The 70,245-nt window shown below is 48.3% G+C and overlaps 5 protein-coding genes and 1 long non-coding RNA gene across 7 annotated transcripts; 4 read left to right on the top strand and 2 right to left on the bottom strand.

Moving 5' to 3' along the window:
* The first annotated feature begins 17,668 nt into the window (after positions 1 to 17,668).
* On the top strand, positions 17,669 to 18,641 carry LOC120701390. Its single transcript, XM_039985458.1, has one exon. The coding sequence runs from the start codon at positions 17,749 to 17,751 to the stop codon at positions 18,391 to 18,393; it is 645 nt and encodes a 214-aa protein (XP_039841392.1). The 5' UTR covers positions 17,669 to 17,748; the 3' UTR covers positions 18,394 to 18,641.
* A 5,509-nt stretch (positions 18,642 to 24,150) lies between these two features.
* Positions 24,151 to 29,680, top strand: LOC120698863 (hydroxyproline O-arabinosyltransferase PLENTY-like). The gene is made up of 8 exons (XM_039982619.1): positions 24,151 to 24,898; positions 25,000 to 25,067; positions 25,158 to 25,359; positions 25,571 to 25,668; positions 25,756 to 25,825; positions 25,913 to 25,984; positions 26,114 to 26,227; positions 29,117 to 29,680. The coding sequence occupies exons 1-8, from the start codon at positions 24,512 to 24,514 to the stop codon at positions 29,180 to 29,182; spliced, it is 1,077 nt and encodes a 358-aa protein (XP_039838553.1). The 5' UTR covers positions 24,151 to 24,511; the 3' UTR covers positions 29,183 to 29,680.
* Positions 29,681 to 34,189: 4,509 nt separating this feature from the next.
* Positions 34,190 to 36,059, bottom strand: LOC120698862 (protein LATERAL ROOT PRIMORDIUM 1-like). 2 transcript variants are annotated; one of them, XR_005685051.1, is made up of 3 exons: positions 35,190 to 35,855; positions 34,713 to 35,083; positions 34,190 to 34,351 (listed from the first exon to the last, which is right to left on the bottom strand). XR_005685051.1 is itself a non-coding variant. In XM_039982618.1 (2 exons), exons 1-2 carry the CDS (start codon positions 35,755 to 35,757, stop codon positions 34,767 to 34,769), a joined length of 885 nt encoding a protein of 294 aa, XP_039838552.1. In that variant the 5' UTR covers positions 35,758 to 36,059; the 3' UTR covers positions 34,608 to 34,766. The 2 variants fall into 2 exon arrangements, 1 of the variants encoding a protein (XP_039838552.1); XM_039982618.1 differs by lacking the exon at positions 34,190 to 34,351 and having other exon boundaries at positions 34,608 to 35,083; positions 35,190 to 36,059.
* A 2,430-nt stretch (positions 36,060 to 38,489) lies between these two features.
* Positions 38,490 to 41,309, top strand: LOC120698860. The gene is made up of 2 exons (XR_005685050.1): positions 38,490 to 39,553; positions 41,059 to 41,309. It is a non-coding gene; the product is annotated as an uncharacterized LOC120698860 (long non-coding RNA).
* Positions 41,310 to 50,388: 9,079 nt separating this feature from the next.
* On the top strand, positions 50,389 to 51,365 carry LOC120698858. Its single transcript, XM_039982616.1, has 2 exons — positions 50,389 to 50,848; positions 50,953 to 51,365. The coding sequence occupies exons 1-2, from the start codon at positions 50,474 to 50,476 to the stop codon at positions 51,265 to 51,267; spliced, it is 690 nt and encodes a 229-aa protein (XP_039838550.1). The 5' UTR covers positions 50,389 to 50,473; the 3' UTR covers positions 51,268 to 51,365.
* Positions 51,366 to 51,513: 148 nt separating this feature from the next.
* Positions 51,514 to 61,424, bottom strand: LOC120698859 (histone-lysine N-methyltransferase, H3 lysine-9 specific SUVH4-like). The gene is made up of 16 exons (XM_039982617.1): positions 60,847 to 61,424; positions 60,710 to 60,775; positions 59,207 to 59,296; positions 58,985 to 59,065; positions 58,847 to 58,901; positions 58,611 to 58,720; positions 56,690 to 56,869; positions 56,167 to 56,265; positions 55,208 to 55,306; positions 54,405 to 54,454; positions 54,189 to 54,277; positions 53,557 to 53,730; positions 53,240 to 53,340; positions 52,975 to 53,157; positions 52,381 to 52,611; positions 51,514 to 51,913 (listed from the first exon to the last, which is right to left on the bottom strand). The coding sequence occupies exons 1-16, from the start codon at positions 61,294 to 61,296 to the stop codon at positions 51,800 to 51,802; spliced, it is 2,172 nt and encodes a 723-aa protein (XP_039838551.1). The 5' UTR covers positions 61,297 to 61,424; the 3' UTR covers positions 51,514 to 51,799.
* Positions 61,425 to 70,245: the final 8,821 nt, after the last annotated feature.

Here is a 70,245-nt window from a genome sequence, read left to right as displayed (position 1 = left end):
CGAACGTGGCTCGAGCACTTGCCCGCGGACCAGATCTACAACTGGGCCGACTTAGTCCAGATCTTCGTGGGCAATTTCCATGGCACGTACGTGCGCCCTGGGAACTCCTGGGACCTCAAAGGGTGTCGGCAGAAGCCCAATGAGTCCCTGCACGACTACGTGCGGCGCTTCTCCAAGCAATGCAACGAGCTCCCCAGCGTCACCCACGTCGAGGTCATCAACGCCTTCCTCGAGGGCACGACGTGCAGGAACCTGGTGCAGGAGCTTGCGCGAAGCCGTCCCGCCAACACCAACAAGTTGTTCGACGCTGCCACCAACTACGCCACCGGCGAGGAGGCTGTTGGTGCTATTTTCGATGACAAGCCGAACAAGCACAAGGAAGATGCGCCCGCAGAGGGCGGCAACTCCAAGATCAACGCCCCCGCCAAGAAACAAAAGCGGGGGAAGAAAGGGAAGAAGCAAGCCCCACCAAACCAGCGTGGACCGGGGTAGGCGGAAGACTCTGACGAGGCCTTCATCGCCGCCTCGGACCGCAAAGGACCTCGAGGCCGCCCTCGAGGTGGTGGCGGCCTATTCGACGACATGCTCAAGAAGCCGTGCCCTTACCACAAGGGCTCGGTCAACCACACCCTCGAGCAGTGCGAAATACTCAGGAAGTACAACAATCGCGTCGCGCATCACGACGAGGACAAGAAGAAGGATGCTGGCGACAAAGGTGGAGATGACGAGTTCCCCCCGGTGGAGAACGCCTTCTTCATCTTTGGAGGGCCAACGACGAAAACATGACCTCTCGGTAGCGCAAGCGTGAGCGCCGGGAAGTCTTCTCCGTCACCAAGGCCACGCCATCCTACCTCGACTGGTCATAGGACACCACTTTCTTCGGCCGCGAGGACCACCCCGACTACGTCCCACACCCGGGATGGTACCCGCTCATTGTCAACCCCATCATCGGCAACACCCGCTTCTACAAGGTGCTCATGGACGGAGGCAGCAGCCTCAACATCATGTACGCCCACACCTTGGAGATCATGGGGATCAGATTGAATAAGCTCCGCCCCAGCAAGTCGCCATTCCATGGCATTGCGCCGGGGAGGCGAGTCCAACCCCTCGGCCAGATCGACCTACCCGTCTGTTTCGGCATGGCAGCCAACTTCCGCAAGGAAGTGCTCACCTTCGAGGTGGTGGGGTTTCGGGGAGCCTACCACACCATCCTTGTCCGTCCCTGCTACGCCAAGTTCATGGCCGTCCCCAACTACACCTACCTCAAGTTGAAAATGTCGGGTCCAAGGGGGGTCATCACCGTCGCCTCCTCGTTCGAGCACGCCTACGAGTGAGACGTCGAGTGCGTTGAGCACGTGGAGGCTCAAGCAGAGGAAGAGGCCCTCGCAGCCACTCTGGGCAAGATGGCAAGCGAGGCCTTGGACTCCACGCACCGGCACGCGGGCAGCTTCAAACCCGCCGAAGGTATCAAGAATGTGCCCCTCGACCCGAATCGCCCCGACGACAAGGCGTTGCAGGTCAGCGCTACCCTCGACAGCAAATAGGAAGTGGTGCTCGTCGACTTTCTCCGCGCCAACACAGACATCTTTGCGTGGAGCTCCTCGGACATGCCCGGCATACCGAGGGAGGTCGCCGAGCACACCCTTGATATCCGACCCAACTCCAAGCCGATGAAGCAGCGCCTGCGATGCTTTGACGAGCTCAAGCGCCGGGCGATCGGCGAGGAGCTGCAGAAACTTCTGGCGGCCAGCTTCATCAAGGAGGTATTCCATCCCGAGTGGCTAGCTAATCCTATATTAGTGAAGAAAAAGAATGGGAGTTGGCGGATGTGCGTAGACTACACTAGTTTAAATAAAGCATGTCCAAAGGTTCCCTTTCCTTTGCCGCGCATTGATCAAATCGTAGATTCAACTTCGGGATGTGAACTTTTATCCTTTCTTGATGCTTATTCTGGTTACCACCAAATCAAGATGAAAGAGTCCGACCAGCTCGCGACCTCTTTTATCACACCTTTCGGCATGTACTGCTACGTCACGATGCCCTTTGGCCTCAGAAACGCTGGAGCTACATATCAGCGGTGTATGCTCCACGTATTCGGGGACCATCTTGGGCGGAACGTAGAAGCATATGTCGACGACATCGTCGTAAAATCAAGGAAGGCGGACGACCTGGTAGACGATCTCAGGATCGCATTCGATTGCCTAAGGGCCAAAGGGGTAAAACTCAACCCCGAAAAGTGTGTGTTCGGAGTCCCTCGAGGCATGCTCTTGGGCTTCATTGTCTCCCAGCGGGGCATCGAACCCAATCCTGAGAAAGTCTTGGCCATCACTCGGATGGGACCGATCCGGGACCTAAAGGGGGTACAGAGGGTCATGGGATGCCTAGCGTCCCTCAGCCGATTCATCTCGCATCTCGGCGAGAAAGGCTTGCCCCTGTATCGACTCCTGAGGAAAACCGAGCGCTTCACGTGAACCTCCGAGGCTCAAGAAGCCCTCGACAGGCTAAAGGCGTCGCTCACTCACGCCCCTATTCTCACACCACCCGTAGATGGCGAGCCCCTCTGTCTGTACATAGCTGCGACGACCCAAGTGGTCAGCGCAGTGGTCGTTGTTGAAAGACAAGAGGAGGGCCATGCTCTGCCTCCTCAGTGGCCTCCGCATTCCCATCGAGCTTGGCGTCAAGCGCCTCGACATACGCGGTGACTCTCAACTCATCATCGACCAAGTGATGAAGGAGTCTAGCTGCCACTACCCGAAGATGGAGGCATACTGCAATGCAGTACGCCGCCTCGAAGACAAGTTCGACGGCCTAGAACTCAATCATGTCCCGCGCAAGTACAACGAGGATATCGACGAACTAGCCAAGATCGCGTCAGGGTGGACCACCGTTCCCCCGAACATCTTCGCTCACGATATCACCAAGCCCTCCGTCGAATTCAAGGATCCGGCGGAACCGGGCCCCTCGAACGCCGGGCCCTCCGGCGGGAACCCCCCGGCGGACGAGGCCGAGCCCATGGACATTGACTTCGAGACCTCCTCCATGGACGAGGCCGAAGCAATGGAGATCGACGAGGCCCCCACTTCGCAAGATTGGCGCACCCAGTACCTCAACTGGATGATTCGATGGATCCTACCCACGGACCGCGCTCAGGCGCGGTGCCTCGCTAGGCGGGCCAAGTCCTTTGTCCTAATCGACGACGAGCTGTACAAGCGCAGTCCCTCGGGCGTCTTGCAACGATGCATCCCCATCCCTGAGGGCAAGGAGCTGATCCGTGACATCCACGCTGGCACCTGCGGTCATCATGCCGCGCCGCGCACCCTCGTGGGTAACACGTTTCGACAAGGCTTTTACTGGCCCACTGCGGTCGCCGACACCACCGACGTCGTGCGGACCTGCGAGGGCTGCCAGTTCTATGCTCGAACGACGCACCTCCCGGCCCACGCTCTGCAGACCATCCCCATCACGTGGCCATTTGCCGTGTGGGGGCTGGACCTCGTCGGCCCGCTGCAGAAGGCACCCGGGGGCTTCACCCACTTGTTGGTGGCAATCGACAAATTCTCCAAGTGGATCGAGGCTCGACCCATCGGCAAGATTAGGTCCGAGCAAGCCGTTCTGTTCTTTACTGACATTGTCTTCAGGTTCGGGGTCCCGAACTCGATCATCACCGACAACAGCACCCAGTTCACAGGCAAGAAATTCTTGGCATTCTGCGACAGCTACCACATACGCGTGGACTGGTCGGCTGTGGCGCACCCACAGACGAACGGGCAAGTGGAGCGTGCCAATGGCATGATCCTCCAAGGACTGAAGACAAGGATCTTCAACAAACTGAACAAATTTGGTCAGAGGTGACTCACAGAGCTACCCTCGGTTATTTGGAGCCTGAGGACGACCCCAAGCAGAGCCACGAGCTTTACCCCGTTCTTCCTCGTCTATGGCGCCGAGGCCATGCTCCCCACGGACCTGGAGTATGGGTCACCGAGGCTCAAGGCCTATCAAGAGCAGCAGAACCAGCAAGCCCGCGAGGACTCGCTGGATCAAGTGGACGAGGCTCGAGACGTGGCGCTCCTACACTTCGTTCGTCACCAGCAGTCCCTGCGAAGATATCAAGCGCAGAGAGTTCGACGCCGAGACCTCAACAAAGGGGACTTGGTGCTGAGACTTCGACAAGACAACAGGGGCCACCACAAGCTCTCACCACCATGGGAAGGCCCATACATCATCGCCGAGGTGATCAAGCCCGGCACGTACAAGCTGGCGAACAAAAATGGCAAAGTCCTCACCAATGCTTGGAACATACAGCAGCTACGTCGCTTCTATCCTTAGAGTTCTGAGCTATTTGTACATCGTTTGTACTCGCATTTACGATTTTCCGAAACAATAAAGGAGTATGCTTTACTTGTTTATTTTTTGGGAACTTTCCGGACCCTCGAGGGCTCGGAAGCGCACGAACACTGAGGTACGCCTGGCTTTACGCTCGGCAAAGCCAAGCCTCCCTCGGGGGCTACTACAGGGGGAACCCCCGAACGTCCCCAAAAAATTGCCAACGTTTTTTTCGAAAAACTTCCGTATCTAAGTTTCTCGTATACTTGGGAAAAACGGACGCGAGGCATAAGCAACTACGGTACGAGGCCGGCCGAGTCGTGGGGCCGCCTACGCCTCCGGGATATGGCACCCCCCTCACCACCTCACGCCTAAGTCGCTTATGAACGCGAAATTCCTCGCAGAAGTTTACCAAAGTCGCATGCGAGAACACAGAAATAGAGTAGAGAAAACGAGGGCTCGAACGCACAAGGCCTCGATGGGCCACACTGTCGATTCATAAGTACGAATTACTTAATCCAGAAGTACTATTATGGTAAAGTACTAACTCATTACACGGGCTCCGAGGCCCAGACTACCTACAGGTTACCCCCCCCCCTTCGTGGGTCTTCAGCGGCATCGATTTCGGCTATGGGGGGATGTCGGCTTCCAGCTTCGCGGCTAGCACGGTGGCGAACTCCTCGGCGGCTGCGTCGGCGTTATCCATGATGGTCAACGCAGCATCCGCATCGGCATTGGTTGGGACGACGTACCCCGACGACACCCTCTGGAGGTCCATGATGTAGTGTGTCGAGGCCACGGCGAGGGCTCGCAGGACACCAAGGGGGAAGGTGCTCTTGGCGTGCTCGGCGATCCGACCACCTAGCGCTCGCATGCGGCTGATCACCGAGCTACCAGACACAGCGCCCTCCCCCTCGAGCTCCTGACACACGCTCACAGCGTTCCGCTCCAGGTCTGTATATTCAGCCTGCGCCACCATGAGCGCAGTGCTGACTGCCTCCTTCACCGCAGTCTCGTCCGTCACTCTCTGCCTCAGCTCTGGTCAAAAGAACCAAGATAAGCTGCGATGAATTAGGATCCGACAACAGCGAAATATCGAGCACTCACCCGTGATATTCTTCTGCGCTTCCACCTGCTGGACTCGGACGGCCCCTCCTTCTCCTTGAGGGCAGCCTCCGCGTTCTGGATGGCCACCTCCTTTTTCTCGAGGGCTTTGCCCTTTTCCTCAAGGGTCCCGGAGAGCGTGGCGACGGTCGCCTTCTTGCGTTGGAGCTCGGCCTCCTTGCCTTGGAGCTCTGCCTCCTTGTGCTGGAGCTCGACCTCCTTCTGCTCGAGCGCCGCACTCACACGCTGCAGCTCAGCAGTCCGCGCCTCGGCCTCCTAAGCCTTCTGCTCCGGCGCGGCCCTATGGACGTCACGCTCGCCGGCGGTTCGCGTCAACTCTTCCTCTAGCGACTGTTGACGCGCCCCTAGATCTGTCATCTTGGTGTTGGCGTCGATGTTCTTTGGCACCAAGTCGGCATTGTGCTGCCCAAGCCAGCGCATTTGGGAGTACAGCCGGTTCAGCTCGTCGCTCTTTTTGCATGAGATGTCCCTCAGCCGCTGCAAGTGGAAGAGCGTGAATGAAACGAACAAAATCAAGGCCAAATACTAACGATTCCGGAGAGAGAGCCACCTACCTGGCTGATCTGGAAATCCATCGTTCTATGGAGCTCCAAGGCGCGGTCGAGGTGGCCCAGAATCTGGGAGCCGGCCTCAATCTGCGCCTTCCAGACGACTTCCTCCTCCTGCTCGCTGCGGAGAAACTCCAGAGGGGCCCCGGACTGGACGATCGCCCCGGGACGGGGCCCCTCGGACGTCCCCGCATTGAGTACCTCCTCGGAGGTCGACGTGAACTCGACAACCCGGTCGGCGGTGCTGGCAGCAGCAGCAGGGTCGATGTCCCTCGAGTCCCCGTACTCCTCGCTGCTCTCCGGCAGTTGCACCACCGATGCCACGTTCTCCGGCGCCGCTTGCGCCATCACCGCCATAACAACCCCGTCGTCCCGGGACCCTGCAGACTCCGAGACGCGGGTTTCCCCCTTTGCCGGTGCCCCTGGCGCCGACTCCTCCTCCGCGATACCCTCGACCCCAGCCCTCGGGGGCTCGAGGACGAGGGTCTCCACCCCTATTTGGCTGGCGGGGCGTTCCTGTGCGCCCCCACCAGTTTCCCCTTGTCCTGCGACCAGCCGGACGGCGCTATCCGCGTCGCCCCGACCGGCCCCGACTCTGACGTCAGGCCGGGTGGCGTCATTTGCGCCGCCCCGGTCGACCTCCCCCTCGGCGTCAGCCCGAGCGGCTGTTACAGCGCCGCCCTGGCCAGCGTCGCCCCTGCTCTCCGGCACTCGAGCCTGTTGGGCCTTCTGGGCCCCTCGAGCCATCGCCTCCTGGAGCTTCGCGGCCTCCGCCACAATGTCCATGACGGGCAGGGGCTGCGGTGCTGTGTGCGGTGTGGCACGCACCCCAGTATTAAGGGCCTTGGTCAGCGCAAGCGGGGCTGCATCCCTGGCGATGGCCCCGGAGCTGGTAATCGGGGAAGAAGCGGTGAAGTCAGCAGGATTGGGGGGGCAATTAAATGAATGTGAAGGATAAAATCAAAATCACTCACCCTGATCGGGCACTCATGCTGCGGTTGCCCGAGCCGCTCCATCGGGCACGCAGCACACTGACACCTTTCGACGACTGACCCGAGCGCCTCGTCCTCGGATCGGCCTGGAGCCTCAAAACCGTATGCGCGGGCGTCTCCGCACTCGCTACGGACCCGCCGCCACCCGTCGACACCACGGGCATGGGAGTCCCCCTTCCCATCGCCGGTAGAGACGACCTATGTCCTGTCACGGGCGCTGATGGCCTCCCACCCGCTGCCGGCGTGGGCGATCTCCTCTCCGCCCCTACGAGGGGCGGATTCACCAACGACCCTGGTGTGAGCCTCACCTCACCCAGCGTCACGGGCACATCATCATCGCCAGCCCCTCAATAGACCGGCGGGGAACCCGCACCTGTCGCCGCTTCGTCGTCATCCGAGAAGTTGATCTCGGCATCCGAGGAGCCCTCCTCCTCCTCGGTGGACTCGGGCGTAGTGGGCCGTGGCTTCCCCTCCGCGTGCGCGATTTTGCACGCCTTATCGTGCTTTTCCTTCCTCTTCCTCTTCCTAGCGGTGGCCGCCTCCGCCGCGTCCTTCTGCTTCTTCACCGCCTCTGCGTGCAGGCGGTTGACTTCACATTCCTCCGGGACCGGAGGCCTCGAGGTGTAGCCCCTGCGGCTCAACCCCTACGAAACGCAACCAAGTTAGAATTAGGGAGTGGGGAGAGGAGAAGCACAAATCGGTAACGAATTGAAACTGGAACTCACCACAGAAAGATACCCCGCCTCGGGGCGTATCTTAATCTTCCAAAGATCCTCGGGGTTGTCGGGAAACTCCGCCACCGCGTTCCTCGCCCTCTGGGCAGCGAAGTCACGGGGGAGCAGCATGAGCGACGTCCTCGAGCCCGAGGCCCGGGCCTCGGGGGTGAGATCAAAAATCGGTAGGCTCCTCTCCGTGAGAGGAATCACCATATGCCGGTGAAAGTTCGCGATGACGGCTACCGCCGTCAACCCCTTCCTCGCCAAGTGCCGCAATGCCTCGGTGAGCACTTCGAACCTGGCCTGATGCGCTGGGGGCGATACCCCCCAGTCCCACTTCGGGTTGGGCGCAAGTGGAGCATCAGACCGCCGGTGCGGGCGAACCTCTTCGGCTGGCCCCGCACATTCTCGATGAAGAGCTCTCCGCGGAACAAATGAATCCACAGATCCCAGTGCGCTTCGATCCCAAGATACCCCTCGCAGACAGCGATGAAAACCGCCGCCTGCGAGATGGAGTTGGGGCCGAAGTTGTGCAGCTCCACCCCGTAGTACTCGCACAGCGCCCGCATGAATCTGCCGACGGGGATGCTAAATCCCCGCTCATGAAGTCGCACGAGACTCACGACGTAGCCCTCGGGGGGATTCAGTTCGGTCTCATCTGGCCGCGGGGGGATCCACGCCGGCCGCTCCGAGTTGACGTTCTCCGGCAGCAGCCTGTCGTCGACCAGCTGCTCCAAAACCGCCTCGGTGGCGGTGGACTTCCCCCACGACAACGGCTCCTTGACAGCCGACATCGCTTCGAACCGCTGGGGGTGCGGGAAGGCAAGCTTTACGGCAGCTAAGGTGTGCTCTCGCTCTCTCCTTCTTCCTCCTCTTGCTCTCGGCTCTGGGCTCAGGATGTAGGGGAGGCGGAAAAGGCAGGGGAGACGAAGGAAAAATGGCCAGGTGAGACCAAACAATCCCCCCTTCCCCGTTTTTATTCATCAAAACGGGCGGATACTCCCACGCGCAGATTTTATTCAATGCGGTAGATTTTGCCGTCGCTGACGGCTAGGCCCCACAACCGCAGAGTCTCCCACGCGCGCACTTGCCAATAATTACGGTGCAGTAACCGATAGGCGCGACGCAACTGTGGCGCTGTACTATCCGTCAGCCACCGCCCACGCCTCTTCGCCTACCTAAGGCAACCGCCTGAAAAGGCGCGCCTGCACTGCACCGCATGTACTGGGCCACGTCGCCCACGACCAGCGAAAGACCTGTGCGCACGACCTGCGACTCCGCGCCATTTTCGAACCATGACGGAATATTCCTTTAGGGGGCTCTTCACCCTCGAAGGAATCTCATTCCGAGGCCTTACTGATCAGGGGTTCGAAGCCTGGCCCGCCGAGGGTTCGACAGGCGCCCCAGATCACCAGAGTCAGGGACTGCATGGATGTGCCGTACAAGCTACCCTCGAACGCGGAGTTCGAGAATCCTACACAGTGTTCAAGGCCAGTCGAGGGTGCCTAGCAGGGGGATCCCATCGAGGGAGAGCATCGAGCCCTCGGACCCTTGCGAATGGGTCCGAGCCCCGCCTAACGAACCTTTGCGAGCGCTTTATGTGACGTGTCCATGGATCACGAGCCGACCCTTATCGAACGGGGCACGGACGTCTACTTGAACTACCCGATAACAGCTCACTAAAGCAGCCATAGCTCGCGGCCCGGGCATGGGTAGCATGGTGCGCTTCACCCCTCCTCCCTGCGGAAGGGCGACGAGGGTCGTAATAAAAGTTGAGGGTTCCCCGAACGCATTCACGAAGGCCGGGGCTCGGGGGCTCCTCGCACACCACGGCTCAGGCCGCACCCTCGAATGGATCGAAGACCATCGATTATGAAGTTCCATGTGTTTAACTAAAACTCCCACTCTTGACGTGCGCCTGCCAGATGGTTCAGCTAGACACTGGGTCGCTGTGCCAGCACGAAAAACACCGAGGCCGGCTGAAAGGAGTGCCGATGCTGGCTGAAAAAGACGTTGGATGACTACCTCAGTGAAGCAACCAAGCAGGGCGACGTTTATAGCCCTTGGACGAGTGCAAACACTCCTTCAAGGCCTCGGGGGCTACACCCGCGGGTGCGCTGACACGCCCCCACGGAGGAAACTTCACACATTCGAGGACCAAAATCCCCTGTAGGGGTGGTGCCCACCCTTACACCCCCGATCATCCTCTCCGCGAAGGAGAAGGAGACTTCATTGCTCTTTACAAATAAAGATTACAAAGGGCTACCAGCTCAAAGCCGTCGAAAAGTACAAACGCGTTGCCACCTAAGTGGCAATTTTCCCTGTCTTGGGGATGAGCGAGCACCGATGAAGAGCACCAAGTCCTTGGCCGACATCACGACCAGGCTGCTCGGGCTTGCGAGGAGCAGCTCCCAGACCGCACAGGTCCAGCGGGATGCCCTCCTCGCAAGCTTTCTTCTAGCGTCTCCTCCACCGAAGACCTTGCGGGGGGTCAAGCTGGCGGACAGCACCCTCTGTCCCATCTCCCCGGGAGCGACGTTGTCGCCAAGCGGGACGATGCGAAGAACGGCCACCAAACCTGGCGCCGACGCCATGGTCAGGCGTCTCAACACCCCTTCAGGCTGAGGTACATTGCAGAGGCAGGGCCCCATGGGCCCAGTGTTCTTCTGCTAATCCCACTGAAGCCGAGGGATGGTGAGAACGCCCTCTCCAACTTTCCCCCGCCACTCGCAAGCATTCTTCTAGCACCAAAGCCTAAAGAAGCTAGGCCACCCCGTCCGGGGGACGACCGTGAAAGGCAAAGGGAAACATTACTAGACTTAGGCGATGCTAGAAGTAAGAGCAGGAAAGTTGGAGAGGAAAGGGAGTTCCACGATCCCTATTTATAGACGCATCGGGCGCCAAGCTTTCAGCCTGTTGCAAGGGGAAGGCTTAGACCGCCCATGACGGTGCAACACCCCACGAGCAAAAGATGCCCTCGGTTACTGTGCCGAGATGTGACCAAACAACACAAAGCCGAGCCCCTGGGCGCTGAGCAGCCCAGCATCGGTGCTGGCCGACTGCCCTCGAACGGCGCATCGTAAGGCGACCAGGGAGAGCAGGGCTGAGACCTTGAGCGCGGGACAGCGCGGCAATAGCACCAGCTGCAGATCAGCAGGCGCCATCATGGCCCTGGCTCGCTCAGCGTTCTGACGCGTCTCGTCACCGAAACAAGACAAGAAGGCACGCGCGCGCCTCGGAGTACTCTTTCCGCAGGCGCACTACCCCGACCGGCGAGTTGTCACGTCCGCCAGACCAGCACCCGGATGCGCCTGGCGGGAACGCAACGCCGATCGATCACACCATGGGGTAAAATCGCCGAAATACCCTTTGGCTGAATCCCCTGACTCGACCAAAGGCTCGGGGGCTACTGTCGGGTACCCTGATTAGGGGCACCCTAATCAGGGGACTAAAATCACCCTAAAAACGAACGCATGCTGGGCAACCGGGCCCACGAAGGCCTGCAGCCTCCTTCTAATCTGGAAGAAAGGAAAGGACTCAAAGAAGCCCAGCACACGGCCCGCGTACGCAATGCGGCCCGTCCGCACCCCCCTCGGACCCGCGGGGTGATCTCCGCCTCGCTCGAGGGCTCTCCGCTGAAGCCCTCGATCATGCCCCGCGCCTCCACCTCGCTCGAGGGTAGCGAGCCTGCCCTCGAGAAAGCGGATTGTTACACCCATAGGAGCTGAGCAGCCAGACCTCTGGGGTCCGACTCTATCTCACCGGACCAACGGTCCCGGACCCGCTTCCCGCTCGGGGTGGGTCCGGTGTCACCACGTGTCTTAGAGATGGAAATGCCCAGCACCTATGGCCGAGGACACGAACCCCCGCAGATGGGTCCGGGACCCCCATGTACCTATCCGGACCCCCGTGAGCTCTCGGCTCAGCTAGCTGCTCGGGAGGGGTCCGGAGCCGCCACGTGTCACGTGGACGCGGGCGCGGGCACAAGCCTTCCGCTGGAAGCTCCCTCACCCACCCGTATTAAGTGCGAGTGGTTGAGGTGCGCTCTTCTGACGCCGGGCAAAGCCACCCCTCGGCCGAAAGGACAAACGACCCTTCCGCTCACCCGCCCGCCATACGAAGGCATTAAATGCCAACCACTCCTCCACAGCGCCCGGGTCAGACGACGTCAGGCTGCCACTCCCCACAGTGGTAGTGACCGGAGTCCCATCCGCCAACTCCGGTCACTGCTCCCCGGTGCTGTGGCGGCACTGTGGGAACCTGCGACGCAGTGCAAGACGTGTTCGGCACTGCTCCAGCTACTATGCTACCAACTCACCATGTCTCCTTTGTGCTTTCCCTTCCGCAGAGCCCCCAAACAACATGGGCACGACTCTTAGAAGCGACTCCGGCCTTGACTAGGACAAGACCCTGGCCTGCAGGACCTTCGGAACACCGCCACGCCGCCCGCTGGAGCCGCCAGGACGCCGGCGTGATCTCCGCAAGACCTAGGACGATACCCAGGACGACAGCCACGCCCGGCGCCATACCCCACAGTGTACTTCCCACAGTGATCGACCATTGCACCCCCGCGATTCGAGGAAAAGACGACAACTTTCATGACCCCCTGTGCATGTACACCGTCCCTCCTTGTGTCTATAAAAGGAGGAGGCGGGCGTTCCCTTAGGGGGGGGTCGGCCCATTCGGTAGGACACAACGCTTCGCACTACTAGCAGAGCACACACGCTCCACTGAACCCTGATATTGGCACTCGCCTCAATCAACTCCTCCTCTAGCAGAGACTTAGGAGCTTCTCTCCCTCTCTCGCCCCGCTTGTACCCCCTACTACAAGCACCCCCAGTGCAAAATAGTACAGTGCTCTCGCACACTCCTTTGCTGGACGTACGGTCCTACGGCCGGAACTAGGATAAATCCGTGCGTTACTGTATTGCCTCTTGCATCAACATCTGGGACGAGGAACACGCAACATCATCACTGGTTGGGTCCGGACCGCCGGGTCAGGGCACCGACAGATAATATCACGTGTGTATATATGTGTGTGTGTGTGTATATATATATATGAAGTAAAAAATAAATACATGGTTATATAATTGGATAAAATCTGGAAGTAGACATTTCCCTTGGGATCTGTAGTTTGTACATCATCACAGTAAGTTTTTTTTGGAATGTTAAATCAGCTACTTTGTAAGGACCTCCCTACACGATATTCTTTATGTACGTGTGGCTTGTGGTGTTGGTTTTTTGCTTTCTATTCTTCTTGTATGACTTGCTTAGGCTGTTCTTTTTTTTCCTTCTCCTTTTTCTTCATATTTGTCTTGCTTGCGGTGTTCTTTTCTTTCTTCTCTTCCTCCTCTTGTTCAGTCGTTAATATATTTATGTTCTTTTTTCTGAAGTAACAGGATGGGTATGCCCGTACTGATTATATATTAAAAGAATTTAATATTTTTATTTTTTTATTGCGGCATATAGCTGACTATGAGAAAAAACTAGTTCCGGTAGGTAGATTCCTAGCTATGCAATAATGTGATGTAGAGGGCTGCAATGCCACTAATCTTGTCATGTCAAATTCCTCTAGTCTTATTTTAAAGAAACAGATTCAATTCAAAGAGAGGGGAGCATTATTGGTTGTTAACTATGACATCTTCAACAACTACAACCAAACCACATACGGTTTGGTTCCAAAAAAGAGAGAATGATGTGGGCGTGACACGCATAGATAGACTATGCAAGAGGTGCAATTTAGTAATTTTGAGAATAGATTGCTACCTTATATTTAGGATAAAGAAGCCCGGGAAGTGCTTGGAAATAGGTATGAAGGAGGAGAGGTACAAGCTCGGCCGTCCAAGACAAGTTGGAGGCCCAGAACATATCAAATTCGAGTTCAAATCCTAGACCATGCCACCTTGAAATCGTCATCCAGATCACATACAGAGTCGGTTTTCGACATTCTAAATTATGGTCAACATGCTAATTGGATGAGAAATCATGGTTAGTCAATGATTATTAGTCAGACCACCAGAATTCTAATCGAGATAATCACCTCGGCAGACATGATCGGGGATGGCACACCGATAAGCGCGATTGATTGGACGACTTAAAAACATTGGTTAGGGGTTAATGCCAATTAATTTTATCCCCAACCTTGATTCAACGCTATTGCTTGATGAGATACTAACACATGAAGGGGAAAAAAGGTACTTGATTCAATGCTATTGCTTGATGAGATACTGGCCTTGTTTGGATGCGCGCTAGAATCCTAGCGCTAGAAGAAAATCTTTCCCGCATGAAGGACTGAATGAAGTCTATTTACAAAAAATTTTTAGGGATGGGTGTAACTTTTCGCGACGAATCTAATGACGGTAATTAATCGATGATTTGCTACAATGATGCTACAGTAACCATCTTCTAATCGCGCGGTCAAAGGCCTCATTAGATTCTTCAGTGTCACTAGCGCAGGGGTTCTGGAGTTGGTTTTGTAAACTGACTTTGTTTGACACCATAATAAACGGTAAAAGTGTCACTATTCACTAGCGCGCTACAAAACCAAACGGGGCCACTAACACTTGAAGGGGAAAAAAAGGGGTACTAATAAAGCCAACCTTAGAACCCTTTTTTCGATTCAAAGGACTGTCATCAGCTTGAAAATGACCAAATCAGCCCCCGGATTACGATTTTCGAACGAACGGTGGTCCTTGGTTTCCTTTTTTTCGCAGTCGACCTATGCATTGCAATTGCAGGTGTGGATAGCCTTTCGCTTCATTGCCCTTGCCCGTCAAGCACGTCCTCAGGTCGAGCTGGCAGTTGATGACCACGCGAAACACGTGGTCGAACCGGCGCGCTGACCGTACAGGCCAGGTATTATCAACCGCACGTGCTAGCTAACCACAAGGACGGACCACGACGGATCAAAGGCTAGCAGAGGGACTCTTGTCGTCATCCATCGGACGGCCTTGGCTTCTAGTATCTCACGACCATCTGACGGAGTCGAGTGTACGTGCCTAACGATAACGATGGCGACGTCTACATTATACGGTGGAATTAATTAACGGCGCCGTATAGCTACTCGGGTCATCGACGTTGAGGGGGCAGTTGTCGTGTACCTGGTGGTGGCCGGGCTCCCCTCGATTGGTTCATGCGTGAATTCAGCCTTCTAGAGAACTGCTGCATCGCTTGCATTGAGCTGACGACCGCTTTGCGCAGTGAACGACATTTGTATCGGTCGTAGCCTCAGTTTGACTCTTTATAGGAGCGATTTTTTTTAGAATTTAACGGCGTTGTGCATTTAGTGGTAGGCGATGTTCCCGTCGACAGCGAGGCGTCTGTGGTGACTCGTCAATCTCGAAGATTTGCCGGCTTAGTCTTCAAAAATACTCATAGGGGTAAGGTTTGCGTACGTGTGTTCATAAGAGTGTCAGTGTCTGAGTTATACTGTGTAATCTAAAAAAACTTCAACTCAAATCGATGGGGCTTCATCTTCATTATATGTATGGCAACATATGCTATGCAAACTACCTTCGTATGCAAACTACAAAAACTCCAATATGTACCACCGGATCAACATCCAAGGGGCATGAGGAGGGAGAGTGGGAGGGGGGATTTGTAAAAGTGTGATTACCTAATCTAAGGGCAGGCGGTTAATTGTAAAATTACCTCCCTCCTCGTGCCCCTTAGATCTTGATCTGGTGGTACAGATTGGAGTTTTCATAGTTTGCATACGAATGTGGTTTGCATAGCATACGTTGGCTATATGTATACCCATATCTTTTTATTTACTGCGTACTCCCTCAATTTCAAATTGTACATCGTTTTGGTAAATTCAGATAAATAGTTTTTGATATACACCTAGATAAACACTATTAAGTATAATTTGGAATGACCTGCAATTTGGAACGGAGGGAGTATAGTATGACAAAGATATTATACGAGGCTCCCACATTATGCAGCGATAATCCGGCTTGATGATGACACTATTAGGCGCCCACATTATTTATTACTTAATCACCGACCAAAGAAATGAAAGCGTAGCTCCATGCGGAATTTAATCCAACACGTTTTAGAAAGGAGCTCAAAAATCGGACGGACCTGGGCTGGACTCAATGACAATGAGCTTTGGCTAAGCAAAGATGACAATGACACAACGAGCGAGGTCAAGTTTCAGAAGAAAAAAAAAGTTGCAGCGTTCTTCAGAAGATAGCTGTAGCAGCATGTATGACTTCCTCTCATCCTCTGAATGAATGTGATGGTCAACACCGACATCGGTAGACATTGGTGTTCCCATGACGTAAGAAAACAAGTCATCGGGAAAAAATCCGGTATTTTGGTGTTCGTGCGTAGAGCCAAGGGACAATATTATTTCTGAAGCATGTCGGCTAGCTGACTTGTTGGACAGAGACTCACCAGTTTTAAGGAAGCTCTTGACGGTTGACCTCGATCATGTGTATCACAGCATAAAAGAAATAATCTATTGTTTCTTCTCCATTGAAAAACACTAGCTTGGCTGGGATAGAATGATACACTACCAAGCTATGAAAGAATTTGGTTGGTCAATGGTCATGAACTAGTTCTGATTTATTTCGAATTCCAATTAAATTATAAATGTGACATGTCCAACCTCACATCTCTTCTTTGGCTTGCTCAAACCCTACCTATACACTTAAAGCGGGGATCCAAGTGATCTTTTGGTCAATAAATCTTCTCCTACACAACCTATCTACTCTGTCAAATGTATGAATGCCCGCTCCTCCACAATTGAGCATACAGTTTTAAGCCAATGTGAAATTATCATAAAAATTCTCTTCTTTTAATGTCTTTAATTAATAGGGGGGATGAGTGGAAATATTGATATCCTCAATGGACATGTTTCTCGAGGAATAGGGTAGGGCAAACTTATTTCACATAGAAAGTAAGATAAAAGGGAACGTATCAGATGCAAACTAATCTTTTCGTACAAACGATGCAAACTTCAATCTGAATCATCGGATCAACATCCAAGGAGAGGGGCAAAGGGAGATGGGAGGGGGGATTTGCAAAAGTGTGATAACCCAATCCAAGTGCAGGCGATTAATTGTAAAATTACTCAATCCCCTATGTCTCTTGGATGTTGATCCGGTGGCCCAGATTGAAGTTTGCACGGTTTGCACGGAGAGGTTGGTTTGCACATAATATATTTCCAAGATTAAAATGCATATGGTATTTCAAGGTGAATTGGATGTCAAAGGATACAACATGAATTTAAAAATCTGCCTAGATTTCAATTCTTAATATAAATTTCTAGCTTTTAAAAAATGTCCTTCTGTAAAGGGAGTGTCGCCTCCATAAATATTAAATATTAACACCGTACCCACAATAAAAAGCTCTAGATAGTTTTCTCTTTTTTTAAAAAAATCTATAAAACCATACAAGATTCAAACTTTATAATGTTTGACAAAAGGTAGCTTAAATAACTCGATCTATCCAAATTTTTCAGTGCCATTGGATTCATATTTGAAAGTATTTTGCTATATAATATTAATTCCATAGATGAGATGTTAGCTGTCAAAAGTATATAATTTAGAGACCCCAAGGATTGAATTTGGGCTTCAAATTCTGAAATGGGTTGAGTGGGAAAGACGTTGCCAATCAATTACTGCGTTGCGGCGTCAACAGCTCCCAACAATTACTAGTATACTGCTCAACAACCCGGACATGGCATCACTTTTCTTGGGTGTCACCCAAATTACACACGAGCAAAAACTAGAAGTTTCTAAATCTTGGCCACAATGGGGCGTTGACATCCGAGCCTCCCACTAACAATTAAATAAGGCCGACCGTTTTGATTTTGAACACCTATCTCTGGTCAACCCTCTAGCTAACACAGAAATCAAACCCAGAAGCTCTGACCATTCCAAGGTCAAACCCGTCTGGTCAACCCTCCCCTATAAATACATCTCCACACGACGCCCCTCCTCAAGCCACCCAAACCCATTCGACTCCTTGCACAATCTTTGCGCCTTCGCAGCTTCTAGAAGCTTCCATCCGGTAGCCTCACCCCATCGCTCGCTCGCCATGGGCAACGGACTCTCCCCGTGCCTGTGCCCCGGTGCCGCGCACGGCGCGGTGGCGCGGCTGGTGTTCTGGGGCGGGTCGGCGAGGACGGCCGGCGAGCGGCGGCGGCCCGTCACCGCCGGGGACGTCGCGGCGGAGCTCCCCGGCCAGCACCTCGTCTGCGCCGCGGACTCCTTCTTCATCGGCCTCCCGGTCCCGGCGCTGCCGCCGGGGGAGCGGCTCGTGGCCGGGCGGACCTACTTCGTGCTCCCCGCGGCGCGCTTCTCCTGCCGCCAGGCGCTCACCGCCGCGACGCTCGCCAAGCTCTCGCCGTCCCCAGCCGCGAAGGTGCCCATCGCCGGCGGCGCTGCCTCCCCGTTCGAGTACGTCACGGGCGCCGACGGCGCGCCGCTCATCAGGATCCTGCCCGAGTTCATCGAGAAGGTGATCACGTCGCGCGGCGGCGGCGGTGGCGGCAAGTGCGGCGCCGCGGAGCAGCTGTGCAGCACGCCGGAGCTGAGGAAGCACTACATGCAGCTCGTGGGGGCGCGGGCGGAGCGGCCGTGGTCGCCGGGGCTCGAGACCATTTCGGAGGCCGAGAAGAGGAGGAGGAGGCCGTCGCCGGTGAGGCTGATCGAGCTGGCCAGCAAGGCTTCTTCAAGATAGGAGTAGGAGATGTCCGTGCGTGGCTATGGATGGATTCCAAGATAGATTGGGGATAGAATTTAGAATTTAACACTCTTGTTTCTTCATGTACAAGAGGGAGAGGATGCAATGTGCATAGATTCAGAAAAGAGGGAGATGAGTAGGTAGATTTGAATTAGTTTTAGTTCATTAATTTTCTCTCCGGCCAACAGAAAATTAGTGGAACGGATGCAAATGAATGAATTAAAGAAATTGCATGTCATCCGATCCATGTTTACCATGAACCGTTGAAGTACTGCTAATTGCGTAGAGATGTATTTTCCTCAGAGAGAGAGAGAGAGAGAGAGAGAGAGAGAGAGAGAGAGAGAGAGAGAGAGAGAGAGAGAGAGAGAGAGAGAGAGAGAGATGAGTTTCCACTTGACATTGGTCATTGGCATTACAGATATATAGAATCAACCGAGCTAGATTTGGAGTAAACCAACAAACTTTCGATTTGGACAAAATGCGCCGACCCTCAGTTCATTTGGAATTAGGAAAACTTTGATGTTTTATTGTTCAATCTTTCTCCTATATAGTACTCGAGGTTTTAAATTCAGATTTCCTGCAATAGTCCTTCAATTTGTTGCGGCACATCTTTCCATTTGGTGTGGTATGTCTTTCGATTTGTTGGGATGGCATTTCAATTTGTTGTGCAGGTCTTTTGGTTTGCTGCGGTAGGCCTTTCGATTGGTTGAGAGTGTCTTCCGATTTATTGGTTTTCGTATTAATAAATTTAATTGAAAAAATAAATAGAAGCTTTTAAAGTGGTCACCGTCTGTTTACTCACCAGAGTGCTAAAAATAGAAGCTTCTATCTGGTAGGCTCTCCTTCACTCGCCAGAGTATTTTTTTTATCGTGGCTTGCTTTATTAAATATACTTTTTTTGTCATAATTTATACTTTGCATATTTTAGAAAATTTTTGAATAAGATGAATGGTTGAACGTCGTGATCAAAGTGAATGGTGTGAACATATATAAAAACAGAGGAAATAATGACTACTCCGTAGGTGAAAATTATTAAAATTTAGTGCCATACGTCCCCCCGTTAAAATCATGCTTATTTCATTGTGTTAGCACAAACCTTTGACAACAATAACTTTATTATCACCAAAAATAAATCTTATGAATCAGTTTATTACTTCCTTTTCGAAGTATGGACACAATACTCACATACACGTACATGGACGTATAACCAAAGCTATGAATACATACGAGAGACTGAGTCAATAGATCTTGAGATTAATGAAGTCACCATTGAGGTGCCGTTATGGAGGGTACATCATTATATCAAGCACTAGTGTTGATTTGCATATTCAAACTCTTGGGTCAGGTTCCATGGCTTGATTTGGAGTAGAATACAATTAGGTTAATTAGATCATTACATCGAAACAAGCTTTTATCTTGTGGTGCAAATAAACAGGCCGGATGGAACATTTGATTTGGTTTTTCCTTCCACGAGATAACTAAAACAATTAGATCATGCTCTCAACTCTGTACTTAATTTAATTCCCTCTCCTTAAAAAAAATACGGGCAGTGCACGTTCTAGAAAAAAAAAGATCATACTCGCAACTCTGTAATGTTGAGGAAAACAGTTAGTAGTGTTCGTGAGGCTATATCTTTCTCATCGCCTTCATGTGTAGTCAGGCTAGTGTCAACAGTGAATTTTCTTGGAAAGTATTACTAATAACTAATAATAACAATCGCATAGCAATTAACACGATTATATGCGCTTAAAGTTCTAGCAATAGTCTGAAGAAGGTACTGGAATGCCCCCCCCCCCCACCCCCCACAAAAAAAAACTTGGTTTAGGTGAGCCTTGAAAATTCGTCCAAATTTTGGCATACAAAATCAGGGCGACCAAATTAGTTGCCAAGTTCTTGGTAGCTTTGGCTGATATGAAATGAAGTGCCAACAAGCTGTCCGTGATCATCAAACGCGGTTGAATCTTCCCAACGTTGAGAAATGTTAACCCAACCAAACAGATTCGGGATGCCTGTGAGTACGCAGATATATATATATATATATATATATATATATATATATATATATATATATATATATATATATATGGTAAGATGGTAACTAGCTGTTCATCTGCACACATAATAAATCAATGCCCTTATCAATCTCACCTGATAATAAGCAATGCCATAGTGGTTGACCTTGACCTTCGCCCATCATATCACCAGGCCAAGTCAGCCACAATCTGATCTCCAAATCAACTCAACCTATCGTGCAGTGCTGCCTTCTAATCCGTGGCAGCAATCAGTCTCCCAGGCCAGCAGGTAGGTCAGGTGAGAGTACTACGTCCATCGTGTCGGCGTGTCGCTCACAAACTCCACAGATAAAGGGTGTGTTTAGTTCCCACAAAATTTCCAAATTTTTCATCACATCCATCACATCTCCTATCACATCGAAACATTAAATATAACAAATAACTCATGCATGGAGTACTAAATATAGTTAAATAAAAAAACTAATTGCATAATTTTGATGTACGTTGCGAGACGAATCTTTTGAGCCTAGTTAGGTCATGGTAGGACAATATTTACCACAAACAAACGAAAAGTACTACAACGTACTACAGTGACTGATGTGACTTTTTCTCCCCTTTTCCCCTCGTCTAAACACACCCAAAGATCCTGGACGATCCCTGGCCACGCCTTTTCCCGAGTGGATCTCGATCGCCCTCCCAGCGTGTGTCCGGGATTTCGCCGGGCTGGCGGCGCCCACCATGCTATTGCGGCGACCACGATGGATCGCCGTCGTCGGGCTTGACCGGGGGAGTGCGCGGCCGGCGGGAACTGACCCAGACGAGGTGGAAAGCCACTTTGCTTTACTAGAAAATTATGATCAACCTGGTGAACCGATGATAAAGTTCCGCGCAAATTTGTTGACCTAATCTTGAACTCATGCGCCCATCGAGGCGTGCAGACTGATTTGTGGTGGGCGGTGAACTGCTTGTTACTGGCTACTAGTGAGGAAAGTCTTTTAATCCCTCTCATCTTACACAAGAAAAGGAGAGTTCTCAGAAGAAGGAACCACACAGAGACTTGGTTGGCGTACGGGTGCGGTTGTGCATGCTCTGTTGTTCGGACCCCAAGATTGTTCCTGCTCCTGATGAATTGGCAGCACCCTTGCCTTGTTCAGAGAGAGAGAGAGAGAGAGAGAGAGAGAGAGATTCAGTTTGAGTTTAGTTGGCAATTGAGATCCTTCAGGAAAAGAAACAAAGTTTGGAGTTCCAGGTTGGTACTATAGGCAGGAAAAGACTGTCCGGTAGCGAAGAATTATGGATTGCTCGTTGTTCTGGTGCCACGCCAGATACGATATTGTTGGGGATTGGACCTTCGGGAATGAACCCGGAGGTTAATCTCGACTTCAAAAACATCTCTTAACTTGTCTGCAGGGCTTTGATGGTTTAGTACGCCCGAAGGTTGAATGATGCCTTCCAAGACCTACGAAGAACCAAGAAGCCCACCTTCGGGATGCCGAAGGTGAGCCCACCTTCAGGATGCCGAAGGTGAAGAAGGAACGCCCGGGAGCACAAGCCCAGGGATCAAGGCCTACGAAGCATCAAGGAGATCTCCTTCGGGTGGCCAAAGGTGATGACTGATCACCTGAGAGCACAAGCTTGGAGACCGGAACCTGCGAAGGTTCTCGACACCCGAAGAAGACTAAATACTAAAAGCAACTCAGGCGAAGGACTTCAGACCCTTCGACGGGGTAAGGCGTGCATGTAAAGTGTGAATACGTGAGAAGGTCGGATTTGTACACCTCTCACATTGTAATTTTATCCTGATATCATATGTAAGTGAGCTGTACGTGAGTTGGAAGGGGGCAATTCGGGAAAGTCTGGCCGAGGGCCAGGGGTATAAATAGCCCCCTTTCTCCACGGTGTAGAGGGTTGAATTTTCTGATCATTAATTGGAGAATTTAGTGCCAGCTTTTATTGCCATTTTTATACTGTTCATGCTCTCTGTTTGGGCATCTAAGAAGCAAAGATCCCTACAGATATGACTGATTCAATAGTATTTTGTGAGAAAGAATAAGCTAGAACAAGCCGAATAAAGAGAGTTTAAATAGAGACCTGTAAAATTTGAAACTATCATGTTTAACTAAAATATTTCTAGCGAAATTGCATTTTCCGTTTGATTGGAGCCATCTTGTTTTAGATTAGTCATGCTTAATTCATCTTGAATTCTTGATGCTTAAGAAATGCTTTTTTATTGGAACAATTATGAGCGCATCAAAATGGGAGCCACAACAGGATGTCGATTTCACCATGTCGCAATGCTCAAGACATCGAATGATATCAAAACCAGAATTTTGTAATGTCACTGTTCATATCTCACGCAATTGTATCTTCTCATGCTAATGTGAATACATCCTTCGTATCACATTTTGCCCCTTTTTCTTTTACCTTGTACATACTTCCTCCGTTTTAAATTATAATTTGTTTGACTTTTTTGATCTAAAGATTGACCACTCATTTTATTCAAAAATTTGTGTAAAATATCATTTTTTATTGAGGCTTGCTTTATAAACAAAAATTTTCAACAATAATTTTAAATTTGACTATATTTGTATATTTTTTTATGAATAAGACGAGTGATTAAATTTAAGGCTTAAAAGGTGAAACGAATTATAATTTGAAACAGAGAGAATACTGTCCAACCAAGCTCGTTTGCTCGAGGGATCGCTGTGTGCGGTGCAGATGATGGTGGTCGCTGCAGAGGAGCATCAATGAGTCTGCAGAGTATCTGATTTCATCGCCAAGACGCCAAAAATGCCAAATACAAATGAAAAAACAGTTGACTGCTGACCACTAATTGAAAGGCATTGCTACAACTGTCACCAAACAGTTGGATCAATAATTGCTCATCTCTGCGACCGCTAGAGTCATGGGAGACAAATCAAAGTAAGAAGATACATGGCAGATGTAGCTCTATAATTTTAATTTCAAGCCAGCAATAGTGTCAGTTAAGTAGCGGTAACATTTTTCCTTTTGAAAGGTAGCGGTAACATTTAGGGGCTGCTTGATTCGTGGCCATCGTTAGCCTTGCCACACGCACCACAGCCATGACTACTGTGGCTCGCCATGCATCTTGTGGTGGCCAGAGTCGCCGCCACACACCACACTCCGCCACACTGCAAAACGACGAGCAGGAGAAGGAAAACGACTGAAGCAAGGACTCGTGGCGGTCACAACAAAAAAGCTGAACCAAACAGCTGCCTTGGCTCCGTGGCTTGCCGAACTTTACGCTGGCAAAGTATGGCCGCGAACCAAGCAGACCCTTAGACTTGCAATCCCTGATAAAAAGACGAGATGGGCGCGCATAAAACGGCTGAGGTTGAAGCAATAAGTAGGGATAAACTTGCTTCCTATAAGGAGGAGAGTGCTTATCCTGAGACATGCCAAAAGTAGCATAGCAAGAGTTTTTTTTTCCCTGGAGAACGGCAGCATAGGATGACAGGAAGGAGGATCTTCCTCCGACCAGTGCTGCTCCGTCTGATCGATGAGCCTGCCGACGACGACTCGCGAGGACGGCGAGGTCCGAAAACAAACGCTCCAGTCGAATCATGTGTGGTGACGAGAAATACGTCTCCTCCGAGCGGATACGGGGTGAGCCGTGGGCGCCGCCTAACGGATAACGGAGCGAGGCATAGGCAACGCGGGCTGACGGAGCGCGGGCGAGTCGGCTGGGATTTTGCCTTGTTCCCCATGACGGCGTCAGCTTAAGCCCTTCCTCTCGCTGCTCCCTCTCCTTCCCTGCATCGCCGCGGCGGAGGCCCGCGAGACCGGCCGGCGATCGCCGGGCTTGTCGCGGTGGGTGCCCTCGCCTCGCCCTCCCCTTCGCCGCCCCCTATCCCCTCCCGGCAATACTCTCTCGCCCGATCCCTTAGCTTCACCCGCCCGAGGGCGATCCCAATCATCCCAGATCCGGCCCGCGACTCGCCCTGCTCTACCCCACTCCCACGGCAGAGGCTCCCAGGTGGCTCCCGCGATCGGCCCGCCCGCCAGCGCCGCCTCGCGCGGCTCGACAGGAGTAGCGGCGCCCCCCTCCCCCTGGTTGCGGGTTGGGGGCTCGGCTGTCGAGGATGAGCGGGAGGAAGAATGCCGGCAGGACCTCCCCCTGGCTGCTCATCCTCATCTCCGCTGGGTGCTTCTTCGCGACCTACAACTTCCTGACGATGCACGGCCGGGGCCGGGACGGGCCGCGCAAGCTCCTCGACGGCGGGGGCTCCTACGGGTCGCGCTCCGGCTCCGACCCGGCGAAGCGGTTCCACGTCGCGCTGACGGCGACGGACGCGCTCTACAGCCAGTGGCAGTCCCGGATCATGCACTACTGGTACAAGGAGATGAGGGACCGCCCCGGCTCCGACATGGGCGGCTTCACGCGGATCCTTCACTCGGGGAAGCCTGATGGGTTGATGGATGAGATACCCACCATGGTGGTGGACCCTCTTCCTGAAGGCAAGGATAAGGTGAGATCTTCTTTTGTTCTTTTTTCAGTGTTTGTTTGACTAGTTATGTCATATGTGACACCACATTTGATGATGCTGGTGCTGAAACGATATTTATCCAGGGATACATTGTCTTGAATAGGCCGTGGGCATTTGTCCAGTGGCTGCAGAGAGCAAAAATTGACGAAGAGTAAGTAGATTTCCCTTCATTTCATTTTTTTTCTTTTTTTGCTCATGGTTGAAGGATTTGTTTATGTGCTCATAATGGAAACATTTGCAGCTACATACTAATGGCGGAGCCAGATCATGTCTTTGTGAAGCCTTTGCCAAACTTAGCTCATGGTGATGAACCAGCAGCATTTCCATTTTTCTACATCAATCCAACTGTGAATGAGAAGATATTGCGGAAGTTTTTTCCAGAGGAAAAAGGACCTGTCTCAAAAATTGATCCTATCGGCAACTCTCCAGTTATAATCAAGAAGGTATCTCTTGATTAAAGTAGCGCATGGATTTGGTTATGGTGGCTGCCAAGATAGCATATGCGCCCATGCATTGTTCTTTTTAGTTTTTATTTAGTTATGCACATCTAAATACTGATTTTGTGTTAATGACATTGTTCAATGCTAATCCAGTGTTTACCTATCATGTTAATCTTGATTGATCTGTTATGGATGCCTTCACAAACTTCTTTAGGCCCAACTTGAGAAGATTGCTCCAACCTGGATGAATGTTTCATTAAAAATGAAAGAGGATCAGGATACAGACAAAGCTTTTGGATGGGTCTTGGAAATGTCAGTATAGAGTTCGTCCCTGCTTTTATTTGTTCACTTCAACATGTGTGAACCTCATTCCTATCTATTTTCCCATTGTATTTGTAGGTATGCATATGCTGTTGCTAGTGCACTGCATGGTGTGCACCATAGTCTCCGTAAAGATTTCATGATTCAGGTGCTAAGTCTTGTCACTAGATAATTCATCGCATATTTAAGTGATGGCAGTTTCTATCATTAAAGATGTCCTTGATGATAATTGCAGCCTCCTTGGGACCTAAAAACAGACAACACATTCATTATCCATTATACGTATGGATGTGATTATACAAATGAGGTGACTACACTTTACCTTAGCATCTATAAAATATTTTCAGCCGTTGGATGCTCTCTATTGCTCTGTAAAATCTATTAATCTACATCAGAGAAAGATTGTATGCTTATTGTTTTCCTTGTGCTAATTCAGGGTCAGCTAACTTATGGGAAAATTGGTGAATGGCGTTTTGACAAAAGATCTTATCTTGAATCACCACCACCAAGAAATCTTTCACTACCCCCTCCTGGAGTTCCTGAAAGTGTGGTATGTGCATAATATTTTGTATTGTTGACTATGTGTGATGCCTATTTGCTTCTACATATGATCAGCCTTTCATGTTTATGAAATCTCTGAACTGCTTATTGAATGTGTAAAAATGTGTTTTGTATGTTGATCTATGTCACATTGATTTTCTATTCTCACTTGTTTAGCCTCAGATTTAGGTTATAATGTGCTCCATCAAATAATGTTGAATGAGTACAATTTTATCGAGATATCAAGAATATTGATGTTTTCCTTGGGTGGTCTTAATCCAATTTGTAGTTCTGTATAGATTGTTGGAGATCTGTTGTAAACTGTTGATCAAATTTAGGATAGGTGCTCATGAAATTGTGTTGCCGCCTATTGTTTGCATGCTTGTGTTCAAGTCAAGGTTTTCGTTATCGGAATTTAAAATTTATCGGAGCCGGAGGTCATAGAGAAATAGGATAAACAAGATATATTGGAATTATCGGACCAAATTCAAAAAGAAATTCAAATTATTTTGAAAAAATTTGTAGAATTTGACTTGAAACTATTTCTAAGCTATTAAAGATCACTTGTTCACAGATAAAACAAGAATAGAATACTATGAGTACAGGATCATCGCACGGGTGGATTTGAGCTGTCTGTGTAGAAGCAGGATAAATAGGAGATATCAAATTTTATCGGACCCTAGGGATAAAAGGGAAATATCGGAATTTTCGGTCGATATCGGCCGATAAAGAAAACCCTGGTTCAAGTTGCTTTTTTATATATATCATATAATGGCTAGAAAGTCTTGTTAGATCATACTACCAGAGTACTGTTTTGTAGAGTTTGTATCGATCAAACAGTTTATTTCTAATATTTTTCTATGACGATTAGAAAACCTGTTGTGGACGCCTTTGTTGGGTGCACCAATAGGTGCCGTGACAAGAAGGCACAGGCTCTGGCAGGTTAGTTAGGTCAGGAAATCAGCGAGGAGGTTAGCATTAGTTGGAGTCAATCTTATGTAGGATTTGTTAGTGGCCGTCAGTATATAAGTCGGCTAAGTCTTGGAGTCTGTAACAAGGAATTTATCTCTAAGTTCAGAGCCTCTTTGGAGGCGGAACGAGGAGATATCCTTGTCAAATCGATCAATAAAGCTGACCTCGTTAAGCCCATCTTAGCACAAACTTTGTGGCCATATTGGCATCTATGTTATTAACCAGTTTTATCACCAGACCCAAGAACATGATATGGCAAGTTTGTATTACTAAAAAAACAGCTCCTAGTTCCCAGAAAAGTATAGGTCTAGATTTTGAGGATCATACAGTCTTGCTATTGTGGTATCCGTTCATCATCAAAAGCTTTAGAATTATATTACTGTACTCTTATCTTTAACGAAGTGCAATATGTCTTATTCTAGTATAATTGTGTGCACCTGACCGGACATGTAATGGAAAAAAAGAAGTCAACCCAAGGAGAGAGACATCCCAAACGTGTTGCACACTTGCATCGATAAAAGGCCCTGAAAGCTGGCTACTACTTGCACACTGTCGCTTTAGCAACTGCAGTACAGCCACAGGGAACACACAGTTAGGGGCCTTTTTTGGCGAGTACATGGGTTTGAGCCCTGGTTGGTAGCCTCACAACTGGAGGTCTTACCACCATGCTATGAGCACATTCCCAGACATGTAAAAAAAACCAAACTAGAATCCCAACAAGTGTAAACCATATCACAGGGAACAGGGTCAATGCCACGTTCCGGACCCCAGGAATGCCATCCCAAATCGCTGGTCAAAATCGACTGGGGTTGATGTTCTGTTTCAGGCTGGGTCACGGCCCTTCGGCTCCTGGGTCATTTGGGGTCAAGGTTCGCCAGTGATGGGAAAGGAGCATGAGATGCAGGAGAGGATGCTGCAGTGAAGGTTGAATTGGAAGTATGTGGTGGCGACTTTCAAGGGTGACTGGAGGTGGCACTGCATCGAATGATTGCATTGAAGTGGGTAGAACCATATACAGAAGAGAACTGCAGGGGGCGAAGGAAGCAGCGGTTGCGCTTCTGCACAAGGCTCCCTGCACACGAGACCAGAATACTAGGGTTGGAGGGCTGGTTGAGGTTAAAGTGGGCTGGATGGACCAGGAAATAGCGCCTGATGATGTCCTTTAGTCATTTTCTTTTATTCTTTTCCTTTTTCCTTTCAAACATGTCATTTATTTACGTGTGGGTTTAGTCACATACAGTATATTGTGCATCCACCACACAACTCGCTTGGGACAAAAGGCTATGTTGTTGTTGTTGAGTATATTGTGCATCCACCACACACTTTGACCCGTTGTCATTGACCTCAGTTGCTTGGTGTTGCGTACCATGTACCAAATTATCATCCTTAAGAGGTATACCTACCCCCCTTCGTTCCCCATTTTCTCCAAGAGTACCAACCCACGTCACGCGACCCTGTTCCTTGACCTGATCGACCCAACGTAGAACTTTTCTGTGTAGAATTGGTTTGCTCGTCAAGTTTCAATTATTTGATTGTTGCAGCATATTGAAAACACTAAAAGAACCGCCCATCCCAGTTGTGCACATGTCAATCATTTAAATGTTAAATTTTCTTCATTAATTTTTACACCGATATTGTCCAATTAGGCTGCTTTGCTGTTGAAGTGTTGTTAGTGCTGTCGATTGTCCAGATCCTCTGCCATTTTTACTGGCAATCCACACAGCAATGGACACATGAGGAAGCTCAAATGGCATTGCAAGTTCAATGCATACATCGAACATACAGAATTTATGTTGAACAGCTTCGGTCCATATAATTATTTCACCTTTATGATCCTAGCCTTAGTATGCTTGATCAATATTTTTTAAATTAGAATTTCACAACGAGGCCACCCTAGATTCGTATGTTAATCTGATTTTGTTTTCAGGTCACTCTTGTGAAGATGGTGAATGAGGCCACTGCAAACATTCCAGGGTGGGAGGATGAGAGATAATCTGATGGCCTGATCAGTTGTAGCTTATTTTAGCTCCTAGCTGGTATGGTTTTTGTTGGAAAACATAGAGGAATACCACGGGTGAATAAAAGAAGAGCGTTCAATTCATATCTGAAGTGTAGGACTGTGGTCAATTTTCTACAGTTCAACGTAGGTTAGTGTTCAGGAAGAAAAAGATATATTCACTTTGATCTAGTGAGTTGCATCATTTTTTGTATTGTAAAGCAGAAATATGGGCTTTTGGCTACTTTTGGTTCATTTAGCCGTGTTGTAAATCAGAGATGTAGTTTAGAGTCCAACCCTGAGAGGTTTGTTATTAGTCATCTTGGGAAAAGTTCTGCTGGGTGCTGCCAACGTCCTGCTGAGTGCTATCACTGGAAACCACCAATGGCTTTCAGAAACAATCTAATATACCTAGATATGGAGTTGCGTACAAATATTTGATGATCAGGTTTCTTTCGAACCTATGTTCTTAATACTGATGTTGTCTTTGTAGTACTGTACTGTACCGTACTATTTTCTTCTGCCCAGATACAAATGCTGCCGTCTATGCCAAAGGATGTCGGACCAGTTGGTCACGGCAGTCCGGCGGCACCCCGCAGGTTGTGGGTTCGATTCCTGGTCGGGACGAATTTCCGCCTGCGGGTAAAAAAATCCCCTTGCCTGTCTCATGTCCAAAGCACTGTGGAGCCCGGCCTAACTCACAAGGCGACGGGCCCCCGTGTACGGATGGGGCAGGGGTTCGGAGGTTTTCTTGGCCTGCTGTGAGAAAGTCATTCTACCTTCCAAACAATGCCGTGGGGGCGGTCTTACCCCCGCAGGTAAGTTTTTTTTAATCTGGAAAGAGGGCCTCTTCAGAGTAAGGATTGTACTACTACACATCAATGTGTGCCATAATTGTCGATGAACACTTGTTTCAAATTCCCTAAAAGCACGATACTCTCTTTTGCTTGTGTTAGTTACATTTTCTGCGCAGGTGTGGTGTTGAGTGCGGGTTTATGCGCGTCTTCATTGCACCAAAAGACAACAGTACTTGACTTCCAAATGATTTTCGAGGAATCTAAACAAAAACTGCCCTTTTGGGGGCGTATATGCCTATCTATTATCACTTTCCGTTCTCTCACGCTCACATTAAGTCTTAGAATGGTCATATCAGGAAAAGAAGTTCCTAAAAATAGTGATCCTAAAAAAAAATCGACCCGTATTGAAGTGTGGATAATTAGGCAAATAAGAATGGTCCACACAAATTAGGGCTGAGGTGATGTTGATGTACACAAGGCGGAATGTCAACGATATGGTTGCCGGGCAGTGAACGGAGTTATCTTTCTTGTGATGTCTGGATCAGCTTAGAATAGCAATACGTTCCAGAAGATGCAAACTACGACTAATTGCTGACGAGTGACAACCCTTCTCAGGATGCGCAATAGCAGGAGCCAAACATCTAAATTTACAAGCCAAAACAGGGCAGCTCATTTTCATAGACTATGCATGGCACCGCGGCGTCCCTCCTTTCCAAATTATAAATTGTTTTGATATATGTAGGTGTATACTTTTGCTATGCACCTAGATATACACTATGTATAGATGTATAGCAAAAATATGCACATAGAAATGTTTAAATGACATAATTTGGAACTGATGGAATACTAACCACCAAAAAAGCTGCAAAGTACAGGCTTACAGCCAAAGAAAATTAGTTGGTGAAAAGTTGTTGATTTCGGTATTGTAGCGCATTTCGTTGTTACTTAACAAATAATATCTAATCATGAACTAATTAGGCTTAAAAGATTCATCTCGTGCTTATCAGTTAGACTGTATAATTAGTTATTTTTTCAACTGCATTTAATGTTTTATACATATATCCGAATATTCGATGTGACGGGTACTATAGAAAATGTTTTGGGAACTAAACAAGGCCTTACACGCCACCCGCCGCCCGGTAGATTTGAACCACAATCTAGAGAAATCACAGAGGAAAAACGCAGCAACCAAAATAGCCGGTACCAGCATGAAAGGCCTATAGGATCCAGCCATCCAGGGCTGGTGACAAGTAGCCTTTGCTTCAAACCAACGCAGACCTTCTTGCAGTATTTTATTGAGAACTCCTTGACTGCTTGAATACATTGATGTTTTCGCAATCGATATATGGAAGATGAGGCGCCATAGGTATTAGTGTAGAGCATTGTCAGTTGGAACTTCAAACGTGATGTGTTCTTACCTCTTACACGCAGGGATGCAAATTATATACGTGATCTGCTCCGTTCTGCTGGCAATCAATCAGCAGTGCTTTTCTTTCATATTAAATCAGCACTAGCCATCCAGTAGTACTTTTCTCTCACAGTAAATCAGCATCAATCACCAGCCATAGCCAGCTGAACAGAGTTGTGTTCTATGTAATTAATTTTGGGTGAAAAGTACCTAGAAAACACCATTGTATATCGTTTCATGTGCATGTTTTGATATCGTTGCATCTACAAGGTAACCTGATGAGAGAGTCCACCACACTCATAGCTCAACCGAATCAAATGCACCATATATATGTGTTGCTTGACAGCGATAAGATATTGATGCTTGCATTGCTGCAATGATCATAAAATAGCACAATATGTATTGAGGAACCAGGTTTAAAGTAGCATTATTTTAGCATCCATATTTTGAGCAAACATGTGAAATCATGGGGAGTGTCACCACATGAATAATGATATAAACTAGAGAACATATCAGGTGCAAACTAACTTCTCCGTGCAAACTATAAAAACTTCAATCTGGACCATCAGATCAACATCCAAGGGGAGGGACGCAGAAAGATGGGAGGGGCAATTTGCAAAAGTGTGATTACCCAATCCAAGGGCGGATCCAGATTGTAAAATTACACAATCCCTCATACTCTTGGATGTTGATCCAGTGACTCAGATTGAAGTTTCCATAGTTTACACGGAGATGTTGGTTTGCACCTGGTACGTTGCCTATAAACTAAGAATAGACAAGTTTGAAACCAAAACAAAAAGGGCAGTGAATTTCATAATTCGGTAGCCAAACCAACACGCTAATCATTTGGCAAAAGCCATACATTGCACTAAAGAAACGGAGATTAATTTTTACACAAATTTTTACCACCTATGACCAGAAAATCAAATCAAATAATGTCCCTTATGATTGCTACTCGACCGATCGACCCTTTCTCTAATCATCGAGTCGATCCATTCGCCTTGACGACTTTGACAAGAACATTTGCCATGCACACAAACTGCTTTTCTTTTTTTTATCATCTGATCTATCCCCAGTTAAACAAAGGCCATTAGTCAATGCACGACGTACGCACTGCCTGCAGGTGATTCACCAAGATTCTACTCCACTGCATCAAATAAATTAAAGAATCGCCCCTGCAGCTTAGCACGGCCGCATGGACCAAACAATTTAAGCCCTCATCACCACGCATTCAATAATACTGCATCAACCTCCAAAGCACAGCTCTGGCCCTGACAGTGACAATTGACAAGATGGCGTCGTATTGCCCAGCAGCATCAACCTCCAAAAGCACAGCCAAGGTTTCCTTAGATCACTGCGCTACGTCGCTACCGACTCCTCCAAATAAACCACCACCGTACCATCATGCAATGCATGTGACACAGATTTGCGTAGGTGGTGAGGGATCAATCATTGGACATGACACGATTAAGTGAGAAACAGCCAAGACAAGTTACTACCTCCACCAAAAAGTAGGACCCAAGTGTCCATGAACATGTTTCCGCAACCAGTCCACCAGTACGAAGTCCTGGCTTTGCCTTGACACCGCCTTTCTTTCCCTTCACATCTTTTCGCTCTTGATTAGGCCGTTTTACTTGTTGGAAATTGAGAATTAAAGTTTGTTGAAATGCACATGTTGCCCTCAATTACTTACACTCATGTAAAACGTGCAATGATTAGTGTATGCCCACAGCCTTTATTTCCAATGAAAGAAATTACCGAGAAGCAACACCTAGCTAAACAAATCAGCCAAAGTCACTTTATAAATTCCTAAAAAGTAAGTAGTCGAGGAGGCTAAAACGGCCCATATTTACAAATCAATTAGTACTATATTTGGATGTGCACTTACGAGATCCATCATCAAACGTACTCTTCCTTTGTCGCCACTATAGGGACTTCCAGTAGGTTCTAAGAAATCCTATCAGCACATGCAATGCGCGTTGGCCTCACGGCTACAAGTTCCGATGCGTGGATAAGAAAGATGCTTAATTAACAGCTAGCACAAATAATACTCCCTCTATTTGACTATATTTCAAAAATTTAAATGTTCAAAAATAATAGCTATATTTACTATTAGCATGGGTATTGGCAATAAATAGCACTAGTTACAAAGAGTTTCTAGTTAAAACATTGGATGACCAACAAAAAAATATGTGACATTTATTAGATTGATAAGCACACTTGTGGTGCCCTTGGTCATTGTGTCATATAAAAATATATCTATCAAAAATGAATGAAGAGAGTAGCACTAGAAGTAATAGAACCGAACTGGTAAAGAAACTGTCAAAGCAGCGTGGCTGAATTAAGGTAACGAGGGGAATATTGGCCCTTGGAGCCCGGAGCACGCAAGGGGACTGTGACCGATTGACTCCAGTCCCGGCATTTGTGGAGCATGGCATCAAAGAGTCAAACTTTTCAGCTGGCAAGCCAAACACCCCAATTATCGGTCCATTCCATTCCATCAGCAGACAGGAGGATCACTAGTATACTGGTCAAGTAAAGAACAGCTCCTAGAGCCCCGTCACTGGAAAATTTAAAATGGTTTGTTCCTACGAGTTTTCAGCGAAAGTTAGGTGAATGAAGAGAAAATTTAAAGAACCGAGTCACTGACATGTGAGCTAGGGTGTCAAATTCTAAAAGACTTGCATTGTGTCGTATAGATTTCATGGAATCTAACGAAATTCAGATGTCCCAAACGGCATATCAGGCCCTGTGCTGTGACTTTGGGTGCCCAGTTTTCTCTTGCAAAGGTGAAAGATGTGAGTGGTGAACTATTCCCTTTCCAGCTTCCGGACACGAAGAGTTCAATGGCAGCAGCATCGTCAGTAACATGAAACTGGGCTACAGTATACTACTGGCCTACTGCTTGCACTGCCAGGGAGCTGAAACGAAGAAAGCGAACGGCAGAACATTGACTGGCCCCTGTTTAGATTTTTAAACATAAACCCGTAAACACAAAAAAAAAAGTTACATGAAATGTTTTGCCACATATATGGAGTACTAAATGAAGTCTATTTACAAAACTTTTTACATAAATGGACTGTAAATCACGAGACGAATCTAATGAGCATACTTAATCCATGATTTGAAAAAGTAATGCTACAGTAACAATCCGCTAATTATGGATTAATCATGAATTAATTAGCATCATTAGATTCGTCTCGCGATTTACAACCCATCGGTGTAAAAAGTTTTTATAAATAAACTTTATTTAGTACTTTAAATTAACAAAAATCCATCGAAAAAAATTTACGATCTATCTAAACACAGCCGGTAAAGGTACCCTTGCTGCTCGATCCTGGCTGCGGTGCGCTGTTGCTGCTTGCCTCCCATCAGTTCATGGCGTGTTGCCGTAGCCCAGGCCGCCGAGGATGAGCGGGGCGCTGGCGCCGCTGTACAGGTTGGGCCCGGGAGCCGCGGCCGAGGCGCTGCCGAGGTGGAGGTCGGAGGTGCCGTGCTGCGCGGCGTCGGCGGCGCGGCCGTCGGTGTCGGCGCCGTGGTCGTACAGGAGGCCCCGGAACAGGTGCCCGTTGATGGTCACCGCCGCCTGGTACGCGACCTCGCCGCCGCCGTCGTCGACGGACGTCACCCGCACGCACCGGAACACCGCCGGCCCCCGCACCTGCCGCGGCAGGTTGTCCTTGAACGACGCGGCTGCGGAGGACAAGGGGAATCGAGATGCTCAGCTGAGTGATCGATCTTCCCATCAGAACTGTGTCGCTGGGCAATTGTGAGAACAAGACGCCGGTGATGCGGTTACCTTGGTGGCTCGAGGAGGTGTCGAGGCTGCGAGGGGTGGTGGCGTTGGAGGTGGAGGTGCGGGAGTTGGTGGTCGCCGTGGCGGTCTGGCACGCGAGGCGGGGTTTCTTGGCAGCGGCGGGCGGAGCGGGGGGAGGTGGGGACGCGCCGGCCCCGGCTCCGGCGCCGGCGACCTGGAGGCGCTCCCGGCGGCGAGCGGCGGGCACCCAGGTGCTCCTGACGTGGGTGTCGCAGTCGAAGCCGCGGCTGTTGCAGCAGGTGCGGCAGCGGCTGTGCGCGCACCCCTTCTTGGCCTGGTTGCCGCAGTCGTGGCACGTCGCCGCGCCGGACCCGGAGCCGCGGCCCTGGTCCAGCATGGCGGCGAGGGCCTTCTTGCCGTCCAAAGCCCCCGCCGGGGGCTCCGGGTGCCAGAACTGGATGGCGCCCGCAGGCGGCTTCCCGGAGGCGGCGTCAGCGTCGACGAGGGTGCGCTGCGCCGCGGCGACGAGCGGGAACACGGGGTCGTCGGCGGCCGCCGCCGCGGCAGCCCGCTGGTGGTGGAACGAGCCCGCGGGCGAGACGACCAGCATCCCGACGTCACCGGCGGCGCCTACCGCCCCGTACCCGAGCGCGGCGGCGGCCTGGCGCGAGGCCGCGGGGCCCCAGAGCCCGGCCGCCAGCGAGCCCGCGCCGGGCCCCGCGGAGGCATTGAAGCCGAGGGAGAGGTCGTCCCCGCGGCCGCCGGGGGCCGCCGGCAGCCAGCCCGCGATCGCCGTGGCGTCCGATGGGAAGCGCCGCCCCGACGAGGACGCCACGCTTGCGGCTTGCGCGCTCGAGGAGGAGCTGAGCCGGGCAGAGCAGACAGGATCACGCACAGTGATCGATCGGGTGGGCTACGCGGAACAGGGGGGGAGGGGTGGGGGGGGGGGGGGGGGGGGAGCTTCCTCCTAAAGCTAGCTAGAAAGCGCAAGAACGCAGACACACTAGAGCGGCTAGAGGCTAGACTACGGCGCTGCCGCTCTGCTGCCCCCTTTCTCCCTGCCTCGCGTTTAGTTCCATTTGGTGAAAATTTTTTGGTGTCACGTCAATATTTGACCAGATGTCGGGAGGATTTTTCGAACACTAATTAAAAAACTAATTTCAGAACTCATTTGGAAACCATGAGACGAATCTTTTGAGGTCTTTGACCGCATCATTAGCACATGTGAGTTACTGTAGCACTTATGGCTAATCATGTACTAATTAGGCTCAAAAGATTTGTCTCGTCGTGTACATTCAAACTGTGTAATTAGTTTTGTTATTTAATTATATTTAGTGCTTCATACATGCGTTCAAAGGTGGAGATGAAAATTTTTGGGTGAAAATTTTTTGGAACTAAACGGGGCCTAAAAAAGAATCTCGCCTTGCGGGAGCACTCAAAAAGACCTAGCCTCTAGAGCCTACGCCCTAGCTAGGTAGCTATGGTCGCTGGCTTCGCCTCACCTCTACTCCTCTCTCTCTCTACGCGGCACAAGCTGCTTAATTGAAGTACTACTTTCTCGGTTCTTTTCCGCAGAGGCAGGCGAGAGGTGATGAGAGAGACGAAAGGAATGGGAGTAAATTCCCTGTATGCTATTGGAAAATTGAGGTGATCCCTTATGTGCCATTGGAAATTAGCTCATCCCTTCTATGCCATCGTTTTTAATTTTCCATCCCCTCCATGCCATTGCTGTTAAGTCTCCCTAACAGATCCGTTAAAGGGTACGGCGAAAAGACCAGAATACCCCTCCGTTCCCTCAACAGTTACTTCTTTTTTTCCCGAGCGGCCCACCCTCCCTCGCGCGGGAGGTCACCGTGCTCCCCTGCTCCCTCCATCGCCTCCTCGCGGCCTCCTCTCGAGCGGATCAGAGCGGCGGGGAGGACCGGTGGCGAGCAGGGCCGGCGCATCCTCCCGCCGCGGCACCTGCTCCCTCCTCCCTCCTCCGCGAGCGCCGCTGGATCTGGGCTCGGCGGCGTCGAGCTCCACGGCGCTGAGCTCGGGACGGCGAGCGGTGGCCGGCGCGCTTGACGGGCGGCGGCCCCTGTTTCGGTGAGGTGCGCGACCGGCCATGGAGCGTGGCCAGTGGTGAGCTTCGGTGAGCGCCGTGGTGAGCTACCGCCCGCCCAAGACCCCTCCGCCGCAACCCAGCCCATCGCCATGGCCCGCAGGCGCCGCCGCCCGCGCTGATGGCCACCCCACCCATAGCCACCGCACGCTCGAGGCACGGCACGGCCGCGGTGAGGCTAGCGCCTGCGACCCTGCGCGGAGGTGGCATCGCCGGCGCGCAAAGCCAGCGCCCGCGGCCCTGCGCGGATGGGAGGAGCCAGGGCGGCGCGGCCGCCGGAGAGGAGCCAGGGGCGGCGGGATCTTGGGGTTCAATGCAGGGGAGGGAGGAGGGGCGCCGGCAGCCGAGGTCGAGCTCGCAGGCCGCCCGCCCGCCGCCGCAGGGGAGAGAGGAGGGGCGCCGGCTGCCAAGCTTGTTGCAGCGCCGTCCAAGATCCCGCCAGGCCTCTGCACGCGGCTGCAAGCTCCAGGGGGCGCTCGCCGGTGCCGCGGTCACGCGCGCTCCTCCCACCTGCGCCACGGGCAGCCAGCGGCGGAGGACGGCGCGCAGGCCTCGCCGGAGCGCCGGCACGAGGATGAGGCCTGCTCGCCGGCCGCCGCCGCCGCTGCCGCCGCCCCATCGACCGCAGTCCGTGCGGCATCGCGTGCGCGCGTTCCTGCCGCGGCCAGCGTCGTGCCGTCCCGCCCCGCGGCCGCGGGAGGGGGTCCGGGTGACTGGCGAGCAGTGCCTTGAGGTCGGCGAGCTCGCGGAGCTCGGACAGCAGGAGCGCGGCGGCGAAGCGTGCGCGCGCGAGCCGAGCGGCGGCAGGCGAGGGCGCGTGCGGGCCGAGCGGCAAGGCGTGCACGCGCGGGGGCAATGCGGCGGCATGCGCACGCGGGCGGTGGGGCTGCATGCGCGCTCGGCGGTGGTGCAACGGCGGCGTGCGCTCGCAGGCCGAGCGGCAGACGCAGCCATGGAGAGGAGGCCGAGCGGCAGCCGCAGCCATGGAGGGAGAGAGAGAAGGGAGCCATGGAGATGGAGAGGGGAGATTTCTTCAAAAGAAAAAAAAGAAATGGAGAGGGGAGTGGCGAGCGGGGCCACAGCAGCTAACGCCCAGCTAACGGCTCAGAGTAACAGAATGGCACATAAGGGATGCAATATTAAAACTAGTGGCATAGAAGGGAGGGACTATTTTTCAATGGCACATAGAGGATGAGTTATATTTCTTGATGGCATAGAAGGAATTAACTCAAGGAATGGAGGGGGGAGACGAGAGAGAGAATCGATGGATCGATCGATCGTCGGCGTGGGGACCGGCCGCGGCGGGCTCTGGGAAATTCCTCTGCGCGGGAGGGGATGGATCGCCACCCGGCCTCTGGGCTTTGGGCAGGCGGGAACTCTGGGGGCGTCTGGCTCGCTGCCCCTCCTGCGGCTGCGCCTGCGGCCGCCGCCTGCGCGGCAGGACTGCAGCAGGAGGCTGCTGCCGCGGCGCGCGTTAAAAGCTGGCCCCGGGCGGCTGCGCGCCCCGCGCAGGCGACCTGAGCCGAGATGCGATGCGCCGCGCCGCGCCGCGCTCCATGGTCGGAACGGGAACGGGAACGCGACGGCCGACGGGGTCGCTGCCGGTGCCCGGGTGCGGTAATGGCGCGGCAGGTCCTCCGCCCTTTTCTCCACGGATCGGCAGGACCAGGGGCTAGGGCTAGCTGCTACTACCCACGTACCCCCCGGCTAGGGTGGTAGGCGGAGGACTTGTGGGGTGGGGAGGTGCTCGCTCGATCCATGGCGTCGCGTAGCTGCGGCGCTCTTGTAACACCCCTCAATTAGCTCCTTAATCTTAATTAGGAGTGTTAAACGAAAATTTGAAGTTTCAAATTGCTCACAAATGGGTCAAATATGTCAAGCCCACGTGTTCCCTTCTCCCTCTCTCCCGTGCGTGGTCACCGTGGCCAAATTGGCCATGGCGCCGCTCGCGAGGTGCGTCCCCGCCCATACCGTCCTTATCTCGCTCGCAGGCAAGCTCGCTCCTCTCCCGAAGCCTCTCCATGCTGCCTGAGCAGCCCACGCCTCTCTCCTTCTCGCGCGAGCGCCGAGCCATGGTCGCCGCCTCCGCCTAGCTCGCCGTGGAGCTCCCTCCTCCGGCCTCCCTCGGCCCGAACCGACCCGCCCACAAGCTTCCTCACGCCCCACCGGTGCTCCTCGGCCCGAGCCTGCCCCGAATTGGTCGCCGGAACCTCGCCGTGGGCGCTCACCGCCGCCGCCGGGCGCCTGCTTCCGTCGCCGGCCCTCTTCCGGCTACCCCGGCATCAACCGAGACCACCCAGAGGTAGCTCTCGAGTCTCTCATGCTCCTCCACCCCTCCCTCGCCGCCAGGAAACCCCCCATGGTCGGAATCGTCGTTTCCCTTTCTCCCCTGCTTCAAAATCGCGACCAGGGACCTTGTGCGACAATTGAAACAAGTTCAGGGGCCTATATGCACAACCGTAGACTCATATGAATAGTGTTGCGAAGGGTTATTTTTCAATAAATTGGCTGAAACTTTGAAAAATCATAGTAAATCATAGAAAAATCAGAAAAATACAAACTAAAATTTTTTGGATTCCTTGTTCTAAGATCTGCAACTTTCCTTACAGGTTGATCTTTAGTTTCTTAATAGTTTTTTCTCTAGTTTACATATTAGTTTAAGTGGCTGTAAACTTTGAAAATGCATAGTAAATCATGAAAAAATCATAAAATAGAAAATAAAGATGTTTTGGAATTCTTGTGATTAGATCTATGCAATAAACCTATAATATGCCATGTGTTGGTAGAAAAATATTGTCCTAGAATTTTATTCATGCTTGTTAGGGATAAAATCATATATGTAGTTATGTTGCTCCTTTTTGCTATGAAATTTTTATGGTAGATTAGTCATGTGATGTATGTAATGTGGTAAAAGTTTCAGATTTATTAGTGCATGTGTGCATGAGTGTGCATGAGTTATTGATTTAACTTGGTTAGTGTTTAATAAATAGTTTATGAGTAATAGGAATATGCATAAATAATTATGCTTGCTGATGAATCATGAAAACTTCATGCTAGGGTTGTTTTCTATTGTTTTATCACTAGTAAATATTTTATGTTCGGAACATATAGGTTGCTAATCAAAAATAATTTTTATTAGTAGTTAGACATGTTCTATTAGAAATAATAATTTCTTTACATATAAGATCATGATAAATTTATGTAAAATACTTTGTTAAGTATAATTACAGGATATAATCAGTTAGAATTAGTTTGTGCTATTAAATTGTACTCGTGCAACTTATTTTGTTCCTAGCATGTGTAATTTATCTTGTTTTGTGCCATGTAAATATAACATTAGGTGTCACACTTAAATACACACCACCTTAGTTCTTTAGGTAGTTACTCATGCTTGGTTCTCTGTAAACGAGTGTCCAATGAGGTAAGTTCAGAAGAGAGTAATTATAATGTTAAGTATCACTTTTACCACCTAATAAATTTCACCTATGTTACTGTAGTTTAAGTCTTACATGTTTGTAACTAAAGGTACTTAATGTATATAGATGATGCAATTAATATGTGGTAGACTTCTTATTCTTGTGACGATATCCATGATGCCTTGTTAGCTTTAATCACTAGGGCAAGTAACTTCATAAGACAAATCTCAAGGATGAACTAGTCCTTCGGGTGAGGATGAGTGATCAACCTTAGTACGATTTGTACATTACTTCTTTACGACAACGTACCACGCATTACTTTCTGGTCGTCTTTAGAATATGTGCTTATGCCTCTTTTGTGCATGCATGTGCATCTATGCATATCATTTAGGTACGAGGTTAGATCAATTGAAGGACGATTGGAACATAAAGATGGGGAAAACTCCAAAAGATGGTGTGTTAGTTTCTATCCAGAAGGTGGTGGATTATCTATCATGAAGCTCCAACCTACTAACTTATAGTGATACTTTACTCCCAAGCAAGCCCCGGTGCACATCCTATTATTTGAAATTATGACACCTATATATGTATTTATTACTTGTGCATTACGTTTCAGGAGTTGATTGGAACCCTAGTTGCATGATCCCTAAGTTTCCCTGAATTATACTAGCATGTATAGGACGATAGAAATGCTATGCTTAATACTTCTCGATAGAAGTCGAGTGACTTTTTGCACTCGCGAGATATAGGATACTTAGAAGTCGAGTAATTTCCGGTTACTCGCGAGATATAGGTTATATACTTATATACAGTACCTGAGTTGTTGAAATTGACATGGAAATATGAGACCGGGCGTGGAATGATGATGATGTATAGGTATGGCAGCAGGACAGGGTTCCTGGGTGTCTTAGCCCGTCCGAGTCGATTGAGGACCGTACCGTTGTCTGGCCCTGTTGATCGAGTTTGAATTGTAATAACCGCATACTGGGAGTATGAGGTAGTCGAAACCGGTAAGCTTAGTACTGTCTTGTTTCGAAAGAACAGAACTTCTACCCAGCCCTTAGGGCAGTCGAGTGGCCGCGGAGAATTGGGATGCATATGTTACTTTTTGGTGGTCTCTCGTAGGGCTCGGTTGACTATATGCAGGTGGGACGGTTCTGTAGTTCGAGGCGGAGAGGGGAATGGTTGGTTCGTATTGTCCGACGGGGCAAATATGTGCCGTGTGGGTTATGTCCACCTTGCAAGGTTAAATCGGATCAATTCGCCGTCAGTCGCTCTCGGATATGAGCAACCTGATCGCAGCACCGCATCGTAGTAATGAGATGGAATATTAATGTATATGTTGAAGGAAATGTTGAGATTACTAATTGATCTTCTATTATGTTTGTTTTAGAAAAGGTTCTGCAAATGCCTAGAGGATATTAATTTATATAGAATGTGAGCTAAAATATTGAAAGTAAGGATCCACCCTTAGACGATTTTCTGCAAATAATCCACAGCCAGAAAGCCTGGCATGTTTAGATAATGGGCTATGTATACCCATAGTCTAGTAAGTCTTGCTGAGTATTAGTATACTCAGGGTTTGTTGTTTACCCTGTTTCCGGTATAAAAGCTAACCAGGATTAACATCGGTGGGCTCGATGTGACATCCTCACGTCTCCGTAGTTATCGTTTTATTTCAATTTATTTCGGTTGGTTTCTAATGAAAATCTTCCTCAGGTTAGACTCTCTCTACTGCTGATATTATCTATTATGTGAACTTTAATTTGTAAAAGTTATTTTGTAAATACCTTAACATTATTTACTATTTTGTAAAATTTTATCATGCTGGTACCGTCTGCGCTCGCCGTCGCGCGAGACTTCTGGTGTGTTTCGATCGGCCTGTGGGTTGAAAACAAACTATCAAATTGCACTTAATTAAGCTAATACGCCTGATGCGTTCAAATAATGGCCATTACATTTAATTAAGTTTTTTAATTTGACGGTTCTGTCACACTCCTGCCACGCCTAGGAGTACGTTGCGTTGCCAAGGGCTGGGACGGCAGGTCACGTCCGGTTCTGATCCGGCTGGCGGATCTGCCCTGCATGCACCGAGCAATTTTCAGTTCGATTTTTATTTTTGTTTCAGTTTGGAATTTATCTTGACTTTTGCCCCTGGTGGACTCCAAATAAATTCCGTTCGTAGATTCACTGTAATGGAAGAGCCCTTTAAAATACTATCTATCTACTCTCTTCTTTTTAGAAAAAAAGTACTAACGACAATAGCTGAGGTAAAACAAATCATTGTCATCCTTTTCTTTCCACGAAGTGAAAAGGGACACTAGCTACGGGCCAAAGATGTCATTTTCGAGTGGTTAATATATGAGGCCTAAGTTTTGCCCCTACGTTCTCGAGGTAGATTGTTGGCTCAAAGAACTATTTCATATTTGGCGCGATGGCATCAGATATCTTCTATTTTGTATCCATTTAAATGTACATATATTTTAATTTTACCACACATCCTATTTTTTGCCACCCGCATATAAAGAGTGTTATCTTTTGCCACCCAAAATAAGGAGAGTTATTATAGTCAGAATACGATGACAAGATTAACGGTTAGCAGCTAACCTCGTCAGAACTAGCCATGAGGAGGAGCACGGTTCTTCGCTTGTAAAGACTAAAGAGCATCTCCAGCATACTACTTTCTTTCCCCAATAAGCTTTTAATATTGAGAAAAGTTTAAGCATCTCTTTCATTTTCTCAATATACTGTCAATATTGGGAAAAGATACGTTTCGGCAGTTCTCTAATAAACTGTCAATACGAAATTGCTTAGCAGTGTGCATCAGCTAGGAACAAATTAGCTAAGGGCAATAGCTAACAAATAATTGTCATCCTTTTCTTTCCACGAACTGAAAAGAGACGCTAGCTACGGGCCAAAGATGTCATTTTGGAGTGGTTGTATATGAGGCCTAAGTTTTGCCCCCTACGTTCTAGAGGTAGATTGGCTCAACGAACTACTGCTTCCTCCGTTTATAAAAAAAAATACAATTATAGAACCTGTGCTGGTCAAACTAGTTTAAATTTGATCAAATTTATAGTAACAATATTAGCGCTTATGTCTCTAAATAAATTTATTATAAAAATATACTATATAGCTAATTTAATGATATTTTTTGTATCATGAATGTTATTACTTTTTTATATAACTTTGGTTAAAGTTCAAATTGATTGACTTATTGAAAAGCGAGAATTATATTCTTTCATGGATGAGGGAGTACATATTTGGCACGATGACATCGGGTATCTTTGTTTTGTGTTGTTTAGTGTATCTATCTATACTATTAAACTGGAAACAAATGAAACCCTTTTTCACCAAAATTAGTCACACTGTGACCCTCATGGAGGTTACACTTGTCGGGCCAAAGGTTTGTCAAAGAGAGTGTAGACCAACAAAATTGATAGAAGAAAAATATTTCCACCAAAATTTTGATTATTTTTTACACCAAGCATTCATCTATCCACTTCTTGTACCCCCATATTACTTTTCTTTGACACACATCTTACTTTCCTTTGCACAATCGTTCACCCATAATTCACGTATTATTTTTGGAAGGGTAACAATTGACATCATTGCTTTATGGTAGGACCTATATTTCACATTATTATTTAATTGGAAGGATAATAATTGATATTAATATTTTATGAAAAAAGGAAAGATGTGAATTATTTTTGAAAGGAAATAAATGACATGCATCCACTCATAATTCGTGTCATTATTTGTTTTAGAAGAATAATAAATGATATTATTATTTTATGGAAGAATATATATATTATTTTTGGAAGAAAATAAATGACATTTTCCACTGTGACTAGCCTGAGTTTTGTTTGAATGAGACAGAGCTAATAATTGTTTCGCGAAGAATAGTTGTTTCATATTTGGATAAGTAAAAAATTAGCATATATCCAAGTTGGTCTTATATACTTTTAGTTCAAAATCGTAAGATTAGAGTCCGATCTGTTTAGGGTCCAGTTTTTAAATAATCTAAGTCAAATTTTACGACCATTTACCATCCTTATTAGTTGTATCTCTGTGTTTTACGACCATTTACAATATTCATGGAGTATAGGCCTTGTTTAGTTGCGGCTGTAACGATTTTGAAATACAATCTTTTTTCACATTTGAAGTATTAAATATAAACTAATTATAAAACTCGTATGTAAACTACGAGATGATTTCTAAAGACTAATTAATTTGTCATTAGCGCATGATACTGTAGTAATTTAGTGTTTAATCATGATCTAATTAGGCTCATTATATTTGTCTCGTAAATTACAAACAAATTATGCAATTAATTTTTTATTTCATCTAGATTCAATACTCCATGCGATTTTCATTCGACGTAATAGTTTTGAAATTTCGATTTTTGCGAGCCATAAGTTCCTCGTGCGAATCAACATTGACGGCAGTGAATTTTTCCAAAACCCGAATTCCTCCGGAGCTTGTCGGCACTGCAGAAACTTTCGCACCCGCCCATCGCTCGAGGACGCGCATTGGGCGCGCGCGCCGCGGGCCGCCGGGGCGATCGGCGACGGACCGATTATTGGCGGCCGCGTACGGTGCCGCGCGCGTGCGCAGACGGCACAGACCCTCGCCGGCCGTTGTTGGCGCCGCGGCGCGTGGGGGGCCACCGCCTGCCGCCTCCGGCCGCCCGCACAGTACCGTGCTTGCCACTGTACTCGGCCCCGGCGGCCGGCCGGCCGGCCTCCGTGAATCTAGCCAGCCCAGGCAGCCCCGGCCTGCTCTGCCGCCGCCGCTGCGAATCAGATCAATCCATTTATGTTGCCCTGTCTTCCTGCGCGCGTCACGTTCTCTCTCTCCCTTTCCTCGCGCTGTCTGTGTCTGTGTCTGCCCCCACACTCCTCTCCAGCTCCCCTCCTGCTGCTGCCGCCTGCTTTCGCTTCTCCTCGGTTGGCTGCATGCGCACAGCGGCGCGGCGGCACCAGCCTTCCAGTGATCCAGTCCCGAGCCGGGACGGGCGGGTCCCCTGGAGGAGCTCCGCGCCCGTCAGGCCGTCAGGCCAGGCGGCGGCTGCCGGCTGGCGGTTCGCCTGCCTCGGGGCCTCTCCATCGATCGATCTCTGTGCGCGTGGCGCCACCACGAGCTGGACTGGGCAAAGCCCAAGCCGCGTTTCCTTTCCGCCTCTTTCCCTGTGTGTGCCCGGCCTTTTTTCTTGACTTCTCGTGAGCGGACGGGGGGACTGGCCGCCGGAAGCCGCCTTGACGGATGCGCGCCGGGGGGCGGGGGCAAAGCCGCAGAGGCGACGGCTGCCTCGGTAGAGGAGGGGGACGCGATTGATGGGATGGAAGCAGCACGGTCAAAGCTGCAGACGGGCCACCCGGGCGTTGTTTTCCTCGCCGTTCCAGCTCGAACTACGCGCAGGGTTGGGAACCGGTCCGGTTTGGGTCAAACCGGTCCGGTCCGGTTCCGGTTTGGGCCGGTACCAAACTGGCCCAAATTCAAAATTTAAATTTAAATTCTAAAAAATTCCTAAAAATACTTCAAGGTGCGACGAATCTAATGGTGTCAAATTTTCTCAAAAATTCGTTCATTTAGTATAGTTTGCGGGGATTTTAAGTTAAACAAAAAAACGTGCATACAAAAGTATACAAATACAATGTAAAAGTAGTACAAAAGAGGGTTGAGGGTTCATTTAGACTAAAATATGTTATATAAATATTTATTTAGTATAATTTGATTTGAAGTTAAACAAAAAAAACGTGCATACAAAAGTATACAAATACAATGTAAAAGTAGTACAAAAGAGAGTTGGAGGGTTCATTTAGACTAAAATATGTTATACAAATATTTATTTAGTATACTTTGCGGACATTTGAATTTAAACCAAAAAAAGAAAAAAAATTGAATTTGACCGGTTACCAGTAAAACCGGCCGGTATACCGGTACGAACCGGTTGAACTACACCATTTGAATTCAAATTTGAATTACACCGGTTCCGACCGGTAACCGGCCAAACCGGACCGGTATACCGGTAACGGAGGCCGGCGGTTACCGGACACCGGTCAGATATTAAAACCCTGACTACGCGGGTCCTCGTAGCTCCAGTGCCAACCCAAAACACCACCAGTTTTTAATAATTTTCCGTGTCACTCATATGACATTACTCATAAAAACTACTCTTTCTATTTTTATTTATATGTTATATTAAATTTATTTTAAGTCAAATTTGATACACTTAGACCATGTTTAATTTCTAAAAAAAATCTACAGTATTTGTCACATTGAATCTTTAGACACATGCATGGAGTATTAATTATAGTTAAAAAATAAAATAATTATACTATATAACCATTTCATACGAGATGAATCTTTTTAAACCTAATTAGTTTATAATTGAACATTAATTATCAAATAACAACGAAATGTGCTATAGTACTAAAATCCAAACTTTTTTGCGAACTAAACACAACCTAATTTCTCTGTTCGGTTGGCCGTGACTGATGCTGATTTGCTGTGAGAGAAAAATACTGGTGGTTGCTGGCTGGTGCTGATTTCATGTGAGAGAAAAGTATTGTTGCTGGTTACAGTATCATACACAACATATTACTCATAAAAACTAATCTCTCTATTTTTATTTACGTGCCATATTAGGTTTGTTCTAAGTCAAATTTGATAAACTTTTACCAAACTTATAGAAACCAATAATAACATTTACAATACCAATTTCGTTTAATTGAATCCACCATAAAGTATACATTGATAGTGCGTAAGTTGGATAGTATACTTATTGGTATATTTTTCTATAGATTTGGTCAAAATTGGCTAAGTTTGACTTAGGACAAACCTAATATGACATGTAAATAAAAATGAAGAGAATATATATTCCTAATGGATGATTTCTCCAAAATAAATTGCTATCAAGTCATATCATTTCTCTCTCTCCCCCTGAATCCTCTCTCTTTGTCTTGATTTTCGGATAGACATGGTTTCTTGTATTAGACCTGGTTTCTTCATATTTTTTCTCTTCTTATTAATTCTTCTGCTACCTAAGTTTTTTACTTACATGGCAATGTGTTTAATGGAAACCAGCTGAGTTAGAGGGTTGAGACTGCTCTAGTGCATCCTAAATTTTTAAGCAGTTTTTAGAGCATACTCCCTCTATTTTTGAATATAGGGGTATTTTGTAAGCAGATTGTGAAGGCAGAGAAAAAGTGCATGTATCTCTTGTTATAGCATGTTCAATAAATCAACTGATTAGTTTTTAGCTACCTGCAGCAAAACTAAAAAGATTAGCATGGCTTTTTACTCTCTTGACCCACCGCAATTGATTCCTTTACAAAACTAGCAACAAAACCAAAGACATTAGCATACCCTTTTATCCAAAGGTACATTTGGTTACAAATTTTAAACTCTCCAGTACCTTGCATTTTTGGATGGAGGGAGTATAGTATTGTAATTGATCGTGTCATAGAAGAGAAATGGTTGTACGTGCCATTTCATAATTCTCTTTTATTTTTATTTGTATATCGTATTAGATTTGTTCTAAATCAAACTTAACTAATTTTCATCAAATCTTTTAAAAAAATATTATAAAAACTATACTATCTAACCTATGCACTATCAAGATATACTTCATAGTAGATTTAATAAAACAAATTTAGTAGAGTAAATGTTATTTTTTTTATAAGTTTGATCAAAATTTAGCAAGTTTGACTTAGGACAAACTTAATACGAGACATAAACTTCCTCTGTTTTTATTTACATATCATATTAGATTTATTCTAAATCAAAGTTGGTGAACTTTGACCAAATTTATAGAAAAAAAACTAATAATATTCACAATTCTAAATTTATTTCATTAAATTCACCATGACTATAGGGTGCAGTGCGTATGTTGGAGAGTATAGTTTTTACTTCCCCTCCTTTCCCTTTTATAAGGTACCAATAATTTGACTATTGGTGTTTAACTTTCATAATATAAACTTCATATAGTTAGATTGGTAATCAAGTATACTTTATCATGAATATAAGTTTATGATCATAAATGATATGTTATATTGATTAACAAATTGTCAAAGTATTCGTGCCATGTTATACTATGTCTTATAAAAATTGAAGGAGGGAGTATATTTTTAATGGACTTGGTCAAAGTTATTCAAATTTGATTTAGCACAAACTTAATACGACATGTAAATAAAAATAGAGGGGTATCTAATAATTTCTATTTGATATTATAAATAGTAACTTTGTTTGTAGATACTCAGAAAGAATATAGCTACGCTGCACTTTTCAATTTTAAACATTTAAACTCCTATTGGCACAGCTTAAACTCCTATTGGCACAGCTTCGTATGAAGTATTTTGCTAGCAGCTTCGTTCACGAAACATTTGGTAAAACTATTTCTAGTTTACACCGGGAAGGAGGAGCTAGACATCGTAATTTCGTCTGGTTTCGCCTGTAGGGCCATATTTCGTCAAAAATGCTAAAAAATCATTTCAGTTTTATCGGAAGCTGTTTTAGGAGAAGTTAAGGCCAGTCTCAGGTTTCATAGGGAGTTTTATGTCTTTAAATTCTACTCCCTCCATATAATTTTGATAGATATATTTCAAAAACTCAAATATTAAAAAATAATAGCTATATTTACTATTAGCATGTGTTGTGACAATAAATAGCACTAGTAACAAAGGGTTTCCAGTTAAAACATTGAAGGACCAACAAAAAGTCTGTGTTGCATTTATTAGGTTGATAACCACACTTGATGTTTTTGATCATTGTGCCATATAAAAATATATCTATTAAAACTGGATGGATGGAGTATACCACATCATCAATTTTACAGGCATGGCGAAGAGAGAGAATGAGAGAGTTTCATAGGATAGAGGAGTTTCATTCCCATGAAACTGACCTGACATAGTTACCTAGTTTCCAGTCTAGATAACTGTGCCATAAAACTGTGCACTGTGGCTAGTCTCAGTGGGGATTTTATAAGCACAGTTGCCTAGACTAAGTAAGCCAGATGAGTTTTATAGCGATAAATCTCTCTTCACATCTTCATCATTCTACTCCCTCCGTGGTGAAATGTATGTCATTCTAGAGTTTTTAGGACAGATTATGGTTGTGTAAAAAAGACTATCATATCCCTAATTATTAAGCGTTGGGAATGTGCTAATTAAACTAGTATGTCTTTTTCTATGCACCTCCCCCATATATACCTCTCCATATATGGTTGCATGCACACCTTTCTATTGGGGAAGACCCAAAAATGATGTACAATTAAGATGGTTGGGTTCACTCTCAACCTAGAATGACATATATTTGAGGACAAATTTCAAATCTTAGAATGACATATATTTCAGGACGGAGGGAATATCTCCTTGTCATGTCAGTATAAGATCAATCTTAGTGAGAGTGTCATAAGAGTATCATGAACATTAAATTTGCTAACATGTACTAATAGTATGATGAGATAGAAGAGAGGAGTGTTATGAAATATGATATGAGTGTCATCATCATGACATGACACTCTACTGGCACATGGCACAGTTCTTAAGATTCTAGTTTAAGATTCCAGTTTAAATAACTGTGTTGACGATACTTACACTGAGACTGATCTAATTAATGATATTTAATGCCATCATGTGGTCCATGCAACTCTATTGAAACTGCCTGATACGAGCCACCCGGACTTTGAAAAGCTACGACCGCAAACGACCGCCAACTCCCACCAGAGCGCACAGCATTCAATCGGTTCTTCGCTGTATCTCCGCAGTCAGCACCACCCCCGACCGCACCACAGGCCCGCAGCAATGCCGCCGACGCCGCGGAAGCTGAAGGCGCCGCCGCCCAAGACGCGGCGGCGGCCGCGGTCCCTCTCCCGCCTGGACTTCCTTTCGCCGGCGGACGGCGCGTGGTACGGCGCGCGCGTGGCGGTGCAGCGCGGCGCGCTTCGCGTCATGTACGAGGAGTTCCCCGAGGAGCAGGACGAGTGGTACGACCCCGCGGCGCTGCTGGCATCCTCCGCCGCGCGCGACGTCGCCGCGCTCCGCGCCAGGTTCCGCGCGGCGGCGCGGCCCCTGGAGGACGCCCGGTGCCGCGACCTCCGCGCCGGCGCGCCGCTCTGCGTCTCCTGCCCGCTCGACGGCGGCCTGCTCCTCAAGTTCTACGACGCCGTCCTCGAGTCCGTACGTCCCCTCTCTGATCCTCGCAGCCTCGCTCATGATGATGCGTCGTCTGGTTGGTGCTGAGGCTGCAGCGAACGCTGGGCGGCGAACTGATCGATGCGCAGGTCGTGCCCGCGGCTCACGGGACCGTGGACGGCGAGGAGCGGTGCGCGTGCCGTTTCGCGGTGCGGTGGACGGGGGGGCCGCGCGCCGGGAGCAGGGAGGAGGTCGGCGTCGAGCGGGTCTGCTGCGTGCAGCCCTCGCCGGTGCAGGACCCGGTGCTCAAAGAGTTCCTGGACGGCGTGACCAGGCTGCTCGGCGATGGCACCGGCGGGGGTGCGGCGGCGTCTCAGGAGATCGGCGACGCCGCGGCAGCGGAAGGCGGCGTCCCTTCGGACGCGCCGCCCGGATTTTACCGGAAATTTGGGGCGAGGACGTAGGCAAGCAGCTTGCGTCTGGATGTCCATGGTTACGCGGCTTTGCATTAGTTGTATCCGACCTGTGTGTTGCTCCAAGGTATCATGTGCGCATTTTGTCTTGGGCTTGATCCTCTCTTCGAAATCCTGTATCCTCTTGGTCTGACTATTGAAAAAACTACTCTTCCATTCATCATTACTGTCTGAGCCTGGTTATCTGACGAACAAAAGCTTGGAAATGTTTAAAGCACAATGGGGATACAGCATAACTGAAAAAAAAGGAAAACAGGTTCTTTACCACGTGATAGGTAGACAGCAAATGTATAGTAACAAGAAACAACAGAACTGTGCACTGCATCGTCTGAATTTGTTTGTTTCATCGATGACGAAGGCACATTTCCATACTAGCAAGAGCGTCTTATATGGAAACGGGATTTCTATTTTGTCGAATGTTTGGCGCCCAGAGCATGCATTGAGAAGTTTTCTCTCATGCCGCACAATTAGCATGACATCCTATGAAGCATTGTGAGCAACAAAAAGAAGGGCATAGGAGAACCTAGTAGAGTCGTTTACGGCAGTCAGGAGCACCACAGTGGCAAGCCAACTTCACGATTTGGCCATCTGCCCCTGTGACACTGTCCAGGTGATACCCGTAGTCGTACGAGAGCTCCTGCACCAGTTACATGATAACCTTGGTTCAATAACAGGGGGAAGAAGGATTACATGATAGTCAGATCCGCAAAACATTTTGTTTTGACAAAAGTGGCAAATCAGCAGAAGGTGCAACAGCAGGAAGATAAAAGGCATTTTATGATCACTGGGTTGTACAAGTTATACATGATGACCCTTCTTTTTTAATTCAACAAGTTTAAGGTGAGAGAACCATGCATGCTCAAAGGCATCTTACTATGTATGAACACAGTTGAAGTTTCTTTTCATCGATAGAAAAATATGACTGAACAGCAGAAATAAAAGTAACATGAAAAAAAAAAAGAATCAATCATTGAAATGACTAATACTCTTAAGGTCACATTGCTAAATCCTGTTGCTTGGACATGTATCATTTAAACCCCGCTGAATTTCTAGATAAATATGTTTCATATCCCATCAGAAAGGGAAAAGGCGATGATGGCTCACCTGAAATGGGGGTATGGTATCAGCTGCAACAAGCATAATTTTTGCTAGCTTGATATCGCTATGTGAGCTCAACACACACTGAATGAAAAGATTAGGTTGGCAACTGTGATTTATGAACCTAGCAATGTTGCCAACAGAACCAGCATCAATGCAATATTCAGGAGCTTGACATGCCTCCAAGTCACGCTCAGAATGAAGTGATGCTATGTGAAGTTCTGAGTCAGCCCTTTGCTGCATAAAAAAACAATTAAACAATAATTATCTTTTATAGAAGGAAAACTAATGACAATTTTAAGCAGGAACGAAGCAGTTCAGCAGTTTTAATATTTCTGCTGCTTTATTGATCTCAATAAATGAGACATAACTTATGAAACTAGCAGCCAGGAGTTGATATTTCTGCTGCAAGTAGAGAGGCAACAGAAACCAATAGAATAAGACTATGTTGTCTTGAGCTAGGAAAATCAAGACTTTTGTCCAAAAAACAAATGAGTCAAGGTTAGATTGGTTTCACTTCCCAAAAAGAAACCAAGCACATAAAAAAAGTCCACTACAACAGTTCTGCCTAACCAAAAAGACAAAGAAAACATTGGATACCTCTCTTCCATCCAGGCCTTTAATTGTTTGAAGACAATCTATATCAAATATGTAGTTGTTCTCCAGAAATCCTTCGACTTCTGTAGTCCTCCTTAATACTCCAGTATACTCGCAAATTAGGGCCCCAGGAAGAATAGTGTCCCACGTCCTAACACCCCAACCTTTTGATTCTGTCTTGAATACCTGGATTCACAGTTCAGTAAACATGGAAAATAACAACTAAGGATGGTAACCAAAATGAAAGGAAGACTAACAAAATAATAACCTCCAGGCGATACTTCAATCCTTGCTGGGAGGTTCTATTAACACAGTTGCAGTGGCAGGTACAGTTAGTACCACACTCATAGACAACAGCTTTTGGCTCCACTAACCTGAAGGTTAACCAAATGGTTAAAAAATATAGTAGAGTAAAAGAAAGTTTGAAAAAACAATCCTTAATCCCATGAGGGCACTACCCCGCTCCCCAACACCCACCCACAGACATTGAAAGTAACTGTTTACTGTCAACATGTTCCCAGCCAGCAAAACACAATGAAATCTTAAGCAGGAAATCTTACCTTCAAACACTGTTATGTTTAGAACCATTCCGGTTGGCATTTTTCCTTTGTGTGGACACATAAGGAAGATCAGAACCATTGCGCTTAGCACACAAGCAATGCTCAGAGGTAGAACAATCTCCACTGCAATTACAACCTATTTTATCAATTGGTATCTTGATATGTTCTGGAATCTGCAGTGACTTGGAGTACATGAAGCCTACAAGGTGTGAAGTCACGGAATAGATCAAACTCTGTTAGAGGGTTCTTTGACATTTTGTTACAGCAAAGCAACATTTATCAATCACACATCGAATTTCCTACAGTACCCGTCACATCGAATGTTCGGACACATGCAAAAAGAATTAAATGTAGTTGAAAAAATAATCAATTACACAGTCTAACTGATTACCACGAGATGAATCTTTTAAGCCTAAATAATTCATGATTGGACATTATTTGTCAAGTAACAACGAAATGTGCTACAGTACCAAAACTCAAACTTTTTCTCCAACTAAACACACCCCAAATATTAAAGTTGCAAGAAGTCAAAAGATCAAATAATACCAAACATTAAAAGAAGCAAGCAACCTCCTAACATAAGCAGAGAAAACAAGCAAAAATGATTCAACGATATAACATTGGATAAGAAACTTCTTTAAAGGTTTGTAACTGTACCAGATGGAGGAACAGGAGGATTATCAACTAAATTTGTAGCAGGAATTGGAAAGTTCTCCTGACCATTAGAAATGTCTGTACAGACCAATCTATTGAAATAATAAAAAAATGGCTTGAGATGTCAAAGGAAAATTTAATGCTCACAGCAAAAGATTAAACTGAGAAATTTGAATAGTAGACTGTAAAATTGAAATGATGAGTAATTGAGCAACACACCCAGGCAATTCAGATATTGGCATGGGAACATTTCCACGGGTAAACAGTACCTGCTCAAGTGTGCGTTAAAAAAAATAAAGGCCACCAAGCATAACGATCAGAGGAAATGACAAAGTGGAACAGAAATGAGTATTTACAAATGCTGAATTAAAATTCTGAATATTAGTACAATAAGCAATCAGTCCACACTCCATACTAGATGTTATGTATCCTATATGAATTATAGAGGAATCTTCCATCAAAGAATGTAATCCCTAAGCTTCACGCCCCTTGTATATTTTGTCATAACATCGTTGTCATCATCCAGACTAGTGTGCTAAAGAACAACAGAACTAAAAGATTGTTTAAAATAACAACGGATACAAATACAAATTTGGGCAATTATCTTTGGCAAATTAGAAAATATCTAAACAAAGACGCAATAAACGAATGTGAAATAACGTGCATTCCAGGGTCCTAAAAAGCATGTCAGGAAAAATAAAGTACATAGCCTCCTGATTCCCAGAAAGTAGACAACCCAACAGCTTCCTGCTTTTCATATTCCCAGCTTATATTTTTCATTCAGTTTCAACGTGCACTTCTAAACTTTTTTTTCTTTATAAACCTGTCACCGCCAGCTTGAGTGACTCATATTCTAATCAAAGTTAGCTATGTGTACATGACATTTCATGGCTAGATAGTTGCAATCAGGATCTTCAACACTGTCCTAATCAACACAGTCCACACTGCAATGCACTAATGCTCATACAATTGTTCTCGCAGCAAAAAATGAAGGGCTGAACTTAAGCTTTTCTGTAACATACCTGAGAAGTTGTTAAAGGTGGTTGGCCTTCAAGCCGTTTCAATCTATATTTGAAAACCAAATGCCCTTGCACTCCTTTTTCTGCCCAGCAGCCCACAACCTATGGTAAAATTTGAAGTTATTAAATAAGTCATTCCAAAGCACTACTATGACTATAAGACGAGTTCAGCTTCAGAATAAGTAAACATATGTGTGACAAACATGATAAAATTTGTGTTTTTCAGTGATGCACTATCATCAGATTTAGTTTAGTTATCATCAGGTTGGTATCAGGTTCGAAGGTTGCATGAAAAGTAAAAGAAGAAATTGTGCAAACCTATGGTAAAATTTGAAGTTATTAAATAAGTCATTCCAAAGCACTACTATGACTATAAGACGAGTTCAGCTTCAGAATCAGTAAACATATATGTGACAAACATGATAAAATTTGTGTTTTTCAGTGATGCACTATCATCAGATTTAGTTGAGTTATCATCAGGTTGGTATCGCTTTCGGAGGTTGCATGAAAAGTAAAAGAAGAAATTGTGCAAACCTATGGTAAAATTTGAAGTTATTAAATAAGTCATTCCAAAGCACTACTATGACTATAAGATGAGTTCAGCTTCAGAATCAGTAAACATATATGTGACAAACATGGTAACATTTGTGTTTTTCAGTGATGCACTATCATCAGATTTACTGGCAGTTCAGTTGGTGGAAGTCTAGGCCATGTCTTAGCCTGTGACTGCTGTTTTGTTGAAACTCTTTTTCTACCTATGACAAAAGGTAGAGCTCCTGTCACTTAACTTTTTTTTTCTGTTTTCTAGACAAGATAATCATGTAAACCTATTGTAAGAAACCTTTGGATGAAAATGCATATATTTCATGACAAGACAAAATAGAATGGTCACTTTAGAACTATCAAATAAACACTTAGCATTGGAAAAATATGTGCCAATAAGATCATTTGGGACATGAAACCTTATATAGCCCATCATAGGTGTAAACTTTTCCAGAATAGCTGCTCTTTTCAACATGTCCACGAATAACTCGTACGGGATTACCATTGTCCTTGCTGTTCTGCAGGATCAGCAGAAAAAGGTTACTATGAACAATCCCCCCCCCCCACCCCCAAAAAAAATGTAGAATTTGCAAAGAAAAATGCTAGCTAAATTTGAAGAAAAAGAATGACTGCTATCCAACTTTGCTAAGAGAACTATAAGATAAGATTGCAAAACTGTAAGGAAACTATTTTCAATCTGGGAAGAACAAAAAAGAAAAGAAAAGAAAGACCAGCATATTTATGAGGTAGTCATGACACAAAATAAAGAGAGAATGGTGGCTCTAGAACAAATCTATACAATAGAAATATCCTATCCTCATCCCAATTCGGGTAATCATCCGGATGGAGGCGGTCAACAGGGTCTGGATGGAAGGCCAACTGTGAAAAGACAACAGGGATGTTTAATCAGAATATAAGATCAAGGGAACCATGAGAACTAACTTTCAGTGCCAAGTTTCCATAAAGCAATGTTTGTGCAGTTATCTGTCGACGGTTGCCAAGCAAGTTGTTCCCACCTTGGCCAGTGTAAATAATTTCATTTGCGTTATCAAGATCATCTTCATATACACCTGACAATACGATGCAGGTTGCAAGTGGGAAAGTAAAGTCCTCACATCCTTTCTGCATAATCAATAGAAAACACTACTGCATAAATAAAACTTTCTTATGGTAAAGTTAAAGACAATGTAACATAATCCAGCCACATGCATTTCATATGAATCGACGTGAAAAGATGAGTATAAATATTTTTATTAACTAAACATTTAGAATTTATTGAGTTGAACCTAAAAACTTAAGATAATGGGAAGAGGTGGGCAATTCACTCAACACTCCCCCTCATGTGCGGGCTCCGCCAAGCCTCAAACGTGGAATTAGGAGTCAGGATGCAATTATTTTATTTAATCATGTCTGCCAGGATCCAACGAAGGCCTCCTGAGGCGCCGGTGCGTAATGGGGTTTTTGAGCGGGTCGATAATGTAAAGAGGGGTAGAGGTAGACCTAAACTGACGTGAGATGAGTCGGTTAAGAGAGACCTTAAGGATTGGAATATCTCTAAAGAGATAGCTTTGGATAGAAGCGCTTGGAGACTAGCTATCAATGTGCCTGAACCTTGAACTTATTTCTTTCGGGTTTCATCTCTAGCCTACCCCAACTTGCTTGGGAAAAAAAGGCTATGTTGTTGTTGTTGTTGATGTCTGCCAGGATTCAAACTCGAGACCTCTAGCCTTGATACCATATTGAGTTGTATGCACCAACGAATTCAAACAAAAAACTTAAGCTGATGGGAAGAGGTGGGCAATTCACTTATACTTCAACAGCATTAACTAAACAAAACTCAACAACAAGGGAGATTCTGCCGGGCTTTGCTCTAAGAAAGTGTTGTGCTCCGAACCCATGTTGGCATAGGAGTTTCAAAGACTCCCAAAGTTCAACCTCTAACCGATCCATCGCAAGAAGCTTGGCAAATTTAATTAATTTGCTTTGACTAACATAGAAATCCAGTTTAGGAAGATAATTCACCCATACTTAAAGTAGGAAGATCTTATATGTATGCTCAATGCATTCTCCGGTTGCAGCAAAGATATTCCAGTTTAGGAAGGAGATCCTTGTTTTTTATCATAAGTAATAACTATCAATTGGATGTACCGTGGGTATGAACAAGTTAAAGTGCATTAGCATTAAGCCAAGAAGTTTGGATTTCCAACTACAATTAGGATTCTTTTCACAGCAAGCATCCATTATTCCAATTTTCTGCACACGTTATTTCAAGGAACATGAAAAAATGTGTAAGATATGCACATGACTACTAATAAGAATATAATCGCCAATTATCACTTAGTACTTTGCACTACATGTAGAAAAGAGCCATGACCGAAGTATTGTTGAAGCTTTAACAAATTCAACATTGTGGAATAACACATTAATGTCGGTGTTCATACATAATCCTTAAATAACACATTAGCTAGGAAGCCTTTACAACATGAAAAGGTGGCAATTGAATGCATATAGGTTCATACTGAACCTTTTAAAAAAAATTAAAAAAACATGCAGGAGGAACTTAATGTGCCATTAATCACAAATAGAAATTTGTGTCAAAGGACTTGGACTTGAGAGGTCAAGGCATGCACCCGCTCCTTTAATCAACTGAACTATCCCCGTTCCTATACTTAACCTATTTCGTCTTATAATCTGCAGAGAATCAAGTACATGCTGAAGCAGTTTCTACCTTGATATCAAATTTCACAAGTGCAACTGAACCTATGACTCCTAAAAATGGATCATTGTAACAGTACAGACTAGAACTATTACTAATCTTATATATCTGCAGCTGAAGTATGAATATTCATTCAACTAGAATTACCTTGTCTCGGTATTTCATACCCATGTAATCTATACCCTTCAGCCAGTGGCTGTGAATGCCTAGAGCAACCATCTCGGCACGTGAGTAGAATTGATCCCCAACATCAATCCCTACAAGAATGGAGACATTTATAACCTTTAACTTGTAAACTAATATAGAGAAAGTAACAACACAAACAAAAACTATTGGATTATTCGGTAATTTATTTTCTATTTGAAAATGAAATATACACTAACCCGGTAAATGACCTATCATTTTCTCTCGATAAAGTACAGCACCACTTTCTTGCATCTGTTTTTATTTTTAAGAATCCTGTAAGTCCAACAGATCAATAAAAAAAATATTTTTGAAAAACATCATTAATAGAAACGTGCCTTCTTTAGTGCTTTCAGATCAGGTCGTTTGGATGCTCGTTTTGCTTCCTGGTAGTTATCATTAACTTGGTTGTTACAACCCTGCGTTCACAAGATGCAAAAGAAATTTATATAATTTTACCTGGAATTCCACGAACATGAAACAAGTATCAAGTTGCAAAACTGAGAAGAAAAATCAAGTGCATTGCAGGGGGCAGGAGGATATGTGCATGTATGCTTGACCTTTGGTTTACGGCCTCTAGTACTTCCATTTGGACCTCTCTTGACATGTTGCTTTGCCAGAGTCATGGTTCTCCCATACTCACTGGGAATCTACATTTTGGCACGTAAAAAAACATATAGGTAATTGTAGAAATAAAAGGTTCGTCTGCAAAACCGTTCATGACTAAATGACATATAGCACTAGCTACAAAAGCAACACATTAGCAAGTTTCAAATTAAAGACATGTTTAGGTAACATAGAGAAACAAACAAGTAACTATGAGAGACTCACCTAATCTGCTTCTCTATATTATTAGTCTATTAAGAGAAAGGTTGCAGGCATACACAAAACAAACAAACACATCCATGAAACCATTGGGAGGAAAGACTGATATAACAAACAACAATATGTTATTTGTTCTATTGCACACAACATATTTTAGAATAAAGATACATTCAAGTTAAGTTGCAAATAACAAATGCATCTACAAAGCCATTCAGAAAGAAAGAACGGTTTAGAACAAATAACGATATGTAATACATTGCATTACACATGGGCACACATAATATTTCAGAATGAAGATATGTTCAACTCAAATAATTACAGCATCAAAACAATGAATAAGCAAATCTGCCCCTTATACTCAAATATTTAGCTTTGATCTACAAAACCATTCAGAATGAAGATTTTATGCATCCATGTACAAAATTGATATGGTACTATGATCAGTTTATTATGGTTAGAGTTTAGAATTTTGAGTAAGATGAGGAAGCACAAGCAACGTATGATTCATTATGTTTCTCAGACATAGTACATTTCAAGATAAAGATATATGATGCAGCAGCAAATGAAAGGAAACAAGTAACTATAAGCTTACACTGTCAAATATGTCTTTTAAGCATTCCCACACAATCTCGATTTGACACAGCAACACTTTCCATTGAAGTATAAGCTACTTGCACTTTTTCTATCAGACAAGTATTTTAAGATCAATTGACGAGTGCATAGTAGATCGATATGGTGTCCGAGCAAAAGTTTCAAGTTTTGAGTCCTAGATCACGTTACTTAAAATAAAGAACTGGACCTCACTCCTATTTTCACATTTGGGGCTTATTTAGGGCTTATGTGAGACTAACATGACGCGAGTATAAGTGCATTGGCACCCTTTTCCCATCATTTTAACAATTTATGGTTAACTGACTGACACATAATAAATAGCTCAATATTGAAGCACAGACACAGTAGATGCTATCTAGTAAATGACTATTAAATTACACATGTAACATAGAGTCGAGGTATACTGTTTCTGTAGCTGAATTATGTGAAAGAATCAGAATGAAACTACACAACTCTGCTCTATAAACCTGGATATACTACAATATGAAAACTGAACTGTAGCTCACTATATATCTCCTATTTAACATGTATAAATTTCGTGCTGAGTCTATGAACCCAGATTTTACCCTTTCAAGACGAATCTAGGTAGCCTAACTGATTAATGAAACACAACATCACAACCAAACCTGACGTTTGAGGAGCTTGAACGCCTTGAGATCTTGCATTACGAACTCTGCTCTCCGTTGCTCCTCCTGCATGCGACACAAATCATGTCAGGCTAAAAAATAGACGGACAACGACAAAATTAACAAAAGGAGGGAACCTGAACAAAGTGGAGGTAGTTGCTGCTGAACGCCCGCAGCGTCTCCTTCACCCGCAGCCTCCAGCTCTTGCCGCCGCCGCGCTCGTCGGCCCCGCCGCCCGTGGATGCCACCTCATCCTCCGCGTCCTCGATCAGCGGAAACGCCTTGCCCACCGCCGTCACGTTCGCCGCGGCGCCGGTCAAGCGCCGCTTCCTACCATGCTCCTGCGCCACCGCCTCCTCGACCTGCAGGATCGCTGGCTCAACCTTGACCGCCGCCGCCTCGGCAGACACCCCGTGCCCCCTCTTCCTTCCGCGCCGGGACTCAGGATGATTCGCCCGGCCGCCGCCGTCGTTCCTCCAGCGAGGCGCGCGGCGACTGTCGGGCTCCGCATAGCTCGGGTACCCTTTCTCGGCGTACCGCGCGCTCCGCGGGCGGCACGGCGCCGCCGCGGCGCCCGCAATCACCATGCCGGCGGCCGGATCGCGCGAAGCCTCCTCTTCACGGCGACGGCGTGGGTTTTGGGAGGGAGCTGGGGCGTCGGAAGGGAGGCGGCGAGACGGCCGAAACGAGTAAAAAAGGGTGTGGTGGGAGCCTGGGCAGGGTTCAACTTACCGACCGCTAACCGGTAACCGCCGGCCTCCGGTTCCGGTATACCGGACCGGTTTGGCCGGTTACCGGTTGGAACCGGACAAATTCAAATTTAAATTCAAACTTCCCCGTTCAACCGGTTCGTATCGGTATACCGGCCGATTAGACCGGTTTACCGGCCGGTTTGACCGGTATACCGGCCGGTTTGACTGGTAACCAGTCAAATTCAATTTTTTTCTTTTTTGGTTTAAATTCAAATGCCCGCAAAGTATACTAAATAAATGTTTGTATAACATATTTTAGTCTAAATGAACCCTCCAACCCTCTTTTGTACTATTTTTACATTATATTTGTATACTTTTGTATGCACGTTTTTTTGTTTAACTTTAAATCCCCGCAAACTATACTAAATGAACGAATTTTTGAGAAAATTTGACACCATTAAATTTGTCGCATCTTGAAGTATTTTTAGGAATTTTTTGAGAATTTTTCATTTTTTTTAATTCAAATTTAAATTTTGAATTTGGACCGGTTTATACCGGATCAAACCGGAACCGGTCCGGACCGGTTTGACCGGTAACCGGTCAAACCGGACCGGTTACCGACGGTTAGGGGAACCATGAGCCTGGGAGGCAGGTTGGATGGGAGGCCTTGTTTACGCGAGACGGCCGAAACTGGTTTTTTTTCCCTCGCGCTGGACACTAGGCCTGATCGATTCCGCCTCCAACAGATCACGCATCACGCGAGGCATTCTGCCTTTGGAGGAGAGAGGGGATGCAAAAATATATCCCCTCTCTCCTCGAATGCATCTGGCCAGCGTCAGATGCAGGGCGGGGCGGAGCTGAGCGGCAGCCGGTGCGGCGAGGCGACAGGGGGAGGCGCTGCAGAGGTGCCAGGGGATGGGCGGCGCCGCCATGGTCGCGGACTCGCGCGGCGGCCGTGCTGGAGGCCCGAGCGCCGCAGGGGCGGAGGCGGCGGCGAATCAGGCCAGGAGGAGCTCGGACGCGGCTCCCCGCGGGCGGCGGCGCCTCGGGCCGGCGGGCGGTGCAGGGGACCATCTCTGCTTGCAGTTCCTGTGCAAGCGAGCTGAGTGGGAGGCGGAGGTGCGGCCATGGTGCACCTGCTGCTGCACGGCACCCTCGACGCAACCATCCTCGAGGCCGACACCCTCAACCGCGCCACCGCTTCGGGGGCCGGCGCCGGTGACCCCATCCTCGTCCGCAGCGCCATGTCGCTTCGCGCCCCGAGCCCACGCTGATGCGGCCCCTTCTCCTGCTCCGCCTCCGCGGCCGGCGAGCCCACGCTGATGCGGCAGCCGGCCGCCGCGGCGGGCCTCGGCCTTGGCGGATGCGCGCGGCGGCGGCGGGACCCAGCGGCCTCGACGAGCTGATCCGGCACCTTCTCCCGCCGGGACTCAACGCCGGCCTGGAGATCGGGCGCGGCGAGGACGGGAAGAGGATGTCGAAGGAAGACGAGGGGGCGCTTGGAGCAGAGCTCGCTCCGCGCCGCCGTCGGCCGCTGCCCCGGCACCTTCTCCCGCCGCGGAGCTGGCCCGAGCAGGCGCGGCCATCGGGGTGCGCTTGGAGCAGAGCTCGAGGCAGAGCTCGCGCCGCGCCGCCGTCGACCGCTGCCCCGGCACCTTCTCCCGCCGGGACTTGACACCGGCGCGGATCTCGAGCCGCTGCTCCGGGACTGCCCCGCGCTCAGGGCGCTCGATCTCTCCGAGTTCTACTGCTGGACGGAGGACATCGGGCCGGCGCTAGCGGCGCACCCTGCCGCCGCCGTCGCCGTTCGCGTTTGCCTCCTCTCTGTTGGAGACCGTCACCGAAGATTGGATAGGCAGTACTGTTCACGCGATGCAAAAGCCATTTTGCCTCTCCAAAATGACATCTCTTGTTGGAGTCAGTCTAACGGGGGAAGCCCCGACCCACACCCACACCCACCCCAACCCGTGGTTGACAATGCAAGATGCTAACCCACCCCCACCCGCCCCACAAACAAGCAAACCCGCCCCAATCTGACGAGCAGCGGTCGTCAGCACCCCGTGAGCGCGGCCAGCCGCAGGGGCCCGCCCATCGCCGCCTCCACCTCTCGGCACTGCGCCGCCGAGCTGCTGTCCATCCACACGGGCAACTCCGACGCCACGAACGCCCTTGCCGCCGCCGTCCTTGCCGCTCTCGCCGTCGCCCTCCACCGCTGCCTGCTTCTTCTTCTTCTTGCGCTTGCCGGTGAGGTCGAGGGAGCAGTCGATGTCCTTGATGACGATGATGGACTTGCTGGTGGTCTCGATGAAGAGCTTGCGGAGGTCGGTGTTGGTGCGCGCAGAGGTGCGTCGAGGTCGTCCACGACATTCTTCTTCTTGGTCGGGTCCATGTCCAGTGTCGCGAACGTCTTAGGGTGCTCGAACACCACGTGCCTCCACGAGCTGCCGCCGGACCAGAAGCTGGCACAGGTTGATAAGCTGTCACAATCGCAAGAGGAGCTAGCACTAGCAGTCGACGGTGAGCCACTAACCCGTCGGAGTCCCAACTGTCGCCAGAGATGTTGGTGAAGAGCTTGCGCTGGCGGTTATGGACCATGATGGCGCGGCCCTCGCGGCGGACGTGGGGGAGGTACTCGCCGAGGATGAGGTCGCGGTCGCGCTCGAGCAAGTAGAGGCGGTAGAACCTGCGCTCGGCACGGGCGGCGCGGCCCCAGAAGTAGGAGGGCCACCAGACGGTGGCGCCCCGGAACTCATTGTCGCCCATGCTGAGCACGAGGCGGTCGGGGTCTCGGTCGGGCTTGGCCTTGAGGTGGCGCACCCCGCCGTGGGCCTCCCGCGTGGCGCGCTGCAGGTACGCCTGGGCCTCCTTGTACGCGTCGCTCAGGCGCATGCGGCCGCCGTCGTACTCGGCGACGGTGACGGTGAGGTAGGGGTCGAGGGCGGCGGCGAGGCGGCGGGAGTGGCGCCCAAAGAAGTGCTGCAGCTGGAGGCCCTGCAGGCGTGAGACGAGCCGCCGCCGTCGCAATGGTGAGGCTGCCCTGACCTGCGCCCTGACCCATTTTCGTGAAAACCCAACCCACCCCGGCCCGTACTCTTGTTAAACCCATTTGCACCCATCCATATAGACCCACGTCGGAACCCGCCCCAAAAAACCCATCAAAGCCCAACCCGTTAGCAGGGCTAGCCTTGTTTGGTTCCCAAAATTTTTTTAGTCCCTGTCACATCAAAAAAAATCTTACTATTTTGGAGTATCAAATAAATTCTGTTTATAAATTTTTTTAACAACTGAGTGCTAATTTGCGATATGAATCTAATGAGCATAATTTGATACGGTGATGCTACAGTAACCATCCGCTAATCATAAATTAATATACCTTATTAGATTCGTCTCGTAGTTTAGCCCCATGGTTATATAGTTATGTCGGTACCCCAGGACTGGGGTACCCCCTCTTGCTGTGTCTGGGCAAGGGTCTTGTAGTTATCCTTAACTACATCCAAACAGCCGGACCCCTGAGGTCCGGAGTCCTGTTCTCCCAGCAACGCTCCGGACCGTTCCACAGTTGGGAAAGGTCCGGAGACACCACGTGTCCCGGAAGAGGCAGGAACTCGTGTGCGAGCAGCCGAGGCTCCGGACCTCCCACGGAGACCGGACCCCCGCGGGGTCCCGGACCCTCATGGGGTCCCGGACCCCCTGCATAATAACCGGACCCCTCACTAAGGGAAGAGATCGACGCCCCGCGTCGGGGTGGTCCGGGGCCGCCACGTGTCTGCAAGACATGGTCGTTTGGGTTTCCATACCAACGTTCACCCACCATTGCATTTATTGCGGTAGGTGAACATCTGCATTGATATAGCAGAAGCTGAGGCGTTTCATTGACCAGGGGATACTATTGATCGCGTATTACCAAGGCAGTGGAGCCACTGGCGCCGCCCATACTGCGTCTGCCAGTCTGCCGTAACAGATGGATACGACGGCTCAGCTTCGCCCATTATGACGCTGCATAATAGCCTCAGCAGGCCACGCCGCAAGCTACGCTACTCCAACGGGCGCCTAGCTGACGGGACAAGAAAAGACCCCCCTGAGTCAGAAGAGTAGCAGTGTGCATATCGGAGGAAAGATTCGCGACCACTGTAGCCACAGTCACGTTGGGCCCACCTGTCGGGGCACCAACGTCCTATGTATCCGCTCCCCCTTGATCTATAAAAGGGGGGCGCCGCTAGAAAACCTCAGGCTGCGAAAGAGCCAAGGCCAGCAGAGGATAGGTTCATACACACCAAGAACAATACATCTCCCAGTGGACGTAGGGTATTACGCTCCGGCGGCCCGAACCACTCTAAATCGTGTGTTCTTGAGTCCTCACCTCAGCGTAGATTCAGCCCCATCGCCTAATACTTCCCCGAGTACTCCCTCACTGGGAATAGGCGGGTGCGCTCCGCCACCCGGCTGTGGGTACCCCTAGAAACCCCACGACATTTTGGCGCCGTCCGTGGGGAAGTCAGGCGCAGGTTGGATCTTCGGGCTTCTGGGCCGTGCTCATCCTCTGCAACGACGAGCGAGAAGATGAAGGAAGGCAGGGCCACACTCACTCCACATGCCATGACACCGGCGCTCCAACGCCCTCGGTGCGGCGGTGCACGGCAGCGGCGCCTGCTGTGCGTCGCCACTGCGACACCTCAGAGCCGGCGTAGCAGCGCACAGCGGAGGCGCCGTTGCGCGCTGCCGCTCCTAGGTCGACTCAAGGTTTTCTCTCAAGCAACGGCCACACCTCCTCTGCGGTGGCATGGCGTCGGCTCAAGGCTTTCTCTCAACATGGAGCCTGGAGCCGACAGCCATCCCGGAGGAAGTTGACCGTGACGTCCTGCCATCTCCAGCACCGGAGATCCACCTCAGCATTGCTCGGTGCTGCTGCTGCTGCAGACAGGACCCCGCCACCAAGTGCGGGGGCCCCTGGCGCTAGCACCAAGGACAAGCCGGCGAACGACCGCGCTTCTCCACGCGTCGCACCGGTCCATCTGCTGCGCAAGGGTGTCTGGTCTCCAACGGCAACGGCAGGGGGAGGGGCCTCTTCCATTCAAAGCCAAAGAATTTGTCTCATGCCATCTAGGCATGTGACAGCTCTTAGGCAAGGAGGGGTCCCCCGAGCTCCCGAGGTGATGCTGGATGATGCGGTTCAGGCACATCCAGGGCGCCTTCGCCTCCGAAGAAGAACGCGCTGTATAGCATGCAGCCGTAGGTTACTCCTAAGAAAGGAATGAGAGAGTTTCTCCTTTGTAATAGCGTGGCGTCTACGTGTGTGTCCAGAGCGGTCAAGGTCCGACCTTGTAAACCCGACCTCTGGCCATATCACACAAACAGGCAAAAGCGGTCCGGAGCGGTGGAGGTTTGACCTCGTAATCCCGACCTCTGATGTATACCGTGATAACCACAATGATAAAGGAGATTTTCTTTCTTGACCTTATCTCGGCTCCACCCCGGTTACATTCATTCTTTCTGGTTGGCTGTTTTTTTCGGTTAACCATTTTTTCCTCCCAAACAGAGTCTTTACCTTTGTTGCTAACAATTCAAGTTAAGTTGCTGGCTTGTGGTCAGGAGAAGACACCCCTTCTAGCTGGAAGGCAGTCCGGACCCCTAATGACCTGCTCTGGAGAAGTGGTATTTGTATCCTGGGGTAGAGAAGCTCCGCGTGGCTTAGCCTGGTAATGTACCCTAAGTTTACGTACTTCACTGCCCTGTTACAAGTACTCTAGTATCCAGGACTGCTGTCTTTAGAGGTCCCGGGCTCTCTTCTAGTATAAGGCTTGGTTTCTTTGCACCTTACTATGAGGTCCGATAACATGCTTCATCGGATTGTCAGCAACGGTCGCTCCAAGTCCACTCCGGTGGCCCGCTCCGGCGGAGACCGCTCGCCACGGTCGCTCCAAGTCCACTCCGGTGGCCCGCTCCGGCGGAGACCGCTCGCCACGGTCGCTACAAGTCCACTCCGGTGGCCCGCTCCGGCGGAGACCGCTCGCCACGGTCGCTCCAAGTCCACTCCGGTGGCCCGCTCCGGCGGAGACCGCTCGCCACGGTCGCTACAAGTCCACTCCGGTGGCCCGCTCCGGCGGAGACCGCTCGCCACGGTCGACAAGAGCCGGGTCCGGGAAGTGGTGCTTACTCCCTGAGCGATCCGAAGTCTGTGTAGCCGCTTAGCTTGGTTCCGTACCCTAAGCCTACACCTTCGTCGCCCAATGGAGAGCACTCTAGTACCTGAACCTGGCAACAGGCATACCGGCCTCAGGGGTCCGGGATGCCCGCTCTCTCCATGAGCACACCAACGCAATCAACTTGCGTAGGAACACATCACGATGGTGGCCCCACCTGCGGGTTCGTACCTCACCCGAGGTGGGCCCGGGGGCCACTGTCGGTACCCCAGGACTGGGGTACCCCCTCTTGCTGTGTCTGGGCAAGAGTCTTGTAGTTATCCTTAACTACATCCAAACAGCCGGACCCCTGAGGTCCGGAGTCCTGTTCTCCCAGCAACGCTCCGGACCGTTCCACAGTTGGGAAAGGTCCGGAGACACCACGTGTCTCGGAAGAGGCAGAAACTCGTGTGCGAGCAGCCGAGGCTCCGGACCTCCCACGGAGACCGGACCCCCGCGGGGTCCCGGACCCTCATGGGGTCCCGGACCCCCTGCATAATAACCGGACCCCTCACTAAGGGAAGAGATCGACGCCCCGCGTCGGGGTGGTCCGGGGCCGCCACGTGTCTGCAAGACATGGTCGTTTGGGTTTCCATACCAACGTTCACCCACCATTGCATTTATTGCGGTAGGTGAACGTCTGCATTGATATAGCAGAAGCTGAGGCGTTTCATTGACCAGGGGATACTATTGATCGCGTATTACCAAGGCAGTGGAGCCGCTGGCGCCGCCCATACTGCGTCTGCCAGTCTGCCGTGCCGTAACAGATGGATACGACGGCTCAGCTTCGCCCATTATGACGCTGCATAATAGCCTCAGCAGGCCACGCCGCAAGCTACGCTACTCCAACGGGCGCCTACCTGACGGGACAAGAAAAGACCCCCCTGAGTCAGAAGAGCAGCAGCGTGCATATCGGAGGAAAGATTCGCGACCACTGTAGCCACAGTCACGTTGGGCCCACCTGTCGGGGCACCAACGTCCTATGTATCCGCTCCCCCTTGATCTATAAAAGGGGGGGCGCCGCTAGAAAACCTCAGGCTGCGAAAGAGCCAAGGCCAGCAGAGGATAGGTTCATACACACCAAGAACAATACATCTCCCAGTGGACGTAGGGTATTACGCTCCGGCGGCCCGAACCACTCTAAATCGTGTGTTCTTGAGTCCTCACCTCAGCGTAGATTCAGCCCCATCGCCTAGTACTTCCCCGAGTACTCCCTCACTGGGAATAGGCGGGTGCGCTCCGCCACCCGGCTGTGGGTACCCCTAGAAACCCCACGACAAGTTAGTTTTATAATTAATTTTTATTTAATACTTCTAAATACTAAAATTCTTTTTGATGTGACATGGACTAAAGTTTAGCCCCTAAAGCCAAACAAACCATTCGCAGGAATGCGTGGCGATTTTACAACATTGCCCTTGGGAGCATAGTTTTTAGAACCGGACCGGTAATCGAACTGCTAGTGTGCTCGGTTCACTGATTCATTGATCTGAACCGGTTGAACCAACTGTTCAAATATATTAAATTTTAGCCAATAACACAAACTACAAAGTGGTGCAGTGGTAACTCTCTCCCATGGAAACGCCCTCCGACTGTGCCATTTTGCCCATTTATTACCTCGCAGGCACCCTGTCCCTCACGTTTCTCTCTCTGCCTCGGCTCACGGCCGGTTTTGATCGGTTCAGTTGAATAAAAACTGTCGGTTCTATAGGATATTCTCTGGTGCAATTGAGGTCGGTCTTTTACATAGACCGAACTGGTAGGGTCTCCGATTCTCGGTTCAACCGGTTGGACCGGCCGGTCCCGTCCAGTTCTAATAACTAGGCTTGGGAGGTGATGTGCTAAAAAAAAGATACAATCTTTTTCTACTATTCTATATATATCTTTTTATTCTTTATCTATCTTCTCTTCTTCTCTGTCTAAAAAAAATTAAAATAACTGAAAATTCTTCTCCTCAAAACTAGGCCCATCGTACCACTCATATAGGCTCCACTTGTTTGATAAAAAAATTGACTAAAAGGAGGGAGAGAATAGTTTCGTCAACAAACAATCACCACAAACCACCAAAATCTAAAATCTTTTTCACCAAAATCTTCTACTTGCATGCAATTTTGCGCGACAAATAATTAATCCATAATTAGCTACAGTAATGCTACAGTAAAGATCCCCTAATCGTGCGGTCAAATGCCTCATTAGATTCGTCACGAGAAGTAGCGCAGGGTTGTGGAGTTAGTTTTACAAACTATCTTTATTTAATATTTCTAATTAATGATCAAAGTTGCTATAGTTTCTAGCGTAGCACAAATCAAATAGGGCATTGGTTTGTTTATCCAGATTTGACATACTCACTCTGTTCGGCTGGCTGCAGCTAGTGGCTGGTGCTGATTTGTTGTGAGAGAAAAGTACTGCTGGTTGGCTGGTGGTGGTGGCTATTGCTGATTTGGTATGAGAGAAAAATACTACTGGCCGGTTCGAGCAGAACAAAATAACTTTTACATATTTATTTATCCCCTATCACCTAGGCAAAGACATAATAAACGTCGATGTTAAACTTGAAACAGGGCCGTGTTTGGTTCCCAAATTCCAAATTCCAAATTTTTTTTCCGGCACCTGCATGGAGATTTAAATCTAGACGAAATAAAAAACGCATTTCGACTGCTGTCTGTAA

This window comes from Panicum virgatum, chromosome 3K (assembly GCF_016808335.1).
Source record: "Panicum virgatum strain AP13 chromosome 3K, P.virgatum_v5, whole genome shotgun sequence".
NCBI classification, from domain to species: domain Eukaryota; kingdom Viridiplantae; phylum Streptophyta; class Magnoliopsida; order Poales; family Poaceae; genus Panicum; species Panicum virgatum.
The sequence above is the reverse complement of the archived record's forward strand: the minus strand, read 5'-3'. Positions and strand labels throughout refer to the sequence as shown.

Coding starts and splice junctions, on each gene's coding strand:
- LOC120698859 (XM_039982617.1), bottom strand. CDS start 61,296: ATGGTGATTGCGGGCGCCGCGGCGGCGCCGTGCCGCCCGCGGAGCGCG. Junction 55,307..56,166: donor CCTATGATGGGCTATATAAG/GTTTCATGTCCC, acceptor ATTTTACCATAG/GTTGTGGGCTGCTGGGCAGA. Junction 53,731..54,188: donor TCCTCCTGTTCCTCCATCTG/GTACAGTTACAA, acceptor CACACCTTGTAG/GCTTCATGTACTCCAAGTCA.
- LOC120698863 (XM_039982619.1), top strand. CDS start 24,512: ATGAGCGGGAGGAAGAATGCCGGCAGGACCTCCCCCTGGCTGCTCATC. Junction 25,068..25,157: donor AGAGCAAAAATTGACGAAGA/GTAAGTAGATTT, acceptor AAACATTTGCAG/CTACATACTAATGGCGGAGC. Junction 25,985..26,113: donor GATGTGATTATACAAATGAG/GTGACTACACTT, acceptor GTGCTAATTCAG/GGTCAGCTAACTTATGGGAA.
- LOC120698858 (XM_039982616.1), top strand. CDS start 50,474: ATGCCGCCGACGCCGCGGAAGCTGAAGGCGCCGCCGCCCAAGACGCGG. Junction 50,849..50,952: donor ACGACGCCGTCCTCGAGTCC/GTACGTCCCCTC, acceptor ATCGATGCGCAG/GTCGTGCCCGCGGCTCACGG.
- LOC120701390 (XM_039985458.1), top strand. CDS start 17,749: ATGGGCAACGGACTCTCCCCGTGCCTGTGCCCCGGTGCCGCGCACGGC.
- LOC120698862 (XM_039982618.1), bottom strand. CDS start 35,757: ATGCTGGTCGTCTCGCCCGCGGGCTCGTTCCACCACCAGCGGGCTGCC. Junction 35,084..35,189: donor CACCTCCTCGAGCCACCAAG/GTAACCGCATCA, acceptor TGTCCTCCGCAG/CCGCGTCGTTCAAGGACAAC.